The sequence below is a fragment of the Triticum urartu genome, chromosome 4A (assembly GCF_056163025.1).
Source record: "Triticum urartu cultivar PI428250 chromosome 4A, HENAU_Tu73, whole genome shotgun sequence".
Taxonomy (NCBI): Eukaryota; Viridiplantae; Streptophyta; class Magnoliopsida; order Poales; family Poaceae; genus Triticum; species Triticum urartu.
Window position 1 is genome coordinate 323,976,953 of NC_141876.1, and position 72,089 is coordinate 324,049,041.

Here is a 72,089-nt window from a genome sequence, read left to right on the forward strand (position 1 = left end):
CAGGTAAACCGCGAGAGGCATTCATATGGAGTCATATTTTTGTTCTAAGTATCGAGTTGTAATTCTTGAGTTGTAAGTAAATAAAAGTGTAATGATCTTCATTTTGAGAGCATTGCACCATGTGAGGAAAAAAATAAATGAGGCCAAAGAAGCCAACAAAAAAAGAGGCCAAATAAGCCAAACAAAAAAAGAGAGAAAAGAGAGAAGGGTCAATGTTACTATCCCTTTTCCACACTTGTGCTTCAAAGTAGCACCATGATCTTCATGATAGAGAGTCTTCTATGTTGTCACTTTCATATACTAGTGGGAATTTTTCATTATAGAACTTGGCTTGTATATTCCAATGATGGGCTTCATCAAATTGCCCTAGCTCTTCGTGAGCAAGAAAGTTGGATGCACACCCACTCAGTTTTGTTTTTGAGCTCTCATAAACTTATAGCTCTAGTGCATCCGTTGCATGGCAATCCCTACTCACTCACATTGATATCTATTGATGGGCATCTCCATGATGTCTACTACGCAACTTTATTCTTGTAGACGCGTGTTGGGCCTCCAAGCATAGAGTTTTGTAGGATAGTAGCAATTTCCGCTCAAGTGGATGACATAAGGTTTATCAATCCGTGAGAGGTGTAGGATGAAGATGGTCTCTCTCAAATGACCCTGCAACTAAATACAAGAAATCTCTTGTGTCCCCAACACACCTAATACAATGGTAAATTGTATAGGTCCACTAGTTCGGCGAAGAGATGGTAATAAAGTGTAATATGGATGGTGGAAATATTTTTTTATAATCTTAATATATAAAACAGCAAGTTAGGAAATAGTAAATGGGCACAAAACGGTATTGCAATGGTTAAAACAAGGCCTAGGGTCTGTACTTTCGCTAGTGCAACCTCTCAACAATGCTAACATAGTTGGATCATATGATTATCCCTCAAAGTATAACGAAGAATCACTCCCGAGTTCCTATTAGCGGAGAACAAAAGATAGGAATTGTTTGTAGGGTACTAAACCACCTCAAAGATATTCTTTCTGTTCAATATATTCAAGAGTCCGTACTAAAATAACACAAAGCTATTTTATCCATTTGATCTATCGTAGAGTCTGTACTAAGATAACACCAAAGCAAGTTCATATTCATAATACTCCACATAAAGAACTATAAAGGGACCCCAAAGTTTCCATCGGAGAAAAATAATAAAAACATGCATCAACCCCAATATCACTGCAGGAATCCGTGAGTTGAATGCCATAACATATATCAAGTGAATCAATAAGATACCCCAATTGTCACCTCAAGTATTCATACTACAAGACATATATCAAGTGTTCTCATCTCTGAATATTCAATACGACAAGAAAAAATTTAAAAGGGTAAAGATTCAATTCATCACAACAAGAATATAGAGGGGAGAAACATCATATGATCCATGTATGCTAACAAAGTCCATGATATAGATCACGAGATAGAGAGATAAAATACATAGATACTGGTACAAACCCTCAGCCCCGAGGGTGGACTACTCCCTCCTCATTGATGACCCACAAGTATAGGGGATCTATCTAGTCCTTTCGATATGTAAGAGTGTCGAACCCAACAAGGAGCAGAAGGAAATGATAAGCAGTTTTCAGTAAGGTATTCTCTGCAAGCACTGAAATTATCGGTAACAGATAGTTTTGTGATAAGGTAATTTGTAACGGGTGGCAAGTAATAAAAGTAAATAAGGTGCAGCAAGATGGCCCAATCCTTTTTGTATCAAAGGACAAGCCTGGACAAACTCTTATGTAAAGGAAAATGCTCCCGAGGACACATGGGAATTATCGTCAATCTAGTTTTCATCACACTCATATGATTCACGTTCGGTACTTCGATAATTTGATATGTGGGTGGACCGGTGCTTGGGTACTGCCCTACCTTGGACAAGCATCCCACTTATGGTTAACCCCTCTTGCAAGCATCCACAACTACAAAAGAAGTATTAAGGTAAACCTAACCATAGCATGAAACATATGGATCCAAATTAGCCCCTTACGAAGCAACGGATAAACTAGGGTTTAAGCTTCTGTCACTCTAGCAACCCATCATCTACTTATTACTTCACAATGCCTTCCTCTAGGCCCAAACAATGGTGAAGTATCATGTAGTCGACGTTCACATGACACCACTAGAGGAGATACAACATACATCTCATCAAAATATCGAACGAATACCAAATTCACATGACTACCTATAGCAAGACTTCTCCCATGTCCTCAGGAACAAACATAACTACTCACAAATCATATTCATGTTCATAATCAGAGGGGTATTAATATGCATAAAGGATCTGAACATATGATCTTCCACCAAATAAACCAACTAACATCAACTACAAGGAGTAATCAACACTACTAGCAACCCACAAGTACCAATCTGAGGTTTTGGGACAAAGATTGGATACAAGAGATGAACTAGGGTTTAAGATGAGATGGTGCTGGTGAAGATGTTGATGGAGATTGACCACCTCACGATGAGAGGATCGATGGTGATGACGATGGTGATGATTTCCCCCTCCCGGAGGGATGTTTCCCCAGCAGAACAGCTCCACTAGAGCCCTAGATTGGTTCCACCTTGTGGCGGTGGAGTTTTGTCCCGAGAGCTTGCTTATGATTTTTTCCAGGGCGAAGACTTCATATAGCCAAAGATGGGCACCGAAGGCCTACCAGAGGGCCCACGAGGCAGGGGGCGCGCCCCGACCCTCGTGGATGGTGGGTGGCGCCCCTCTGGTGCATCCTTCACCCAATATTTTTTATATATTTTGAAACTAATTTCCGTGGAGTTTCAGGACTTTTGGAGTTGTGCAGAGTAGGTCTCTAATATTTTCTCCTTTTCCAGCCCAGAATTCCAGCTGCCGGCATTCTCCCTCTTCGTGTAAACCTTGTAAAATAAGATAGAATAGGCATAAGTGTTGTGACATAATGTGTAATAACAACCCATAATGCAATAAATGTCGATGTAAAAGCATGATGCAAAATGGACGTATCACTCATCATGGTGGCCGCCGGGATGATGAAGATGGCCACCGGAGATGATCCCCCCCCTCCGGCAGGGTGCCGGAACGGGACTAGATTTGTTTTCGGTGGCTACGGAGCCCTGCGGCGGTGGAACTTCTGATCTAGGTTGACCCCTATGGGTTTCAGAATATTTGGGAATTTATAGTGCAAAGAAGGGGTGCGGGAGGCCACCGAGGTGGGCACAACCCACCTGGGCGTGCCAGGGGCACTACTACAGGATGCTGCTAACGCGACACTACGATTAGAGACCCTTCGAGAAACTGTGTGCGATGCAATAATCACAAATGGTGGTGTATGAAAACCGTCAAAAATGTATAAAATGTTTGTGATGACGGATGCATCAAACACAGTTCGGATTTTAGTTGCGTGTGCGATGAATGGCATACAGTTCAGTTCAATTAACTGTTTGCAATGACGAGGAACAAAAGAAACGGGCAACCAGATGAAGGCGTGCGCGATACACAACATACGGTTCACTCGGATGAATTGTTTGTGATTAGGAAACGCAAAAGAAACGGGTAGCCAGATGAAGGTGTGTGCGATATACATCATACGATTCACTGGGATGAACTGTTTGTGATTAGGCAACACAAAAGAAACAGTCAGCCAGATCAAGGTGTGTGCGATATACGCATGCGGTTCACTCGGCCCTTGTCGTCAGTGTGTGACCTTTGTGGCAACCATTCGCTGCCCAGGTGCCTCTTCGTGTACCGTGGCAACCGTCCACCGACTCTTCACCTTTCCCTCTCGATTTGGAACTGCTACCGCACACTAGCTCTTCCTCTCTCCTCCATTTGCCTTCACCCTTCCTTCTGCCATTGTTTGATCATCTTCTCCATGGAGGGAACAGACCGGAAACGACCTCGTTATTCTTGCCCCGATCTAAATGATGACGCGGTGGAGGAACTCATTGATCAGTGCGATGTCATCACCTCTGCTAGCATGGTAGGTTCGTTCAAGAGCATTCTCGACTCAACCAATAACATCATTACAAGGAACCCAAGGGTCCAGGAGCAGTTTGATCTCCCCTATCTTCTTTGCTATGACCCTGCTGACTGACGCGGGGACGAGGGAAGCCTCGCCTTGTGTAAGTTGATGCCGCTTGATAATGATACATATGATGTTAATATGCCATTGCTTGAGGGCAAGGCTTGGGCAGGCGCAAATGGAGATTGGGTTGTTTATATTGGGTACAACTGCGAGTGGGAACTTGTGAATGTGTACACTCGTCATCGAGTTCCACTTCCAAAAATCTTAGACAACTGCCCAGAGGTTGAGTACACAGGTATTCTACGTGAGTTCAAATACGATCATACTGACCATCGTCTATGGAAGATAGAAATTTGTTGAGTTCCCAACCGCTCTTGGGATTACACGAACTATGAAGTTGTTGCTATCTTCGACAAGCGTGTTGCCGTCCTTACTTCCATGCCTCGATGGATATTTCTCAAAAATCAATTTCCGTACATGGATGAGTATTGTGATGCAATTCAATACGAGGGTCTTGTGTTTGCTGCCACCACTCGTGGCACTATTTTTGCATGGAATCATGATGCTTTCGGTACGTTTGTCTTCCACCGTAATTATAATTGTTTCACCCACATGCATGCGGGTTAGCTAGTTTCCCTTTACTAATTAACCTTCTTGTGTTTCCAAGGTGCTGTAAACATTCCACCACCTATACTTGAAATTTTTTACAAGCATGAGGACGAGCAGGACCCATATACTCAGTGGCGCCTGGCAACTTATTCCGATGGATCACCTCTTCTTGTCTCTATATAGGGCACTGCTGATGTTACTAAGGAAGCAGGTGTTGTCTCGCATGGTAGCACTCTCCGGACCTATTCCAACATCCATTGCTGGGTATTCGGGATGGATACTAGTGTACTAGCGCCAACACCTTCTCCCTGGTTCAGTATTGAAAGTCTTGGAGGAAACTCGTTCTTCCTTGGACAAAACTATCCGATGATGCGGGAAGGCGATCCAGCTCCTGTTGACACAACGTTACTACCATTTATGAGAAGCAACTATATCTATACCTCGGACAGTACTATGCTTCCCTACCGTCCCAATATGGGTCCTGACATAGGTAGCTTCAGCCTCGATGATCAGTCCTGCATTGGTCTCGAGACTGACAGTAGTTGGCCCTTCCCAGAGAATCACTTCTGGTTCAAAGCAAGCGTTTCCAATGCTGATGAGTGGTTGACCTGAAGTTCATTTCATTGCTTTGTTATTTTTTGTGTGAGAAGAACTTTACTAGAATGTTTTGTTGGAAATGATCTATAATCCAACGTGTATCCTCGTTGTCATTGTGGGTTGATGACTTGTTCTATGTAATCAATGTTACATTTGCATATGAGTCCATCAACTCACGCCTACTAGTGGTGTCCATGTGAATAGCACTAGTGATTTTAGTTGCAAAAATTAGATAGTGCTAGTGATTTGTAGCTGCATATTTGGACAAATCGCAGTGTTACAAGGTTGACAAATGGCAATGTTACTAGATAAACAAATGTCAATCTTTCCAGTTTGACAAATGGCAACATACCCAAAATGACATATATGCAAATCTTACCCAATTGTTTGGACATGCTTGGACACGGGTCATGCAAAACAACCGTTTGCGTTGAAGGGATGGAGAAATCCTGCTCGGCACATTTTCCCTTGGCTTCCTGGGGAAGATGTCAGCTTGCATACAGGCGTTCTAACTAGAACGTTTGCGATGAGTGTTTTATATTTAAAAACCATTGACGTTTTTCAAAAGAAAATCGTTTGATAAGTCTGTACATTAAGAGAGAAAAACGCAAGTTCATTGAAACCATATCTTTCATTCAGTCACACTGCGAATTTATATTCAAATGATCGAGAATTCGAGATACAGTTTTAAACCCCAAAAAATCTATTTCCGGCGGCGGCGGAGGCGACGTGCCGCGCTGTCGTTGTCGTCCTCCGGGACACTGTTGTTGAAGTCTTCAAGGCAGCACAAAATGTTCTTCACATGTAAATCAAACATCATGTCGTCGCGCGATCGACGGGCGGGGCGTGGGAGGACGGCAACTGGCGCCGCTGAGAGCTAGCGGTCAATGGCAGCTTCCCATGCTGCAGAGGGGGGTGTGTGCATGGGCACGGGCACGGGCGTAGCAGGTGCATCCAAATGCACGGGGACCGGCGCCATGGTGGGTGGAGGGGCGTGCACGGGCAGGGGCACGCGCGCGGCAGGTGCAGCTAAACGCACGGGGGCCGGCGCCACGGTGAGTGGAGGGGCGCGCATGGGCACGGGCGCTGGCATGTACACGAGCTCGCGCGGGTCCGCAGAGACCTCGCTGACGCCCGCGGCTTCCAGCTCTGTGTTAGTGCTCGGCGACCAGCCCGTCAATGCTATGGGGATGGTCGCTGGCACGGGCGCGGGGATGGGAGCTGGGACGGGAACGGGGGCAGCAACCGCCGCGGCCAGCTCGTTCTTGGCCATGTCCAATTCATCCTTATTTTCTATCTCCTCCGGCTCGGAGTCGACTTCACCAAACTTGAAGACTAGTGACAGATGACCATTTTGCGCCATGGCGTTGGTGGAGGTCTGCAGGAGGGAGAGGAATGAGAGGCAAACAGTATGGCCGGCCGGTATTAATTAGTGAGTCGGGTGCCATTAATGGAGAGGAAGGTGGGCGGCCATGGAAGTCGAAGGGCCCCCTTTCCGAGTGAGCTTGCGCAGCATACAACTTGCATGCTTCCCGGTGAGCCTGCGCATTGGAGGACAGGTTGCACGGCTCTCAGTCAGCCTGCGCACCAGACTGCGCTCGCACGCCTCCCGTTCAGTTAAGGTCAAGCAGCTGTCCGCAGGGCACCTCCTACAGCCATTAAAACCAAACACATGGCGTCACGTGAATGCATGGTTAACAGAACGCACACGGTTTGAATTATACAAACGTTTGAGATACTAAAATGGCAGCTATTTTTCAAAATGCCTTTGTTGGCTGTCATTATTCGCGTGCGCCTTCTCCCAAAATGGACACGAAAAATGCCACAGCATGTCGGGTGCCGTTCCATGATATCATGCCAAGTTTCATGAATTTTAGACGAGTTTTGGATTTACTAGAATGTAAAAACCAGGCATCTCAATGTTTTGCTGGCAATCAACGGTGCCTTGGTGTTTGAAATTCATTCCCATTTCTTGCATGGGACCTAAGCATGCACCCAAGGACACAGATTCGATTGTTCAACCAATTTATATGCACCGGAGCATGTGCATGTAGTTCAAATTTGAATTATGCACGTAAATGCATTGAAAACTCAGTTAATGCATAACAATGTCCAAACGAACCCCGAAAATTGACACAACACTCCTGTTGTTCTATGTTGACATGAGAATTTTTTTTAAATCAATAAGATGCAATGGATGTCGTTTCGTCGCCAAAGGTGGGACGTTCCCTACCGAAACCATCATGCTTGTTGTGAGAAGCTATGGTTTGTGAGAAGCATATACCTGAACCTGCCCCAAATGGGACAAATTTTTTAACACGGCATGTTGATGCCGCTCCATGATACCATGCCAAGTTTCATGAATTTCATACGAGTTTTGGATTTAATAGAATTTAAAAACCAGGGATCTTAACATTTTGCCGGCAATCAACAGTGCCCTGGTGTTTGAATTTCGTTCCCATCTCTTGGATGGGACCTAGAAATTCACCCAAGGACACATATTAGATTTTTCAACCAACCTTAGTGCATTGGAGCATGTGCTTGTAGTTCAAATTTTAATTATGCACATAAAATGCCTAGAAAACCCAGTTAATGCCTAAAAATGTCGAAACGAACCCTGAAAAATCACAAAAATTGACCCAACACTCCTGTTGTTCTATATTGACACTAGAAATTTTTTGAAAGCAATAAGAGGCAATGGATATCATTTCGTCCCCAAAGGTGGGACGTTCCCTATCGGAACCATCATGCTTGCTGTGAGAAGCTCTGGTTTGTGAGAAGCTTATACCCCGAACCTACCCCAAATGGGACAATTTTTTTACCACGACATGTTGATGCCGCTCCATGATAGAATGCGAAGTTTCATGAATTTCAGAAGAGTTTTGGATTTACTAGAATTTAAAAATCAGGCATCTCAATGTTTTGCCGGCAATCAACAGTGCCCTGGTGTTTGAATTTCATTCCCATCTCTTGCATGGGACCTAGAAATTCACCCAAGGACACACATGTGCTTTTTCAACAAACTTTAGTGCATTGGAGCATGTGCTTGTAGTTCAAATTTGAATTATGCACACAGAATGCCTAGAAAACCTAGTTAATGCCTAAAAATGTCCAAACAAACCCCGAAAAATCACAAAAATTGACCCAACACTCCTGTTGTTCTATGTTGACACGAGAATTTTTTTTAAATCAATAAGATGCAATGGATGTCGTTTCGTCGCCAAAGGTGGGACGTTCCCTACCGAAACCATCATGCTTGTTGTGAGAAGCTCTGTTTTGTGAGAAGCTTATACCCGAACATACCCCAAATGGGACAAATTTTTTACCACGACATGTTGATGCCACTCCATGATAGCATGCCAAGTTTCATGAATTTCAGACGAGTTTTGGATTTACTAGAATTTAAAAACCAGGCATCTCAATGTTTTGCCGGCAATCAACAGTGCCATGGTGTTTGAATTTCATTCCCATCTCTTGCATGGGACCTAGAAATTCACCCAAGGACACACATGTGATTTTTAAACCAACTTTGGTGCATTGGAGCATGTGCTTGTAGTTCAAATTTGAATTATGCACATAAAATGCCTAGAAAACCCAGTTAATGTATAAAAAGGCCAAATGAACACCAAAAATTTCCAAGATTAAACACAACACTCCTGTTGTTCTATGTTGACACTAGAAAATTTTGGGAAGGAATAACAGGCAACGAATATCGTCCCGTCCCCAAAGGTGGTATGTTCCCTATCGAAACCATCATGCTTGTTGTGAGGCTATAGTTTGTGAGAAGCTTATATCCAAACCTGCCCCAAATGGGACACAATTTTCAGCACGACATGTTCATGCTGCTCCATGATAGGATGCCAAGTTTCATGAATCTCAGACGAGTTTTGGATTTACTAGAATTTAAAAACCATGTATCTCAATGTTTTGCCTGCAATCAACAGTGCCCGGTGTTTGAAATTCATTCCCATCTCTTGCATGGGGCCTAGAAATTCACCCAGGGACACACATGTGATTTTTCAACTAGCTTTAGTGCATTGGAGCATGTGCTTGTAGTTCAAATTTGAATTATGCACATAAAATGCCTAGAAAACCCAGATAATGTATAAAAAAGGCCAAACAAACCCCGAAAAATTCATTCCCATTTCTTGCATGGGACCTAAGCATTCACTGAAGGACACATATTTGATTTTTCAACCAATTTGTGTGCATTGGAGCATGTGCATGTAGTTTAATTTTGAATTGTGCACCTGAAATGGCTAGAAAACCAGTTTAATGTATAAAATGTCCAAATGAACCCTGAATAATTCCAATTCTTTTATGACACACATATAGTTGCATGTTCACTGCAGATAAAAGGTCTAGCAATTCAAACATCGTCCATTGCCGCTGAGACCCCATTTTTTAATTCAAATCAAGTAGACCCCACACAGTTTATTATCACCAACCATGTGAGATGTAGTATAAAATATCTTGGAGCACCGTCGGTCTATAGTACGCCTATGGCTTATGCGAGAAGGTGCATCGGCTACAGTCCACAGCCGACGTGTCAAGCACACTCGCTCCCCAAAAACTCCCGCCTCCGCATCCCACACAATCTCAAAAATATCTACCGCTTGGAAGGTTTTAATGTTTGATAGCACACGATTAGTATGTGCGGACCATGTGCGATGTCTGTTACTCCCACTCTGCTTCAGTCCCTTGATTCAAAATTTCAGTAGCCCCGGCATTTTACTCCCACCTCTGCATCCCTCGCAATCTCAAAAATATCTGCTCACCCTTGATCCAAATCTTTTGTAGCCCCGCCTTGTTACACCCGCCTAGTAAAATTTTCAGTTCCCACAGTATTTCCTCAAACACAACCTCCGCTCACACAGACACATACAACCCTCGAAACCATTGGTAGGCCGCCGCCATCGCCGGCGCCTCCATCCTCAACCTCTGCCTGTGTGCCGGGGAGCTCGAGGAGCCAATGGCCAAAAAGAGGTTTTTCGCGGCCTTTTTGCCCGACGCCGGCGAGGTGGCCGCCGAGCTGTCCCCGTCGTCCTCCGCGGGCCCAATCCGCCATCGCCGGTCCCCTGATCCGCCTGCTACCGTGCCCCTACGCCGGTTCGAGGACTTCCCCATCCTCCCCCGGACCCGGCAGCCGATGAAGTCCTACCTCGGGGTCCGGCAGCGGCAGTGGGTGACGTGGGTCGCCGAGATTACAGATTGAGAGACCCACACCCGCCGGTGGCTCGGTAGCTTCCACATTGCCGAGCTCGCAGCCATGGAGTACGACCGCTGGCAGGTCCCCTACCACGGTGCGGAGGATAGGCTCAATTTCCTCTTCGGCACACATCCGGTCGGCCTCGTTCCACCGGATCCAGGGTTGGTGATCTCGGCTATGGCGTGGGTGGACCGCGAGGCATGGGAGCGCCTCGAGGCCTACATGCAAGAGCTCTGCAGCAGCACCCGGAGCTCGTAGAGGCGGAGCGGGCGATCTTTGCTAGCACGGAGGGCGGTGAGGTTATCGCGCTCTCCTCCATCGATGAGGTCGAAGGCGGCGAGGATGGCGGCACGGAGGGCGGCAAGGTTATCACGCTCTCCTCTGATGATGAGGTCGAAGGCGGTAGTGACGGTGACACGGAGGGCATCGAGGTGGGCCCTGAGGACGAGGAGATCGATGTCGACGAGTGGAGGAGTGCCTTCCCCAACGACCCTGACGACGGTACTGGCCCGGACGCCATTCGCGGCACACCGTACATGACGAGGAAGGATTGGCTCGACCTCTACCTCGACCGAAAGTAGTTTAGCTTAGTTTAAATTTATGTTTTATGTTTGGTTATGCAAAACTATCTATGTTTATGTTTGAATGCATGCTACTTTCGGTTGAACCTTCTTTGAACTTGATCAAATTGAAGTTTACAACCTTAAGTTTAGGGGGTCGACTCGAAAAGGCCAAAAAATCCTAGAGTATATATATATATCCACTAAGGGTTTTAGTCCTTTACCTTTTTAAGGACCGCCTAGAGATGTCCTTATGACTTGTTTATTTCAGTTCTTCACAATGTGATGCTCTATATGTGCAACTATCTACCGTACAGTTCAATTTCATCAATAATAGTTTCAACAATACCACTATGAATTACGATATTTGGTTATGTTAAGGATATTGCAGTTAACATGCCTTTTCGTTTTTCAATTGTTGTTTAGTAACATGCCTTGTACTGAATTACTAAATATGCAATCCCAGGCTAGATAGCAGCAAGGAAGAGTGTTACCTTAATGTTCTGATGATGCCTAGATATACATGTAATATAATCTTATATAATGTGATGGATGGAGTGTTGTACTACATCATTTTTCAATTGTTGTTTAGCTTCAAATATTAACTTGGTGCTTTTAGGTACATATATCATTGCCAAAGATCCACACTTTGACCCTTTCTACGTATGGGGCAATGATATATTCATGAACCAGCATCAAGTGAGGAAACTGATAAAGATTGTTATAAAAATGGGTCAAAAGATGTCAATCAAACTATTTGTTTACACTTTATGCAAGACAACAGTGAACTACCAGATGGTGAGTAAGAATCGTGTAGCCTTCTTTTTACTGCCCGTAATGAGGTGTGTTAGATGACAATATCTGAAGCTTTTTTCTTTTGTAGTGGATTCTGAAGCAGTTTAAAGATTACCTCTCAAACTACATGATTGGCGGCCGACCATCACAAGAGGTTGGACTAGAGTCCTGCATGCCTTCTTCATCCAGGAGAGCACAATAGGGCCATTCCGCTTCACCTTGTTCAACAACTGGAATGTCTGTCGCCTCTTTCTTTACCATCTGTAATAGTACAAGTATAGAACCCTGGTACATCATTCTTTATTTGGTGCTTATGTACTTCTTAAACATATGTACCTATGAATCGAATAATGCATTGGTTGTTTGAACCTGATGGATATGAATAAAGCTATAGCCTACTTTCAAGTTTAAATTAGGTACAATTTTAAATAGCAGCAATTAAATTAGGGCGAAATTATGTTGTGCGGGTCATTACGGCACACACGATTGGTAAAACACAAACGTTTGCGATATGCACCATAATCTGAGATGGTTCACAGAGAGGAAACGTGTGCAAGCATGCACACAGTTGCCGTTTGCAAAGCGTGTGTGATGTCAGACACTATCACATACGGTGCGGGAAAACTAAATGTGTGTGATTGTCTACCTATCGTACACGGTTTATAATCATGAACTATTTGTGATGTGGCAGGCATCGTAAAACTCTTGTACCTAGAATCTACCTAGAAAACTCCCATGCCTAGAATCTTCCTGGTTTTAGGCAGAACCACAAAACTCCGACTGCGATGGCAATGCGAGCACAAATGAGTAGCAAGGATGAAGCGTTTGGGATATTCGAGATATCAGAAATGGTTATATAGGGACAACTATATGCATCAAGGCTCCCTATCCCTGACGGTTTCTGGTTCGTGTGGGATCGACCCCCCTATCGCCCACACTCACTTGGCGACGGTTCCAAATGACGTCGCGGAAAGGGGTTAAAACCATTTGTTTAGGACCGACGCGCACCAGTGGGGCGCCTGGCATGCCCTGGTGGGTTGTGCCCCCCTCGGGGCACCCCCTAGGTGCAGCTCTGGCCAATTGGGTTCCTTCTGGTCCAAAAAAATCTCCAAAAAGTTTTGCGGTGTTTGGACTCCGTTTGATATTGATTTTCTTCGATGTAAAAAACAAGCAAAAAGCAGCAACTGGCACTGGGCACTGGGTCAATAGGCTAGTCCCAAAAAATGATATAAAGTTGCCACAAAATGATAGTAAAACATCCAAGAGCGATGGTATAACGGCATGAATACTTCATAAATTATAGATACGTTGGAGACGTATCACTCCATAGCCCGTTGATACGCCTAGTTGATATGACACTATCTCCTTATTTTTTGTCTTCTCCACAACCACCATATTCTATTCAACCTATAGTGCTATATCCATGGCTCACACTCATGTATTGCGTGAAAGTTGAAAAGGTTTGAGAACACTAAAAGTGTGAAACAATTGCTTGGCTTATCATCGGGGTTGTGCATGATTTGAGTATTTTTGTGTGATGAAGATGGAGCATAGCCGGACTATATGATTTTGAAGGGATAGCTTTCTTTGGCCATGTTATTTTGAGAAGACATAATTTCTTTGTTAGTATGCTTGAAGTATTATTGTTTTTATGCCAATATTAAACTTTTGTTTTGAATCTTATGGATCTGAACTTCCATGCCACAATAAAGATAATTGCATGGATAAATATGTTAGGTAGCATTCCACATCAAATTTTTTGTTTTTATCATTTAGCTACTCCAACGTATCTAGAATTTCATATTGTTCCGTGTATATTATCTGTTTTGGATGTTTTATATGCATTAATATGCTATTTTAAATTATTTTTTGACTAACCTATTAACATAGAGCCCAGTGCCAGTTTATGTTTTTTCCTTCTTTTTAGCTTCGCAGAAAAGGAATATAAACCGGAGTCCAAACAGAATAAAACTTTCATGAGGATTTTTATAGGACCAAAAGACAACCAGGAGACTTCGAGTTCAAGTCAGAAGAGGCAAGAGGGGGCGACAAGGGTGGAGGGCATGCCTATCGGATTCAGGCCTCCGCAGACCCTTAAGAGGTTCGAACACCGGGGTGCGCACGAAGAACACTCTCTCCCTAGCTCGCTCACTAACGATCCCACGGCCTAGCTCGATGAACCCAAAGAACGAGAGACACATAGATTATCCTGGTTCGAGCTACCTTGCGGTGTAATACCCTACTCTAGCTTTGTGATGGATTTCCTTGAGGGCTGAGGATTAGCTAGTATACTGGACGAACAGCCTCAGGAGGTGAGGTGTTCTTGAGCTCGATGAGCTGGTGGGTGTGGGGATGGTCCAAATGATCCTGCCCATCTATGGTGGTGGCTAAGTCCTATTTATAGCGGCCTTGGTCCCCTTCCCAAATGTTGGTGGGAAGGGATCCCACAACGGCCAAATTCGAAGGGAGACAACTAGTACAATTTATCCAGGCAAAAGTAGTCTTCGCCTGCAAAGGCTCTGGTGGTGATGGTCCTATCGTCCTGGCGGTCCTGGTCTTGTTGCATCGATATGGAAACCTTTGCATGATGCCCCGGGAGCCCACGCATGCGCTTGTCTCCTCGACACCAAAATGGAAACTGGCACACTGCTCCCACTGGCGCCCGCCTGGCCCTGGTAGTCATGGCTCGCGTCGTGTGAATCTCGCGAGGTGCACCTTGCCTTGGTATCTCCGCTCCTCGGGAGCCATCCTAGTGAGGCCGCTCCCCCAGGGAGGTCTTGGTGTCGCCCCCCTCGCGAGGCTCGTCCCCTCGCGAGGGTCTTGTGTCGTTGCTGCCGAAGCTGGGTCGTACCAGGCCTTCGATGGAGCCACGCCACGGGCTGCAGGCAGGCAAGTCTAGGCACCCTCGGCCCAGAACGCCAACAGTAGCCCCCGGGCCCAAGGCGTGCTCGTACTTGGCTTCGAGACGAAGCCAAAGGGCAAGTGCGGAGGGCCGCGGCCCCAACCACCTGTGGCCTCCGTCGACGCATGGCGATTGATGGGACGTGGGCGCCTCCGCTTCCCCATGCGGCCTCGGCAACCATCTGACTTGATGAGACGTCGCTGCATGTAGAGAAAAATCATCATTACATGCGATCGTGGTGACCGGTGGTTAGCCTCCTCCTGGCTATAAATGAGGGAAGGGGCGGAGTTATGATAACCCAGAAGTATAGGGGATCGCAACCGTTTTCGAGGGTACAATATTCAATCCAAATTTCTTGATTCGACACAAGGGGAGCCAAAGAATATTCTCAAGTATTAGCAGCTGAGTTGTTAATTCAACCACACCTGGAAACTTAATATCTGCAGCAAAGTATTTAGTAGCAAAGTAATATGATGTTAGTGGTAACGGTGGCAAAAGTAACGGTAGCAGTTTTGGTTGTATAGTGATTGTAATAGTAGCAACAGAATAGTAAATAAGCGAAGAACAATATATGAAAAGCTCGCAGGCAATGGATCAATCATGGATAATTATGTCGGATGCGATCAATCATGCAACAGTTATAACATAGGGTGACACAGAACTAGCTCCAGTTCATCAATGTAATGTAGGCATGTATTCTGAATATAGTCATATGTGCTTATGGAAAAGAACTTGCATGACATCTTTTCTCCTCCCCTCCCGTGGCAGCGGGGTCCTATTGGAAACTACGGGATATTAAGGCCTCCTTTTAATAGAGTATCGGACCAAAGCATTAACACATAGTGAATACATGAACTCCTCAAACTGCGGTCATCACCGATAAGTATCCCGATTATGGTCACTTCGGGGTTAACGGATCATAACACATAATAGGTGACTATAGACCAGCAAGATAGGATCAAGAACTCACATATATTCATGAAAAGATAATAGGTTCAGATCTGTAATCATGGCACTCAGGCCCAAGTGACAAGCATTAAGCATAGCAAAGTCATAACAACATCAACCTCAGAACATAGTGGATACTAGGGATCAAACCCTAACAAAACTAAGTCGATTACATGATAAATCTCAACCAACCCATCACCGTCCAGCAATCCTATGATGGAATTACTCATGCCCGGGGGTGAGCATCATGAAATTGGTGATGGAGGAAGGTTGAGGATGACTATGGCGACGGATTCCCCTCTCCGGAGCCCCAAACGGACTCCGATCAGCCCTCCCAAGAGAGTTTAGGGCTTGTCAGCAGCTCTGTATCGTAAAACGCGATGAATCCTTCTCTCTGGTTTTTTTCTCCCTGAACACGAATATATGGAGTTGGAGTTGAGGTCGGTGGAGCATTAGGGGGGCCACGAGGTAGGGGGCATGCCCAGGTGGGTAGGCGCGCCCCCACCCTCGTGGATAGGGTGTGGTCCCTGATGTGGATTCTTTCGCCAGCATTTTTTTATATATTACAAAAATAATCTCCGTTGATTTTCAGGTCATTCCGAGAACTTTTATTTCTGCACAAAAATAATACCATGGCAATTCTGCTGAAAACAGCGTCAGTCCGGGTTAGTTCCATTCAAATCACGCAAGTTAGAGTCCAAAACATGGGCAAAAGTGTTTGGGAAAGTAGATACGATGGAGACGTATCAACTCCCCGAAGCTTAAACCTTTGCTTGTCCTCAAGCAATTTAGTTGATAAACTGAAAGTGATAAAGAAAAACTTTTACAAACTCTGTTAGCTCTTGTTGTTGTAAATATGTAAAGCCAATATTCAAGTTTTCAGCAAAGATTATGAACTAACCATATTCATGATAACATTTAGGTCTCATGTTTACTGATATCAATGGCATAATCAACTAGAGAGCAATAATAATAAATCTCGGATGACAAAACTTTCTCAAAACAATCATAATATGATATAACAAGATGGTATCTCGCTTGCCCTTTCTGAGACCGCAAAACATAAATGCAGAGCACCTTTAAAGATCAAGGACTGACTAGACATTGTAATTCATGGTAAAAGAGATCCAGTCAAGTCATACTCAATGTAAACTAACAATAATACATGCAAATGACAGCGGTGCTCTCCAACTGGTGCTTTTTAATAAGAGGATGAAGAATCCGCATAAAAGTAAATAGATAGGCCCTTCGCAGAGGGAAGCAGCGATTTGTAGAGGTGCCAGAGCTCGATTTTGAAATAGAATGAATAATATTTTGAGTGGTATACTTTCATTGTCAACATAACAACCGAGAGATCTCGATATCTTCCATTCTACACACATTATAGGCGGTTCCCAAGCAGAATGGTAAAGTTTATACTCCCCCACCACCAACAAGCATCAATCCATGGCTTGCCCGAAACAACGGGTGCCTCGAACTAACAACAATCCTGAGGGAGTTTTGTTTGCAATTATTTTGATTTGATTCAAGCATGGGACTGGGCATCCCGGTGACCAGCCATTTTCTCATGAGTGAGGAGCGGAGTCCACTCCTCTTGAGAATAACCCGCCTAGCATGGAAGATACATACAGTCCTAGTTGATATATGAGCTATTCGAGAATACAAAACAGAATGTTTATATGAAGGCTTAGAGTTTGGCACATACAACTTTACTTCGAATGGCAGGTAGATACCATATATAGGTAGGTATTATGGACTCATATGGAATAACTTTGGGGTTTATGGAATTGGATGCACAAGAAGTATTCCCGCTTAGTACAAGTGAAGGCTAGAAAGAGACTGGGAAGCGACCAACTAGAGAGCGACAACAGTCATGAACATGCATTAAAATTAATCAACACTGAATGCAAGAATGAGTAGGATATAATTCACCATGAACATAAATATCGTGGAGGCTATGTTGATTTTGTTTCAACTACATGCGTGAACATGTGCCAAGTCAAGCCACTCGAATCGTTCAAAGGAGGATAACACCCTATCATACCACATCACAACCATTTTAATAACATGTTGGCACGCAAGGTAAACCATTATAAAATCCTAGCAAATTCAGCATGGCATAAGCAACTATAATATCTAATTTTCATTGCAAACATGTTTCATTCATAATAGGCTGAATCAGGAACAATGGACTAATCATATTTACAAAACCAAGAGAGGTCGAGTTCATACCAGCTTTTCTCATCTCAATCAGTTCATCATATATCGTCATTATTGCCTTTCACTTACGCAACCGAATAGTGTGGATAATAATAATAGTGCATGTGCATTGGACTAAGCTGGAATCTGCAAGCACTCAATTCAAGAGAGAAGACAAGGTAATATGGGCTCTCTGTTAGATCAAAAATAATGCATATAAGAGCCGCTCAACAATTTCATTATAGTCTTCTCCTCTCGACCCCCAAAGGAAAGAAAGAAATGAAACTATTTACATCCAACAAGCAAAAGAAGAATGAGAAATCTTTTTGGGTTTTCTTTTTAATTACTACTACTACATGCATGGAAAGTAAACTAACTAGAAACTACAACAAATTTTTGTTGGTTTTTCTTAAGGTTTTTCAAACACACAAGAAGAAAGCTTAAAAAGAAAATAAACTAGCATGGATGATACAATGAAAAAGTATTAGCACCGACAACTGGCATGAGTGTGTGAACATAAATGTAATGTCGGTGAGAAATACATACTCCCCCAAGCTTAGGCTTTTGGCCTAAGTTGGTCTATGCCCATGGATGGCCTGGTGGATATCCGAAGTTGAAGTTGGGGTCGTACTGAGATGCATCAGCTACTACCTGAAGAGCTGCAGCTTGGAGGCGAGCTGCCTCTGCCCTCCTCTCGTACTCGTTCGCCTCCTCCCTGGTTATAACATATCTCCCTTTTGCCAGAATGTCAAAGAAAGTAGGAGCAGGGAGAGCGACGTGATAGGTGCATCGTCTGTTAAAGATTAGTCAGTACTAGAGGGACTGATCATTCCTCTCAACAAATTGATGACGAACCATAGCATTATAATCTAAATAAGTAGGAGGCAACAATAATGTATGGTAGGAAAATGAATGCTCACTAGAGTAGCCTGCGTGATTTCCCTAGATTCCCCCACAGTTATACTAGGAAGAAAGTCTTTATATTCAGTTTTGCGAGGCTCACTAGCACTACCCCACTGTGGGAGTTTACAAGAAGTATTAAAATCTTCTAAGTCCATAGTACAAGATTTGTCATAAAGATCAAATAGGACAGTGTGAGAATTGCGCGAGGATGTAAATTTAAACCTTCTCACAAATGAATCAGTTAAATAGAGGTACTGCCGGCACTTATCTGCCTCGAAGCTCTCTAGATCAGCGTTACGCACATATGCGTCAAATTCTTCCTTGATGCCTGCCCTAACCATGAAATCCTCTGAGGACCATTCACAAGGCCGCACTTGAGCCTCCCTTGGTAGTTCATTGTCCGGCTCGCGTATTGCGGGCCTTGGGCCTTGCTTCCTTGAGGAACCACCTTGGTACATTTTCCTAAACATATTTCTTCCTCTGAAAAATTTCTGAAACTTTTAGTAACTCAAAAATAAAGTGAACCAAACTCAACAAGATTGATAGCAACTACTCCTATAAGTGCCTAGAGGCCATATCATGCATTAAAACTACTTTTGAGCACATAAATTTGATATGCAAGCTCAAGAACAGGGGCACCTAAGCAGCAAAAATTTGCAATAAATAAAGCACTAGAACAAAAACTAATTGGACCATTGGAGGAGTCACATACCAAAGAACCATCCCCCAAAGCAGTTTTGTGAATGGAGCTTTGAGCAAGCAGATCGAAAATGGAAGCAAGATTAGCAAGAACTCGGGTTTGGGCTGGTCGATGATTTTTTATTTAGCAAGATGAAGTGTGTGGGTGCAAGAATAAGTGGAGGGGACCCACGTGGGGTCCACGAGGCAGGGGGCGCGCCGTCCACCCCTGTGGGCACATGGTGGGTCCCCCTGGTGTGTTCTTAGTGCCAGATATTATCAAATATTCTAGAAAAAAAATAATATTTCATTTTCAGGGCATTTGGAGAACTTTTATTTTCTGGGTATTTTTATTGCAAGGATAATTCAGAAAACACACAGAAAATACTCTTTTTTCTTTATTTAATATAAATAACAGAAAGTAAAAGGAGGGTACAGAAGGTTTTGCTTTCTAACTTCATCCATCTCATGCTAATCAAAAGGAATCCACTAACAAGGTTGATCAAGTCTTGTTAACAAACTCATTCCGAATCGCATGAAACCAGAGAAATTTCGAATAACACTAGGTTACCTCAATTGGGATATGCACATCCCCAACAATAAGAATATCACATTTCTTCTTGATAGTATGAAGAGGAAATTCAAAACCTCCAATAGTGATTGTTGAAACTTTTCCAATATAATTGTTACTGTGGACTTGAGGTTGTTTCCTCAGAAAGTGTACCATATGCTCATTACCATTAACATGAAAAGTGACATTTCCTTTGTTACAATCAACAACAGCCCCTGCAGTATTCAAAAAGGGTCTTCCCAGGATAATCGACATACTATCGTCCTCGGGAATATCAAGGATAACAAAGTCCGTTAAAATAGTAACGTTTGCAACCACAACAGGCACATCCTCACTAATACCGACAGGTATAGCAGTTGATTTATCAGCCATTTGCAAAGAAATTTCAGTAGGTGTCAACTTATTCAAATTCAGTCTACGATATAAAGAGAGAGGCATAACACTAACACCGGCTCCAAGATCACATAAAGCAGTTTTAACATAGTTTCTTTTAATAGAGCATGGTATAGTTTGGTACTCCTAGATCTCCAAGTTTCTTTGGTATTCCACCCTTAAAAGTGTAATTACCAAGCATGGTGGAAATTTTAGCTTCTGGTATCTTTCTCTTATTTGTAACAATATCTTTCATGTATTTAGCATAAGTGTTCATTGTAAGCATATCAGTCAAACGCATACACAAAAAGATAGGTCTAATCATTTCAGCAAAGCACTGAAAATCCTCAACATCCTTTTTCTTGGATGGTTTAGGAGGAAAAGGCATGGGTTTCTGAACCCATGGTTCTCTTTCCTTACCATGCTTCCTAGCAACAAAGTCTCTCTTATCATAACGTTGATTCTTTGATTGTGGGTTATCAAGATCAACATCAGGTTCAATCTCTACATCATTGTCATTGCTAGGTTGAGCATCAACATGAACATCATCATTAACATTATCACTAGGTTCATGTTCATTACCAGATTGTGTTTCAGCATCAGAAATAGAAATATCATTGGGATTCTCAGGTGTGTCAACAACAGGTTCACTAGGAGTATGCAAAGTCCTATCATTTTTCTTTTTCTTCCTTTTAGAAGAACTAGGTGCATGAACATTAGTTCTCTGAGAATCTTGCTCAATTCTCTTAGGATGGCCCTCGGGATACAAAGGTTCTTGAGTCATTTTACCCCCTCTAGTCATAACTCGAACATCATTATCATTTTTCTTATTATTTAATTCATTGAGAAAATCATTCTGAGCTTTAAGTACTTGTTCTACTTGAGTGGTAACCATAGAAGCATGTTTACTAATAAGTTTAAGTTCACCTTTAACTCTAGACATATCATCACTCAAGTGTTCAAGCATATCAGCATTGTGTTTCAATTATCTACCAACATAAGCATTGAAGTTTTCTTGATTAACCATAAAGTAATCAAAGTCATCCAAGCATTGGCTAGCAAACTTAGTAAATGGGATTTCACATTTATCAAATCTATAGAGATAATTTACATTTACTACCTGTGTCGGGTTATCAAGACCATGTATTTGTTCAATAGGTGGTAAATTCTTAACATCTTCAGCTTTAATACCTTTTTCTTTCATAGATTTCTTTGCCTCCTGCATATCTTCAGGACTGAGATATAGAATACCCTTTACTTTAGAGTTTTCTTAGGAGTTGGTTCAAGAAGTGTCCAATTATTTTCATTAGTCAACATATATTATTCAATAGCAATTCAGCTTGATCAACAGTTCTTTCCTTGAAAACACAACCAACACAACTATCTAGGTAGTCTCCGGAGGCATCGGTTAGTCCATTATAAAAGATATCAAGTATTTCATTTTTCTTGAGAGGATGATCAGGCAAAGCATTAAGTAATTGGAGAAGCCTCCCCCAAGCTTGTGGGAGACTCTCTTCTTCAATTTGCACAAAATTATATATTTCCCTTAAGGCAGCTTGTTTCCTATGAGCGGGGAAATATTTAGCAGAGAAGTAATAAATCATATCCTGGGGACTACACACACAACCAGGATCAAGAGAATTAAACCATGTCTTACCATCACCCTTTAATGAGAACGGAAACAACTTAAGGATAAAGTAGTAGCAAGTTTTCTCATCATGAGTGAACGGGGTGGCTATATCATTTAATTTAGTAAGATGTGCCACAACAGTTTCACATTCATAGCCATAAAAAGGATCAGATTCAACCAAAGTAATTAACTTAGGATCGACAGAGAAATCATAATCCTTATCAGTAATAAAGATAGGTGAAGTAGCAAAAGCAGGGTCATATTTCATTCTAGCATTCACGGATTTTTCTTTAAGCTTAGCTAATAATTTCTTAAGATCAGATCTATCATTGCAAGCTAAGAAGTCTCTAGCAGTTTCTTCATCCATAACATAACCCTCAGGCACAACAGGCAATTCATATCTAGGGGGAGAATCTTCATCATCACTTTCATCAATATTATCAGTTTCAATAATTTCATTCTCTTTAACCCTAGCAAGTTGTTCATCAAAAAATTCACCTAATGGCACAGTATTATCAAGCATAGAAGTAGTTTCATCATAAGTATCATGCAAAGCTGAAGTGGCATCATCAATAACATGTGACATATTAGAATGAATAGCAGGAGTAGGTGTCGCAAGTTTACTCAAAACAGAAGGTGAATCAAGTGCAGATCTAGATGACAGTTCCTTACCTCCCCTCGTAGTTGAGGGAAAAATCTTGGTTCTTTGATCTTTGAAGTTCTTCATAGTGATCATTAGATATAAATCCCAAGTGACTTATAGAATAGAGCTATGTTCCCCGGCAACGGCGCCAGAAAATAGTCTTGATAACCCACAAGTATAGGGGATCGCAACAGTTTTCGAGGGTACAGTATTCAACCCAAATTTATTGATTCGACACAAGGGGAGCCAAAGAATATTCTCAAGTATTAGCAGCTGAGTTGTCAATTCAACCACACCCGGAAACTTAATATCTGCAGGAAAGTATTTATTAGTAAAGTAATATGATAGTAGTGGTAACGGTGGCAAACGTAATAGTAATAGTTTTGGTTTTATAGTGATTGTAACAGTCGCAACAGAAAAGTAAATAAGCGAAGCACAATATATGAAAAGCTCGTAGGCAATTGATCGATGATGGATAATTATGTCGGATGCGATCAATCCAGCAACAGTTATAACATAGGGTGACACAGAACTAGCTCCAGTTCATCAATGTAATGTAGGCATGTATTCCGAATATAGTCATACGTGCTTATGGAAAAGAACTTGCATGACATCTTTTGTCCTACCCTCCCTGGCAGCGGGGTCCTATTGGAAACTAAGGGATATTAAGGTTTCCTTTTAATAGAGTACCGGGCCAAAGCATTAACACATAGTGAATACATGAACTCCTCAAACTACGGTCATCACCGGTAAGTATCCCGATTATTGTCACTTCGGGGTTAACGGATCATAACACATAATAGGTGACTATAGACTTGCAAGATAGGATCAAGAACTCACATATATTCATGAAAACATAATAGGTTCAGATCTGAAATCATGGCACTCGGGCCCTAGTGACAAGCATTAAGCATAGCAAAGTCATAGAAACATAAATCTCAGAACATGGTGGATACTAGGGATCAAACCCTAACAAACCTAACTCGATTGGATGATAAATCTCATCCAACCCATCACAGTCCAACAAGACTATGATGGAATTACTCATGCATGGTGGTGAGCATCATGAAATTGGTGATGGAGGAAGGTTGATGATGACGATGGCGATGGATTCCCCTCTCCGGAGCCCCGAATGGACTCCAGATCAGCCCTTCCGAGAGAGTTTAGGGCTTGGCGGCGGCTCCGTATCGTAAAACACGATGAATCCTTCTCTCTGATTTTATTCTCCCCGAACGCGAATATTTGGAGTTGGAGTTGAGGTCGGTGGAGCGTCAGGGAGCCCACAAGGTAGGGGGCGCGCCCAGGGGGGTAGGCACGCCCCCCACCCTCGTGGATAGGGTGTAGGCCCCATGACGTGGATTCTTTCGCTAGTATTTTTTATATATTCCAAGAATAATCTCCGTTGATTTCCAGGTCATTCTGAGAACTTTTATTTCTGCACAAAAATAACACCATGTCAATTCTGCTGAAAACAGCGCCAGTCCGGGTTAGTTCCATTCAAATCACGCAAGTTAGAGTCCAAAAGAAGCGCAAAAGTGTTTGGAAAAGTAGATACGACGGAGATGTATCAAGCCCCCCTCGCTCATCTCTGCCTCCTTGTCGCCCACTCCTTCTTCCACCTCCTCCCCTCGTCGCCCTGCTGCAGCCCCCATGGCGCCGACGAAGAGGTTCTCGGCCGAAGAGTTGGGGAAGGCTCGCCAGGAGGGGCCTCGCTCACCACCTCCTAAGAGGGGGCAGGGCCGCCCTCGCAAGCATGTCGCGACTCCTGCTGTGGCTCCTCGGGACGGGGGCATACTCCCTTGGGGACCGCTGTCGTTCTTGGTGGCCGCAGCGGTACTCCCTCTCGCAGCGGGGGCATCCCGAGGCGGGGCAGCCCTTGCACCGAGGGGAGGCGCGATGTGGTCGCACGACCTCCTCGGCCGTGCTTCCATTCAGCGGAGGTGCTCTCGGAGTTCATCATGTGGTCAGAGCGGCCGACCGGCACCTGGCTCCAGCTCCCGTGCTCATTTGCCGGCGAGCTGCCGGCTGCGAGCCTCGATGGCTTCTGGTTGCAAGCCGACGGCTGCTGCAGCAAGGCCTCGTGGGCCGCGGTGGAGGTTTCCGCCGAGGGCAACATTGTCCTGGCCCGCGGCTGGCAGACGTTCGCCCGCGCGCGTGGCCTGAGCAGGAGTTGCACCCTCCACTTCAAGTACGACGGCATCGTGACCCTCTACGTGAGGGTGTTTGGGGAAGATGGTCGCCGCGCTGGATGCTGCCCCAAAGACAGCGACGACGACAGTGTGCTTGGCCTTGACGATGGCCACGACGGCGCGGAAGGCGAGGTTGCCCTTGGCGACAGCCGCGACTCGTTGCTACGTCTTGAGCTTGCCTTGGTTTTCCCCGAAGAGGAAGGGATGATGCAGCAGAGTAGCGTAAGTATTTCCCTCAGTTTTTCAGAACCAAGGTATCAATCCAGTAGGAGGCCACGCTCAAGTCCCTCGTACCTGCACAAAACAATAGCTACTCGCAACCAACGCGATTAGGGGTTGTCAAGCCCTTCATGGTCACATACGAGAGTGAGATCTGATAGATAGAATATTTTTGGTATTTTTGATATAAAGGTGCAAAGTAAAAAAGTAAAGGCAAAGTAAATAGCAAAACAATATAAAAGTGATGGAGATTGATATGATGAGAATAGACCCGGGGGCCATAGGTTTCACTAGTGGCTTCTCTCAAGAGCATAAGTATTCTACGGTGGGTGAACAAATTACTGTTGAGCAATTGATAGAATTGTGCATAATTATGGGAATATCTAGGCATGATCATGTATATAGGCATCACGTCCATGACAAGTAGATCGAAATGATTCTGCATCTACTACTATTACTCCACTCATCGACCGCTATCCAGCATGCATCTAGAGTATTAAGTTAAAAACAGAGTAATGCCTTAAGCAAGATGACATGATGTAGAGAGATAAATTCATGCAATATGAAATAAACCCCATCTTGTTATCCTCGATGGCAACGATACAATACGTGCCTTGCTGCCCCTTCTGTCACTTGGTAAGGACACCGCAAGATCGAACCCAAAGCTAAGCACTTCTCCCATGGCAAGAACTACCAATCTAGTTGGCCAAACCAAACGGATAATTCGAAGGGACTTGCAAAGATAACCAATCATACATAAAAGAATTCAGAGAAGATTCAAATATTATTCATAGATAGACTTGATCATAAACCCACAATTCATCGGTCTCAACAAACACACCGCAAAAAGAAGATTACATCGAATAGATCTCCACGAGAGAGGGGGAGAACTTTGTATTGAGATTCAAAGAGAGATAAGAAGCTATCTAGCTACTAACTATGGACCCGAAGGTCTGAGGTAAACTACTCACACATCATCGGAGAGGCTATGATGATGTAGAAGCCCTCCGTGATGACGGCTCACTTCCGGCGGAGCTCCGGAACAGGCCCCAAGATGGGATCTCGTGGATATAGAAAGTTGCGGCGGTGGAATTAGGTTTTTGGCTCCTCTTCTGATCGTTTGGGAGTACGTGTGTATATATAGGAGGAAGAAGTACGCCGGAGGAGCAACGAGGGGCCCACGAGGCAGGGGGGCGCGCCCTAGGGGGGGCCCCACCCTCGTGACCGCCTCTTTTGTTCCTTGGAGCAGGGTCCAACTCTCCTGGATCATGTTCAGTGAGAAAATCACGTTCCCGAAGATTTTATTCCATTTGGACTCCGTTTGATATTCCGTTTCTTCGAAACACTGAAATAGGCAAAAAAACAACAATTCTGGGCTGGGCCTCCGGTTAATAGGTTAGTCCCAAAAATAATATAAAAGTGGAAAATAAAGCCCAATATAGTCCAAAACAGTAGATAATATAGCATGGAGAAATCAAAAATTATAGATACGTTGGAGACGTATCAGGCATCCCCAAGGTTAATTCCTGCTCGTCCTCGAGTAGGTAAATCATAAAATGTGAATTTTTGATGCGGAGTGCTACTTGGCATAATTTCAATGTAAATCTTCTTAATTGTGGTATGAATATTCAGATTAGAAAGATTCAAGACAAAGGTTTATATTGACATAGAAAATAATAATACTTCAAGCATACTAACAAAGCAATTATGTCTTCTCAAAATAACATGGCTAAAGAAAGTTATCCCTACAAAATCATATAGTCTGGCTATGCTCCATCTTCACCACACAAAGTATTTAAATCATGCACAACCCCGATGACAAGCCAAGCAATTGTTTCATACTCTAACTTTTTCAATCTTCACGCAATACATGAGCATGAGCCATGGATATAGCACTATGGGTGGATTAGAATTGTGGTTGTGGAGAAGACAAAAAGGGAGAAGATAGTCTCACACAAACTAGGCGTATCAACGGGCTATGGAGATGCCCATTAATAGATATCAATGTGAGTGAGTAGGGATTGCCATGCAATGGATGCACTAGAGCTATAAATATATGAAAGCTCAACAAAAGAAACTAGTGGGTGTGCATCCAACTTGCTTGCTCATGAAGACCTAGGGCAATTTGAGGAAGCCCATCATTGGAATATACAAGCCAAGTTCTATAATGAAAGATTCCCACCAGTATATGAAAGTGATAACATGAGAGACTCTCTACTATGAAGATCATGGTGCTACTTTGAAGCACAAGTGTGGTAAAAGGATAGTAACATTCTCCCTTCTCTATTTTTCTCTCATTATATATATATATATTGTATGACCTTTCTCTCTTTTTTTATTTGGGCTTCTTTGGCCTCTTTTTTTTCGTCCGAAGTCTCATCCCGACTTGTGGGGGAATCATAGTCTGCATCATTCTTTCCTCACTGGGACAATGCTCTAATAATGATGATCATCACACTTCTATTTTTCTTAAAACTCAACAATTAAAACTCGATACTTAGAGCAAGGTATGACTCTATGTGAATGCATCCGGCGGTGTACCGGGATATGCAATATGACAATGATGAATGTGTCATGATGAACTAGATGGTGGAAAGTTGCATGGCAATATATCTCGGAATGGCTATGGAAATGCCATAATAGGTAGGTATGGTGGTTTTTTTGAGGAAGGTATATGGTAGGTGTATGATACCAGCGAAAGTTGCGCGGTATTAGAGAGGCTAGCAAGGGTGGAAGGGTGAGAGTGCATATAATCCATGGACTCAACATTAGTCATAAAGAACTCATATACTTATTGCAAAAATTTAGAAGCTATCAAAGCAAAGTATTATGCGCATGCTCCTAGGGGGATAGATTGGTAGGAAAAGACCATCGCTCGTCCCCGACCGCCACTCATAAGGTAGACAATCAATAAATAAATCATGCTTCGACTTCATCACATAACGGTTCACCATACGTGCATGCTACGGGAATCACAAACTTCAACATAAGTATTCTTTAAATTTACAACTACTCAACTAGCATGACTTTAATATTATCACCTCCATATCTCAAAACAATTATCATGCTTCAATCTTTTCTTAGTATTCAACACACTCAAAAGAAAGTTTCACAAATCTTGAATACCAAGCATATTATTATTAGGCAAATTACCATGCTATTAAGAGACTCTCAAATCAATTTAAGTGAAGCATGATAGATCAATAGTTTCTTTAAAATGAATCAACCACCGTGCTCTAAAAGATCTAAGTGAAGCACATAGAGCAAAATTGTCTAGCTCGAAAGATATAAGTGAAGCACATAGAGCAAAATTATCCAGCTCAAAAGATATAAGTGAAGCACATAGAGTATTCTATCAAATTTTAATTCATCTATGGCTCTCTCAAAAGTTTTGTACAGCAAGGATGATTGTGGTATACTAGAAAACAAAGACACAAATAATACAAGACGCTCCAAGCAAAACACATACCATGTTGGTGAGTAAAAATATAGCTCCAAGTAAATTACCGATGGAAGTGGACGAAAAGAGGGGATGCCTTCCGGGGCATCCCCAAGATTTTGGTGTCCTTGGATTATCTTGGGGGTTCCATGGGCATCCCCAAGCTTACACTCTTGCCACTCCTTGTTCCATGATCCATCAAAACAATTCACCCAAAACTTGAAAACTTCATAACACAAAACTCAAAATAGAAAACTCGTGAGCTCCGTTAGCGAAAGAAAACAAAAGACCACTGCAAGGTACTGTAATGAACTCATTATTTATTTATATTTGTGTTAAACCAACTGTATTCCAACTTCTCTATGGATTATAAACTATTTTACTAGCCATAGATTCATCAAAATAAGCAAACAACACACGAAAAACAGAATCTGTCAAAAATAGAACAGTCTGTAGTAATCTGTAGCTAGCGCAAGATCTGGAACCCAAAAATTCTAAAATAAATTGCTGGACGTGAGGAATTTATCTATTAATCATCTTCAAAAAGAATTAACTAAATATCACTCTTCAAATAAAAATGACAGCAGTTATCGTGAGCGCTAAAGTTTCTGTTTTTTACAGCAAGTTCAACAAGACTTTCCCCAAGTCTTCCCAACGGTTCTACTTGGCACAAACACTAATTAAACACAAAAAACACAACCTAAACATAGGCTAAATAATTTATTTATTAAATAACATCAAGGATAAATATTGGGTTGACTCCCAACAAGCGCTTTTCTTTAAAGCCTTATAGCTAGGCATAATATTTCAACGATGCTCACATGAAAGACAAGAATTGAAGCACAAAGAGAGAATCATAAAACACGTGACAAACACATATAAGTCTAACATACTTCCTATGCATAGGAATCTTATAGGCAAACAAATTGTCAAGGCAAGCAAAAACTAGCATATGCGAGGAAGCAGAAAGAAACGATGGCAATCTCAACATAACGAGAGGTAATTTAGTAACATGAAAATTTCTACCACCATATTTTCCTCTCTCGTAATAATTATATGTAGGATCATAAGCAAATTCAACAAAATAGCTATCACATAAAATATTTTCAACACGATCCACATGCATGCAAAGTTGACACTCTTCCAAATTAGTGGGATTAACATTATCTAAAGTCATGACTTCTTCAAACCCACTTTTATCAAAAATTTCATAAGATTGAACATTCTCCAAATATGTGGGATCTAAAGTTGACACTCTTCCAAACACACTTTCAATAACATTGCAAGAACTATTATCAATCTCATATTCATCATGGGGCTTAAATATATTTTCCAGATTGTAAGAAGAATCACCCCAATCATGATCATTGCAACAAGTAGAGGTCATAGCAAAACTAGCATCCCCAAGATTAGGGTTTTGCATATTGTTAGAACAATTTATATCAATAGAATTTATACTATCATCATTGCAATCATGCTTTTTATTCAACGATCCATCGGGAAACACTCCATAAGGTACTTTATCACAATTTTCAGATTCATGAATTTCAAGCAAAACTTCATAGAGATAATCAAGTGCACAAAACTCACTAGCAATTGGTTCATTATAATTGGATCTCTTAAAAAGATTAGCAAGCGGATGAGGATCCATAGATCTTAGGTTCTCTATTTAGTAATAAATAAATAACTATTCCAACCATACGAGCAAACAAGAAATGAGCAAAAGAGGCAAACAGAGAAGGAGAGGGAGGATAGAGAGAGAGAGGGCGAATAAAACGGCAAGGGTGAATTGGGGGGAGAGGAAAACGAGAGGCAAATGGCAAATAATGTAATGCGAGAGATAGGGATTGTGATGGGTACTTGGTATATTGACTTTTTGTGTAGACTCCCCGGCAACGGAGCCAGAAATCCTTCTTGCTACGTCTTGAGCTTGCGTTGGTTTTCCCCGAAGAGGAAGGGATGATGCAGTAGAGTAGCGTAATGTAACACCCTCGATGCGACTATAGCTCCCACGTGTCGAGGCACGACTTAGAGACATAATCGCATTGAAGGCATATGTCGCAAGTTAGGCAATCTTCACAACATCCCATGAAATATATAGATAATAAAAGGGGAGAGAACATAGTTGGCTTACACTCGCCACGTCAATCAAGTACATAAATAACACTATATCATTCAAACACACATGGCCCGACTACGGCGCCAAAATAAAAGATAATCCAACATGCGACACGGTCCCGATCACCCCAACTGGGCACCACTACTGATCATCAGGAAAGGAAACATAGTATCGTTGAGAGTCCTCATCGAACTCCCACTTGAGCTCGAGCGCGTCACCTGGAGCGGAATCATCATGCCCTGCATCTGGTATAATAGTAATCTGTGAGCCACAGGGACTCAGCAATCTCCCACCCTTGCGATCAAGACTATTTAAAGTTATAGGTAAGGCACGGTAAATATGTGGAGCTGCAGCAAGCGACTAGCAAATATGGTGGCTATCCTGTTCGCAAAAGAGAGCGAGAAGAGGAGGCAAGGCGCGAGCGAGAAACTAGAGAGCAACCTGCGCAAGCATTACTCCAACACCGTGTCCACTTCCCGGACTCCGCCGAGAAGAGGCCATCATGGTAACACACTCAGTTGATTCATTTTAATTAAGTTAAGGTTCAAGTTGTCTACAACCGGACATTAACAAATTCCCATCTGCCCATAACCGCGGGCACGGCTTTCGAAAGTTCAAATCCCTACAGGGGAGTCCCAACTTAGCCCATGACAAGCTCTCACGGTCAACGAAGGAATAGACCTCCTCCCGAGACGTTCCGATCAGACTCGGTATCCCGGTTCTTCAAGACAACTCCGACAATGGTAAAACAAGTCCAGCAACACCACCCGCTGTGCCGACAAATCCCGATAGGAGCTGCACATATCTCGTTCTCAGGGCACACCGGATAAGCTAAGCGTACGGGAGCCAACGTAACCCAAGTAGCCAAGGGACGGCCCCGCACGGTGCTCTAGGTTGGACCAACACTCAAAAGAGCACTGGCCCGGGGGTTTAAAATAAGATGACCCTTGAGTCCGCGAAACCCAAAGGAAAAGGCTAGGTGGCAAATGTTAAAACCAAGGTTGGGCATTGCTGGAGGAGTTTTATTCAAGCGGACTGTCAAGGGGTTCCCATTATAACCCAACCGCGTAAGGAATGCAAAATCCGGGAACATAACACCGATATGACGGAAACTAGGGCGGCAAGAGTGGAACAAAACACTAGGCGAGAGGCCGAGCCTTCCACCCTTTACCAATTATATAGATGCATTAAGATAACAAGATAAAAAATAATGATATCCCAACAAGTAAATAATGTTCCAACAAGGAACGACCTCCAATCTTCACCTGCAACTAGCAACGCTATAAGAGGGGCTGAGCAAAGTGATAACATAGCCAATCAACGGTTTGCATAGGACATGGTGGATTAGAGGTTTGACATGGCAATTTGGGAGGCTTGAAAGCAAGTGGTAGGCATCGTAGCATTGGCATAGCAAAAGAGCGAGCAATTTAGCATAGCAAAGATAGTAGTGATTTCGAGGGTATGATCATCTTGCCTGCAAAGTTGTCAGAGTTGACTGGATCCTCGAAAGCAAACTCAACGGGCTCCTCATTAGTGAACTCATCTCCCGGCTCTACCCAAACAAGACAAACAAGCAAACGGAACACAATCAACCACGTGCAAGGATTAAACAATATGATGCAAGGATGGTATGCTATGCGGGATGCAATGTGGGATGCATATGCAAGATTTGACAAGGAATGCATGAACCTGGCCTCAACTTGGAAAACCAAGTGTACCACTGGAAAGATGAGATTAAATCGATTGAAAACGATATAAAGAACGCCGGAATCGGAGTTACGGTTTGGAAATGGCAAGCAATTCAAATATGACACCGGTCTGCGATTTACAGCAAGTAGCCATCTAAATGCAATGCGATGAACATGCTATAGCACCCAAACATGGCAACAAAATACATGGCAGGGATTAATTCATGATGCTTAACAAAAGTCTAGCACTGAGCTACGGCCAATTCATCCATTAATAGGTTCAAACAAGCATGGCAAAAATGCATATGGCAAACAGATTTCAGACTTAGTGAAATTAACACTTGTCTGGAATTTCAGATCAGATAGCACTCTTCGGAGCAAGAAAACTACATTCTACGTGACCTGAACAAGGAAAATTAAAGCATGGCATGGAGCTACTCAAAGAGCTTAAAAAAAGTCCCTTAGTGACCTTGAGCCAAAAGGGATCAGAAAATACAATTGCAAGCATGTGAACATAGCAAAAGCATAATCAGTTTTCAGACTTAGTGAAAACTGGAGCATGCTGAAAACAGATATCAAGTAGGCATGTTTACGAGCTCGATGCACTCACTATGGAGAAATTCATGATAATCTAAGCATACACCCATCAAGAATACACAAAATTCAATCTAGACATGGCAAGAACAATAGCATAGCATGCACGGATCAACTACAACATTATCGGCAAAATCGCTAACAAGTAGACAATCTGCCAGATTCACGAAGTAGCAAAAGTAGAGCTCGATTTACTCAAGCTAGAGTGCTCCATAATTGCAAACAAAGACATGGATGGATAGAGCACTACAAGATTAACAAAACATCCTTACTGATCATCCTCAAAAGACGCACGGATCACTAGGAAACAACATGAACATATGGCCATATGAAATAAACAGCTCAAGGACTTAGTGGAAATGCTAAGTCCCTGAAATCAGCATTACCAAGTACCTCACTTTGCAAGATTGTGCTAGTCACCACACACATCACAAAAATACATGGGTTGCACCTCTGGAAAGAGGGCAAAACCCTTAACAAAACATATGTAGAACTCATGGGCATAACATGCACACAATAATCATGGCAAAAATGACAAATATCTAAATGGATTAGCAGATCTGACAATTATCTCAAGTAGCCCTCTTCTAACAGCATTTCGGGCATCAAGATGAACTCAAATGAAAATGATGTAATGGAATTAAATCATGTACTCTCTGAGATGAACATTTTGATATGCTATATGCCCAAAACGGAGCTACGGATGCAAAGTTATAGCATGATGAATATGAGCATATGAACTAGGGTTTCGGGAGAAAGTCAACCGGACTAGATCCAGATCTGGATCCGGATCGGCGCGGATTACGAGGATCGCCAGAAAAACTGTTCACCGGGGGCGGAGACGGCGCCGGAGCTCGGAGTAGGGGAGGCCGGAGCTCGGCGGACGGCGAGGTGGCCGCGGTGGAGCTCGGCTCTGGGCGAGGGGGGGGAGGCCGAGGCGGCGGCGGAGTGGGCCGGGAGGCGGCGGAGGTCGGCGCCGGCGGAGATCCGGCGGGCGGCGGCCGGTGGGCGAGGCAGCGAGCCAAGGAGGCAGGCGGCGGCGGCGTTCGGGGCCCTCGGGGGCCGGCGATGGGCTCCCCGGGCCGCACGATGGGGGAGGCGGCCGGGACACTCGGGCAGCGACACGTGGCGGCGGCGGCGGCAGGTCGGACACGTCCGGCCCGAATCGGACATGTCCGGCGGCGAGAGGTGGGAGGAGACTAGGTTAGGGTTGGAAATGACGCGAAATTTCGGGGAGGGACCTATTTATAGAGGTAGGAGGAGCTAGGAAGCTCCAAATGAGGTGCGGTTTTCGGCCACGCGATTGTGATCGAACGATCTAGATGATGGAGAGGGTTTAGGTGGGTTTTGGGCCAAAAAGGAGGGGTGTTGGGCTGCCACACACACGAGGCCTTTTCGGTCCCTCGGTTAACCGTTGGAGTATCAAACGAAGTCCAAATGGTACGAAACTTGACAGGCGGTCTACCGGTAGTAAACCAAGGCCGCAAGACAAGTCTCGGTCCAATCCGAAAACGTTTAACACCCGCATAGGAAAAGAGGTAGAAAGGGACACTGGAGGACATAGGAGCGCCAGAATGCAAAACGGACAACGGGGAAAATGCTCGAATGCATGAGATGAACACGTATGCAAATGCAATGCACATGATTAAATGATATGAGATGCATGACAATGACAACAACACACATAGAAAAAAACCCGAACCCGAGAAAATAAAATAACTTAACGCCGGAAACGGCAAGAGTTGGAGTACAAATTGGGAATGTTACATCCGGGGTGTTACACGTAAGTATTTCCCTCAGTTTTTGAGAACCAAGGTATCAATCCAGTAGGAGGCCACACTCAAGTCCCTCGTACCTGCACAAAACGATAGCTACTCGCAACCAACACGATTAGGGGTTGTCAAGCCCTTCACGGTCACTTACGAGAGTGAGATCTGATAGATAGAATATTTTTAGTATTTTTGATATAAAGATGCAAAGTAAAAAGCAAAGGCATTGTAAATAGCAAAAAATATAAAAGTGATGGAGATTTATATGATGAGAATAGACCCGGGGGCCATAGGTTTCACTAGTGGCTTCTCTCAAGAGCATAAGTATTCTACGGTGGGTGAACAAATTACTGTTGAGCAATTGAAAGAATTGTGCATAATTATGGGAATATCTAGGTGTCGGTGTCAAAACCGGCGGATCTCAGGTAGGGGGTCCCGAAGTGTGCATCTAGGCCGGATGGTAACAGGAGGCAAGGGACACGAAGTTTTACCCAGGTTCGGGCCCTCTTGATGGAGATAAAACCCTACGTCCCGCTTGATTAATATTGAAGATATGAGTGTTACAAGAGTAGATCTACCACGAGATCAGAGAGGCTAAACCCTAAAAGCTAGCCTGTGGTATGATTGTATGTTGTGATTGTTGTCCTACGGACTAAAACCCTCCGGTTTATATAGACACCGGAGAGGTTTAGGGTTACACAACGTCGGTTACAAAGGAGGAGATATCTATATACGTATTGCCTAGCTTGCCTTCCACGCCAAGTAGAGTCCCATCCGGACACGAGACGAAGTCTTCAATCTTGTATCTTCATAGTCTAACAGTCCGGCCAATGGAGATAGTCCGGCTGTCCGGAGACCCCCTAATCCAGGACTCCCTCAGTAGCCCCTGAACCAGGCTTTAATGACGATGAGTCCTGTGCGCAGTTGTCTTCGGCATTGCAAGGCGGGTTCCTTCTCCGAATACATCACAGAAGAATTTGAATACGAGGATAGTGTCCGACCCTGCAACATAATTCCCACATTTCACCGTAGAGAGAATAATGTTTTCGCAGATCTAATCCGCTAGCTTGTTTTGGCAACATGACGTTACGTCATGGCCCAGTGATTATTCGAACCGTTTCTTTTAACCAGCCCCGCACATAACGCGAGGCAGTTTTTTGACACGTCTTGTCAAAGCAGAGATCGTGCCCCCTTATTACGGGATTCTCATCAATATGGGCGTGGGTAACCCAACCGCGCCATCAATTGCGGCCCTTGGGGGATAGGCGAGTTTTACCAGGCAAGTGGGGACGTTTAATTTTGTCCGCCCATATAAAGGGATAAGGATTCACCTTTCTATCCACGCGTTCTTCCTCCTCTGCTCATCCGCTCCCGCACACTCGAGCTCTAGCGCCCAAGTCCTCACTTCCATATCAATCCTCTCCAACCATGTCCGGAGCGGGAGGCAAGTGGATGGTCTCCTCCGTCATGGAGGAAGACGTCAAGAAACTGAGGAGAGCCGGATACCTGTCCGACGATATCGCGCACCGGCTCCCACATGAGGGACAGCTCATGCCCACCCCCGAGCCCCAGGATAGGATGGTATTCCTCACCCATTTCCTCCGTGGACTAGGATTCCCTCTCCATCCCTTCGTCCGGGGGCTCATGTTTTATTACGGCCTGGATTTCCATGATCTGGCCCCAAACTTCATCCTCAACATCTCAGCGTTCATCATCGTGTGCGAGGCTTTCCTCCGCATCAAGCCCCACTTCGGCTTATGGCTGAAGACCTTCAATATCAAGCCGAAGGTAGTGAGCGGCCGCCAGGCGGAGTGCGGAGGCGCCATGGTGGGCAAGATGCCCAACATCACATGGCTCGAGGGCACCTTCGTGGACACCATAAAGGGGTGGCAATCGGGGTGGTTGCATATCACCGAGCCGCGCGACCCAGCATGGGTAGCGGCCCCCGAGTTCCGATCTGGCATCCCCATGCGGCTCACCTCCTGGAAAGAGAAGGGCCTGTCCTGGGGTAATTCAAAAGAGCTGACCGGAGTCCAGTCATGTATTCAGAACATGGTGGATAAGAAGGTCAAGCTTGTCAACATAGTCCAGGTTATGCTCATTCGCTGGATACTCCTGTGCCAACAACAGGAGTTTACCTTGTGGGAGTTCAATCCGGCGCAGCACCGAACTCTGAACAGGCTCTTCAACATGACTCATGAAGATGCCTGGAGGGTGCTGTTCAAGGGCGCCGCGGTCCCTCCCCCCATTACTGAGGATCGCGGATTCAGCGCGAAGCGCTACGCCAGTGCGGTAAGTTGTTTTACCTTTCACATGATACTTGTTTTTTATATAGATTGATTCTATGCGGGATTTAAACTCTCGTGCCGTTAACAGGACTGGCAGAAGATGGCCGGACAAATCGACTGTCCGGCTCCCTTGCCCGAAGGCCCTGCAGACGCCCTTCTGGCGAAGATGTTGACTCCGGCCCCTTATAAGGTGCCGGAGAAGACCCAAAAGGCCAAGGGAGGTCGAAAGAGTTTCCGACGCCAGGCGTCGTCGGACTCACCGTCCGATGAGTCTGCGGCGCACTCTTCCCCCCAAGACGAGGAAGAGGAAGAAGAGGCTCCCCCACCGATTGTGGGAGACAAGAAAAGGAAGGTCGCCCCAACTGGGGAGGCCGGAGGGTCCAAGAAGGGAAGGACGCTCCTTCCGGACAGCTCTACCGCCGCCGATGAAAGTGAAGACGAGTGGTTGCCCAGGGCCAAGCCCCAGGGGAGATCGTAAGTATTCGGATACCAAAGTAACCCATAGGATTCCTTTGTTGCATTGCTTTCCCTAACGCCGAACTCAATCGTGCAGGCCGCCCCGAGCCAATATTGAGGTGTCCTCGGACGGCTCCCTGGGCGCGTCAGACATGGATAGCGATCCAGTCCCGACCGCCACCTCCCCTCATCCAGCCGATGACACCGAGGTGCTGTCTCAAGAGGCACCAGATCGAGGGGGGACAGTCCCAAAGGCGCCTCAAGGCGACCTTACGGACTCCGGGAGCCGAGGGGACGGGGTCCCCGAGAGCTTCGAGTTCGGCCCTCAGCCAAACACCGCGCCGGACCCTCCAACGGTTCCGAGCTCGGGCAGGCGGTCTCCATCAAAGGGGGGTGAAACGCTTGTGCCGGTGACCTCTGTCCATCCAGAGGCGCCGGACACTATGTTGGAAGTGCTTCGCAGCGCTTCCATCAAGGAGGAGCACCGCACTATCATGAGTGCGGTGATCCAGAAGGTTCAGTCCGCCAAGAGCGGATTCACTGAAGCCTGTACTAGCCTTCTAACAGGCTTCGAGGTAAGTGTTTTAAAATGTAGTAGAAATATTACCGATAGACAGTAGCCCCTGATGCTTTGTTCGGTGTTCACAAAGAAAAAGCCGAACAGAGGATCAAATAATATCGCAGGAGTCTAATATAAGTATGTCAATATGCATATGCAGGCTTCGCTGCTGGCTTCCTCCGCACTAACTGCGGAGGTCGCCATACTGAAGGAGCCGCTCGAGGGGTCCCAGAAAGAGCTCGGCCTTGCTAAGAGGCAGCTCGAGGAGAACAAGGTTAAGTAATACCCCGTCTATAGATGAGAAAAATGACGCGATTGCTAAATGACAGGATCATTGTATGTTTGCCAGGGGCCACGACCGAGGTGGCAACCCTGAAGCAAGCGCTGTCACAGGCCGAAGAGAAGGCGGCCCAGGAGCGCACCGAGTGAGAGAGGCACGAGGCTCGGGTGGGCGAAGTGCAACAAGAGCTCCAGGCTCTCGTGACGAAGCACGAGGCGTTGGAGCTTGACTTGAAGACGCGAGAGTCTGAGCTTGCCGCGGCCCGTGAGAGCGCGAAGAGTGCCAAGGCTGAGGCCCAGAAGGCCCTTCAGGAGATCGACGCGATGAAGAAGATAGCGGCGGGTAAGGCTTTCTATATGCAAAGCAAGCATGTAAAAGTCCAATTACTTACCCGGATCCGGAGCTCTTCAGGAGCATTAGCAGATTTGCCCCGCAGTGTGTCTGATGCCGCACAATTTTACCAGGCCGAGGATGGAAGCTCGACGGAGAAGCTGTTTTGGTCTCAGTATGCTGAGGGCGAACATCCGGTGCCGATGAGTGACCAGCTGCAGCAGATGGCTGAGCTACATAAGGCGGCCGATCAGGCCATGAAGGGCTTCATAGTCCGTTTGTGGCCTGGTGATGCCCTTTTGAACAGCTTCTTTGGCCTGGTGAGGCGGCTTGTGGATGCCTGCGCACGGCTGGAGGTTGTCAAGCGATCCATCTGCATTGAAGGTGCACGCGGGGCCTTCGCCCATGTAAAAACGCAGTGGGTCAAGCTAGACGCCGTGAAGCTGATCAAGGAGGGGCCGCCGGAGGGCAAGGAGCACCGCCACCCCGAGATGTACTACGAGGGTGTTCTGCCGGGCGCCCGTCTTATCGCGGATGAGTGTTCGCAAAATGTAATATTTGAATGAGACTTGCTCTTTTTTTATCCTGTGAAATGAAAACTTGTTTCATATGCGCTATGCAATGCTTGTGTGAATTTAAAATATTACCTTCTGTTTGGCTGTTTATCCATTCTGAGAGATGGCCAGTCCTTGGCTTCTGCCCCCATACCCCGAGTGCTGGGGTGTTCGGGATAAACCTGAGCACTCTTGTTCCCATGTTTGGGTCCTTCGAGGGAGGTGCTCAGCACAACAAACAAGGCAACCAGACTAATAATGCTTTATCACTCTCACTTAGCCATAGAATTCTATAATTTTAAATTTTGGCGAAGCCCCTGGTATTCAGAAGGCTGAATTCGGGGCGCGATACACGCCTATAAGCCGGACGGAGCCGGTCCCTCGCCCTAAGCGGCGTAAGTCTTTAGGGACTCGAAAAACCTCGCTAAAAACGACCAGTCTCTTGCCTTATCATGACAGTCAGTTTTAGCTTTCTCTACTGAGGTGCTCGGCCCGGCAGAACCGGGGCACAATCGCAGTAGTTCTCCTAGCGCTACCTTAGCCGATAGAGCTGAACGTAAGGTACCAAAACATAGGAGCTGGGCAAACCCAACATTTGACCAAAGACATGATTCGGAGCTGATGCATATGATGCTATAAGTTCGGGGTGCCGCACTTGTGAAAGTGTTCGGACTTTTCACACCATATTGTGGGTAAGTAAGCCCCTGGTGCATCGGCCGTACCAGAGTGTATGGTTGCAAGGCGTCGTTAATGAACACATAGATATATATATATATATATATAACAAAAATGCAATAATAGTCGTAATGTCACGCATTGTATATTGAAAAATTGCATTAAAGCAGAGTGATACAGATAGTGCAATAAGCAAAATAGTAGGACTATGTCCTTTCCAAGGGCGAGCTGAGGAATGATATGAAATATGTAATCCACCTGGGAATTCCGTAGTTGTCTACCTCCTTGGTTGCTGTACCATGTCTTCGGCAGTGGAGTGGCCGGATAGTGTTTCCAGAGATTAAAGTCCTGAAAGAAGAAGAAAAAATAACCAAAAGGGAAGCCCCTGGTGCGGTTTAGGCCGCGTTTTGGGGCATGCCGCAGTTGTGCCCCCCCTCCCCACCTGTGCCCATGGTATTTTTAATGCGTAATTATGTACGTGCGACATGAATATCGCCGTTGGGCTGGGGTTGGGGTGGCCGCCGTATTGCTACACGAGCTCAGATCGCCCCAGGCGGTCTGTTTGCCGATTGCCCCGAGCGCGCTTGAAGGTGTCCGGGTTTTGAAACGCCGAACTGGTAGATTGCCTTGAGAGGCTGCTTTGCGCTTCTGCTGCAAGGGCCGCGGTGTGCTCCTCTGTTCGGAGAGAGCGCTCTATGTTTCCATTGACTGTAATAACTCCGCGAGGTCCTGACATCTTGAGCTTGAGGTATGCATAATGTGGCACCGCATTGAATCTAGCGAATGTGGTTCGTCTGAGCAGCGCGTGATAACCACTGTGGAACGGGACTATATCGAAGATTAACTCTTTGCTTCGAAAGTTATCCGCGGATCCGAAGACCACTTCCAGTGTAATTGAGCCTGTGCAGTGGGCCTCTACGCTTGGAATGACGCCTTTAAAGGTCGTCTTTGTGGGTTTGATCCTTGAGGGGTCTATACCCATTTTGCGCACTGTGTCCTGATAAAGCAGGTCCAGGCTGCTGCCGCCATCCATGAGGACTCGAGTGAGGTGAAATCCATCGATGATTGGGTCTAGGACCAGTGCGGCGAATCCTTCGTGACGGATACTAGTGGGGTGGTCCCGGCGATCGAAGGTGATCGGACAGGAGGACCAAGGGTTGAACTTTGGGGCGACTGGCTCCAACGCATATACGTCCCTGAGCACACGCTTCCGCTCCCTCTTGGGGATGTGGGTTGCGTATATCATGTTCACCGTCGGCACTTGCGGGGGAAACCTCTTCTGTCCTCCGGTGTGCGGCTGCCGGGGTTCTTCCTCGTCATCGCTATGCGGCCACTTGTCCTTGTTTTCGGCGATTAACTTGCCGGCCTGCTTGAACACCCAACAATCCCTGTTCATGTGATTGGCTGGCTTGTCTGGGGTGCCCTGTAGTTGACACGAGCGATCGAGTATACGGTCCAAGCTGGACGGACCCAACATACTTTGTTTGAATGGCTTTTTCCACTGACCGGGTTTAGAGCCTTTGAATCCGGCATTGACTGCCGTATACTCAGTACTTTCACCGTTAATGCGGCGCTTATGCTTGTTGCGACGTGACCTGCTGTTGCCATCCTTGGTATCTGAGGTACCATGGTTCTTTGATATGTTGTTACTGTGAGCCAACCAGCTGTCTTCTCCCGCACAAAAGCGGGTCATGGGCGCCGTGAGGGCTTCCATAGATTTCGGCTTTTCCTGACCAAGGTCCCGGGCTAGCCACTCGTCTCGGATGTTGTGCTTGAAAGCCGCTAAGGCCTCCGCATCCGGATAGTCGACGATTTGATTTTTCTTTGTAAGGAACCGAGTCCAGAATTGCCTGGCCGACTCCTCTAGCTGCTGAATTATGTGGCTCAAGTCATCGGCGTCTGGTGGTCGCACATAAGTTCCCTAAAAGTTGTCGAGGAATGCGGCTTCCAGATCTTCCCAACAGCTAATGGAGTCCGCCGGCAAGCTATTAAGCCAATGCCGCGCTGGTCCTTTGAGTTTTAGTGGGAGGTATTTGATTGCATGTAAGTCATCACCGTGGGCCATGTGGATGTGGTGGAGGAAGTCCTCAATCCATACTGCGGGATCTGTTGTGCCGTCGTATGATTCAATGTTTACAGGTTTGAAACCTTCTGGGAATTGATGTTCCATTACTTTGTCTGTGAAGCATAAGGGGTGTGCGGCGCCTCTGTATTGGGCTATATCGTGACGCAGCTCGTATGGGTCCTGCCCGCTGTGTTCGGCCCGGCCGGATTTGCTTTTACTGTATCCGGCGTGACGTTTACCGTCTCGTAGAGTGGTGCGCCCTCGTGATCCGTAGATCGATCTTGAATGCTTTGCTTTGTCCTGCAATATGTCTCGCAGGTCCGGCGTATCTCCCCATGCCTTTTTATTTGGATGGCGTTGGGGTGGAGGCTGAGCTTTCGGCTGGAATGCCTCTCTATCGCGACCACGAGGTGGCCGATCAGCTGTATCATACGCTTCTTCCTCCAGTCGGGGTAGTAACCTGCACCTTGGGTAACTCTTGGAGGGACGTTCGAGTTTATATTCCTCGGCTGTGAGGACTTCAGTCCATTTGTCAGCTAGCAGTTCTTGATCAGCTTGAAGCTGCTACTGCTTTTTCTTCGGGCTATTTGCCGTGGCCACAAGCCTGCACTTGAAGCGCTCTTGTTTGACGGGATCCTCTGGTACGGTGAATTCATCGTCGCCGAGGCTTGCCTCGTCTTCGGAGGGGGGCATGTAATTGTCATCCTCCTCCTCTCCGCCAGCCGCTCTCTCAGGGGAGCTGGCTCCTTCATCCTCCTGATCTAACTCTTGCTGGAGGGAATTTTTGTTGTCTTCGGCGCTATCTGGAGTGTTATTATCTCTTGTGCCGGTATCACCAATTTTGCTTTGGCGGGACTTAGAGCGGCGCTGCTGACGTCGGCGCTTGGGTTGCTTCTTGGAGGGGTCATCCTCCGCTATCTCATCGCCGTTGCCTTCGTTGGGTGTATCCACCATGTATATGTCATACGACGAGGTGGCTTTCCAGTGCCCTATAGGTGCTGGTTCATGTTTGTCTCCTACATCATCGTCAATACCGTCGATGTCTTCGGAGTCGAAGTCGAGCATGTCGGTTAAATCATCGACAGTGGCTACAAAGTGGGTGTTGGGTGAGCGTTGAAATTCTTCGTCGTCCGCATCCCAGTCCTGTTGGCCATAATCCGGCCAGGGCTCTCCTGAAAAAGAGAGAGACCTTAGTGAATTCAGAATGTCACCGAAGGGCGAGTGCTGAAAGATATCCGCAACGGTAAATTCCATGATCGGCGCCCAATCGGATTCGATTGGCAGGGGCGCGGATGGTTCGGGGTCCGGAGGAGAGTCTGGCACCTTGGAGTAACGGGCTGCGCAGAGGGTTATGCTGGTGTTCGGCTCGGTCGCCGTCGAGACTGCAGCCCCTGAGGCGGTGTCTAGCCTCCCGTCCTCGATTGGCGCAGCTGGCTTCGTGCTAAGGGTCAGAGCTGATGCGGGCGCGGCCTCTGGGGTACCGTCCGATGGCAGAGCTAGGTCATACCCATCGCGACAGTGCGGTGCGCCCGGCTGTGGCTCGAATTCGTTGAAGATCAAGTCCCCACGGATGTTGGCCGTGTAATTCAAACTTCCAAATCTGACCTGATGGCCAGGGGCGTAGCTTTCAATCTGCTCCAGATGGCCAAGCGAATTAGCCCGCGGTGCAAAGCCGCCGAATATGAAGATCTGTCTGGGGAGAAAAGTCTCACCCTGGACCGCATTGCTATCGATGATAGTAGGAACCATCAAGCCTAACGGTGACGACACAGAGGAACTCTCAATGAAAGGACCAATGTCGGTGTCAAAACCGGCGGATCTCGGGTAGGGGGTCCCGAACTGTGCGTCTAGGCCGGATGGTAACAGGAGGCAAGGGACACGAAGTTTTACCTAGGTTCGGGCCCTCTTGATGGAGGTAAAACCCTACGTCCTGCTTGATTAATATTGAAGATATGAGTGTTACAAGAGTAGATCTACCACGAGATTAGAGAGGCTAAACCCTAAAACCTAGCCTATGGTATGATTGTATGTTGTGATTGTTGTCCTACGGACTAAAACCCTCCGGTTTATATAGACACCGGAGAGGGTTAGGGTTACACAAGGTCGGTTACAAAGGAGGAGATATCTATATACGTATTGCCTAGCTTGCCTCCCACGCCAAGTAGAGTCCCATCCGGACACGAGACAAAGTCTTCAATCTTGTATCTTCATAGTCTAACAGTCCGGCCAATGGAGATAGTCCGGCTGTCCGGAGACCCCCTAATCCAGGATTCTCTCACTAGGCATGATCATGTATATAGGCATCACGTCCATGACAAGTAGATCGAAACGATTCTGCATCTACTACTATTACTCCACTCATCGACCGCTATCCAGCATGCATCTAGAGTATTAAGTTAAAAACAGAGTAACGCCTTAAGCAAGATGACATGATGTAGAGAGATAAATTCATGCAATATGAAATAAACCCCATCTTGTTATCCTCGATAGCAACGATACAATACGTGCCTTGCTGCCCCTTCTGTCACTTGGTAAGGACACCGCAAGATCGAACCCAAAGATAAGCACTTCTCCCATGGCAAGAACTACCAATCTAGTTGGCCAAACCAAATAGATAATTCGAAGAGACTTGCAAAGATAACCAATCATACATAAAAGAATTCAGAGAAGATTCAAATATTATTCATAGATAGACTTGATCATAAACTCACAATTCATCGGTCTCAACAAACACACCGCAAAAAGAAGATTACATTGAATAGATCTCCACGAGAGAGGGGGAGAACTTTGTATTGAGATTCAAAGAGAGAGAAGAAGCCATCTAGCTACTAACTATGGACCCGAAGGTCTGAGGTAAACTACTCACACTTCATCGGAGAGGCTATGATGATGTAGAAGCCCTCCGTGATGACGGCTCTCTTCCGGCGGAGCTCCGGAACAGGCCCCAAGATGGGATCTTGTGGATACAGAAAGTTGCAGCGGTGGAATTAGGTTTTTGGCTCCTCTTCTGATCGTTTGGGGGTACGTGTGTATATATAGGAGGAAGAAGTACGCCGGAGGAGCAACGAGGGGCCCACAAGGCAGGGGGCGCGCCCTAGGGGGGGCGCCCCCACCCTCGTGACCGCCTCTTTTGTTCCTTGGAGCAGGGTCCAAGTCTCCCGGATCACGTTCGGTGAGAAAATCACGTTCCCGAAGATTTTATTCCGTTTGGACTCCGTTTGATATTCCGTTTCTTCGAAACACTGAAATAGGCAAAAAACAGCAATTCGGAGCTGGGACTCCGGTTAATAGGTTAGTTCCCAAAATAATATAAAAGTGGAAAATAAAGCCCAATATAGTCCAAAACAGTAGATAATATAGCATGGAGCAATCAAAAATTATAGATACGTTGGAGACCTATCACTCGTCCAGCAGCGGCGGCACCTCCTCAAGCGAGAGCACCAGTAGCGGTGGCTATGACCAGCCGCCGGGCTCGCTTCAAGGACGGCAGCGGGTCGTCCTGCCGCGCTCCAGTAAAGCGCGAGGAAGGTTCCGGCTGAGTCTAGGGGGGGGGGGCTCAGAGCTATCCCTCATGAGCTACCGCGGTTGTGCATGCCGCTTTTGTTTATCCTTTCTTTTCTTCCCGCACTTTAAAAAAACAAGCATCGGGCCCTTAGGGGGCGCGTGTAATGAACTACAGTATTTATGCTACTCTGTTATGCTTATCGCTCCGGTGTTATGTTGGAGTGCTCAATCTTCAAATGTGTATGGTAGGATACTTAGCTTGATACGCTTGGTGAGGGAGCTCGTACCACTGCCTGGCGAGGCCCTTCTTACCGTCGGCTCGGGAATCCCCGACCTCAGGGGATGTCACGAGGCTGCGGAGTTGTTAGAAAGCTCTGTCGGGTGTTTTATTCTTCCTTGCGCGAGCCCTCAGGCGTGACTCCATCATGGCTCAGTGCACCACATCGCAGTACCAGGGGGCATGGACATGAAGAGGGTGCATAGATCACGAGCTTGCTCGAGGGCGTCTCGCGACGATAGAAGAAGTCGGAGCATCGAAGGAGCGGGGCTACAGCGAAGTGTGTTTGCTGCGCTGGGCGAGCCCGTCGCACGCACACACCTGCCCAGCCCTCGCGTCCGGAAACAGGACCAAAATGCAAAAGAAAAAAGAGAGGGGGAAGTCGGCAAGGCAACTGAAAGCATGCGAACTACAAATTCATTAAAAGGTTGCAAACAAGATACAGAAAGCAAATGAACAGCCATGTTCGGCACCTAGTCTAGTCTTCCCACTAGCGCGGAGCTAAGTGCTGCCACTAGGACATGGGAGGGAGCCTCTGAGGCCGGAGGGCGGCACTCTAGAGACTCCGGGGCGTGTAAAACCCCACTCATTATTACGTGAGAGTATCACGACCGGAGACCTTCACAGGCACGGGGCCTTGCTTCATGGGTAGAACCTCCGGAGGTTTTGGATGTTCCAGGCTTTCTGGATGGAGATCCCGTCCTGCGTCTCCAGGCGCGTGGCGACAGGCCTGGAGACGCGGGCGGCCATAAATGGGCCCTCCCACATGGGTGAGAACTTTTGCAACCCTTCCCTAGAGAGCACCCGCCGTAGGAAGAGATCTCCCACCTCGAGCGTCCTGGAGCGGACGCTGCGGCAGTGGTACCGCAGCAGCACCTGCTGTTACCTTGCCGCTCGGAGGAAGGCTTGACGGCGGCGTTCCTCCCCTAGAACGAGGTCCATCCCCTGCTCGGCATCCTGGCGCGCCTCGTCAAACGCTAAGACTTGTGCGGAGTGATGCCTGACCTCATGTGGGAGAACCGCTTCAGCTCCATAGACGAGGAAGAATGGAGTTTCGCCGGTCAGATTGGTCGCAGTGGCGCGGATGGACCACAACACAGACTGGAGCTCATCGAGCCAGCCCCTGCCGCAGGCCTTGAGCATATTCTTGAAGGTTCTTGTCTTGAGGCCCCTTAGGACCTCCGCATTTGTGCGCTCAGCCTGGCCGTTGCTCCTCGGGTGTGCTACTGACGCATAGCATATCCGCATTCCAAGGTTAGCACAATATGTTTTGAAGAGGTTGGTAGTGAACTGCGAGCCGTTATCAGTGATGATGTGGTTAGGGACTCCAATGCGACTCACGAGGCACTTGATGAACTTGACCGCCGAGCTGGTCGGGATGGTGTGGACTGCTTCCACCTCCGCCCATTTGGTGAACTTGTCAATGACGACATAAAGGTAGCGGTAGCCCCCGGGTGCTCAGGGGAATGGACCCAAGATGTCCAGCCCCCATACCTGTAACATCCCAAATTTCTAAATTTTGGAATGTTATAATAAATAGATAGATTTGATTGATTGTTTGACTGATTGTCTGAAAGTGAGTGAATTCGAAACTTTTTGGAAGTTAAATGAGAGGGAATAAAAGGACTTTCCCAAACTTTCATATTTACTTTCTGATCTCCATGAATTCAAATTATTTTCAAACACAAAACCCTTGAGCGAAGATGATAGGACTTCTTCCATTTAAATTAAATGAAAGGGTATTTGAAAATAATTGAATTTCATTTGGAAATATTTCAATTCATAAACTTCATGCAACTCAATGATTTTCATGAGAGAAGATAAAATGACTTCTTCAAATTATATGAAATATGAGTTGGGAGTTTCAAAGGATCAGATTCAAAGTCTTTTTGGAATTATTTTTCAATTTGGAGTTATTTGGATTTTATTCAAATCATTTTTCTCCAAAAATAAAATACATGAAAAATAGGGTAACATGATTCCCTACAACAAAAAATTGGAGAGAAATAAATTTGATTTCATTTTGATATTTTTAAATGATTTTTATTGGATTTTATTAGACCAGTAGCACTCTTTGAATTATCTAAATTTGTGTGGATTTTATGCGGCATTATAAAAATTTCCATATTGTAGAAAATCTTTTTCTGCAAATTTTGGTATATTACATGCCTATATAAAATTTTTATTTTATCTTTGCTATTCGGTTTTCTTTCTGTCTCTATTAAAAAAACTGTACGTGCAGCCCATATTTATTTATCGCCTACATGCGCAGTATAGTAGCTTCTGGCGCCCTATTGTTTTTTTGTCTCTTAAATGGGCCAGGCCTAGCCAGCCTTTTCATTTTTTTCTCTTAGGCTGATTTTGTTTTTTTTAAATAAATAAAAAAACCGCAGCCGCAGCGTGTGTGTGCGGCCGGCCGAAGGCCTTTAGGCCCATCCGCCTCTTTTCTTCTCCGTTTCGTATATTTTCGTCTACGTTTAGTCCCACATTGACTAGCCTTTGACCCCTAAGCCTCTGTTCCACCAATAAATATAGACCCATAGAGCCTCCAAAAAATCATCCGATTCGGGTCAAATCAATATTTTGGTTTGACTAGATTCATTTAATAAAAATATTTTTCTCCTCTCCGGCGCGACTTCTGGAAATTATCTCTTCTCTCCAAAGTTGTCTTTTCTCTGCCTTATAAAGGTATCTTTCTTTGTTCTTTTTTCTTCTTATACTTCCATAGTTTATTTTTTAACTAATACGATAAAATAATTAGATTATCAATTAGTCTACGTATTTATACGTTAGAATTTAACTGTAGTTATTTTTCTTTCGTAAAACAGATTGACCCTGATTTTTCAAATAGCCATAACTTTTCACTCATTTATCCAAATTAGATGAAACCAGCGCCTATAGCTTCGTCTCATTTTCACCTATCCAATGAACCTGTCACATCAAATTTTCAATTTTCGAATTTTGATCAGATTCATATTCAAACTTCTTTTGAACATAACTCTGATTTAGTTGATTATTTTTGCATATCGAAGCTCTTGACCTAAACTTTCTGATAAGGCCAAATTCACTTAATTTTGGTACTGTTAGAGATTGTTTTATGTTGCAAGAGTTATTTGCTTGGTTTTGACGTTTTCCGAATTGTCTTCTTCGTTATTCCTGATCTTTTGAGTGATTGCTTATGTGTGGTTACTATTGCTTGCTTACGATAGATTGACCGGAGTGTGACGAGTAGAACTATCAAGAGTTATGAGTGCGAATCAACTTCATCAACATTGCAGGCAAGTTCACACTTTGATCATACCCTTTATCACCCAGTTTTTATGCATTAGTTCCAATCCTCAAACAATGCATGGTTAGGATGTCATTAACATGTGGGTTGGGAAGTAGATGATGAGGTAGAACCTATTGCCATTTTATTATCAAACCCTGGGAGTTACTTATACGTTATGCTTATATCGCTATGCTATGCACGTAGACGTGGATTGGTTTGAGAGAATTCATGAAAGATGTGAGAGATTATTGTTAACTAAGGTTTAACTTAAGGTGGCTACTTTAATACACATCTGGGTGGATTCATTGGGGCACCCTGGGGATATACCAGTGAACTTGCCCGGACACCTGGGGATATACCAGTGTTGTCCTAGGAGATCCCGAGGTTACCGTGTGATCATCCTATGGTTCGCCAGCCAGGCCCAAAGGGATCATAAGATTATTCATGCTAGAAACTTCCGTGTGCAGCCACAAGCTATTATGGGCTCGAGCATAGTTGAGTAAGTTACATGAAGCTCTTGAAGAGCTGGATCAGCAGGTAGTGGGTTTTGTAGGTTTGGTATGGTCTACCCGGAGTAGAGAGTTAATGTTTTTGAAAGACTGTGTCTCAGTCATCCGTTTCTCAAACACCATGTAGTGTGAGAAATCCAACGGAGGCGATCGAGTCTTGTGGGGAAAAGTGCGCAAACCTCTGCAGAGTGTACAATCTAATCATGGTTAGCCGTGTCCCCGGTTATGGACAATCTTGAGTCTCTGGTACTTGGATTATCCTATTGATCTCATCACGTTACTTAAATAATTTGTTGGGTTAATGATTCTTATTTTGGGATTGAGTTGGAGGAACCTTCTCAATATTTTCAACCAACTTTGTAGTTAAATAAAATATATTCCTTTGCAGTAGGGAAAAATTGGCCTTTTCCAAAACTATAACCATAGAGCTTTTCCACCAGCCAAATATGCATGTAGTGATAGCCTTTATTCATCATTCTCCTATGGTGTGAATTTGCCAGTACATTCAATGTACTGACCCTTTGTGGCTGCAACGTCTCATGTTGAAGGATTATCTTACGACGAGTAAGTGATAGTTTAGGGTTACGATTTCTACACTCAACTTTGCTGTTGGTGTTGATGGGAATCCACAACCTTGTTGTTACTTCCGCTATTTGGATTGAGGTAATAGTATTTACGTTATTTTATACATGTGATTTACCTCTGTTATAAATCCTCGAGTACTGTGTGTGTCAGCATATCGATCCAGGGATGACACTTAAGCACAGAGACTTGACCGTCTGAGGTCGGGTCGCTACAAGACCGCAAACGGCCACGAGAGTGGGATGGTTTGGAGGCCCTGGGTAGGCTGGTTGATTTGCTTGGCATGGAACTGGCAAGCTTCAAATGATCTCACCAGCTCGGCCGCATCGGTGAGTGCCGTGGGCTAGTAGAATCCGCTGCGGAACGCCTTGCACATGAGTGGGCATGATGATGAATGATGCCTGTAGTCTCCGCCGTGTATGTCGACTAGCAGCTCGTGCCCCTGTTCCCTTGAGATGCATCGCAAGGAAACATCGTTTGGTCGTTTTTAGTAAAGCTCACGGTCCCAAATGTAGTAGGCTGTGGCCTCCCGAGCTACTCGTTCGGCGTCTTCTTCCTTCTCTGGCAGGGTTCCCTGAAGCAGGTACGCCATGAATTCTTTGGTCCAGCACCCATCCTGAGGCTCGAGCCCAAGGAGCAGCGTGCTCCTGAGGTCAGGCCGCAGGCCGGGGCCACCGAGGCTGGTGCTGGCGGGAGCTCCTCCTGACATAGTGCTGGCTCCGCAGCAGGAGGGGCTGCTGAGGGCTTGCAGAGCCGTTCTTTGAAGACATCGGGCTCCTGAGGATGGCACCTAGATGCCCTCTTGGCGATATCGTCGGCTTCTTGGTTCGTGCCGCGGGGCACGTGCGGCAGCTCCAGGCCCAGAAATTGCTTCTCCATCTTGCGTATCTCCACCAGGTATGCCTCGATGTGTTCATCCTTTGACTCGTACACTTTGTTGGCGAAGTTGACGAGGAGCTGAGAGTCACCTTTGATGGTGAGGCGCTTCACGCCCAAAGCGGCTGCGGCCTTGAGGCCGGCGATCAAGCCTTCGTACTCCGTGATGTTGTTGGAGACCTTTTCGCCATGTTGGAAGCGGAGTTGCACGGCGTAGTAGAGCTTGTCTTGAGTAGGCAAAACGAGCACAACTCCAGCCCCCGCGCCCTGTCATGCGAATGCGCCGTCGAAGTACATGACCCAGCCGTCTGGTGCTTCGTCCCCTGGTGAGAGAGTCTAGTCCTCGCCTGCCTCCGGACCTAGGGCATCAGTCCACTCTACCATGAAGTCAGCGAGCGCAGCCCCCTTGACAAACCTTGTGGTGCTGAACTCCAGCTAAAATGCATGTACACTACAAAAAAAGACATGCGTGACATTTTGGGCCGAACGAAAAAAAATTTATGTCATACTTATGACACTTCTATGATGATAATTGTGACCAAACCCGGTATCATCATAGATGTGGTGGGGTCCTACTTCTATGACAAAAAATCATGACAGAAAATGGTCTTTTCGTCTTGGGCGGGCTGGAGATGCAGCTGCATGAAATTCTTTGGGCCGTCCATTATGGAAAAAACCATGGTAGAAGCGAGGGCGAGGAAAATATCGAGGGGTTCCCGGTTACGGTGGGTGGTCGGGGCCATGCAATGCGCGTTTCTCTCGTGCGTACGCGCGTGTGTGTGAGGCGTTGGGATCTAACTGAACCCGAGCGAGGCGTTGGGCTCTAAGTGAACCCGAGCGAGGCGTTGGGCTCTAACTGAACCCGAGCGATTACACTGCAGGCTACACGTTACTGAACCCGAGTGGTTGATCGATGGCTATTAACTGAACCCAATCGAGCGATTCCTTCGCTACAGCTGCTAACTGAAGCCGATCGATGCTGCCTCTGGATGAACAGTGAGCATTGTTGGGGGGTTTGGATGAACAGTTAGCAGTGAGGGCTGGATGAACAGGACCCCGTGGAGGGCTGGTTGAAGAGTAGCCGGTGGAGGGCTGGTTGAAGAGTAGCCGGTGGAGGGCTGGATGAACAGTAGCCCGGGGAGGGGTGGTTGAACAGGACCCCGTGGAGAGGGCTGGTTGAACAGTAGCCGGTGGAGGCTGGATGAACTGGAACCCGTGGATGAACAGTCGCAGGTGGAGGCTGGAGGAGGTCAACGGTGGATGAACAGTAGCCCGTGGAGGCTGGAGGAGGTCGACGATGGAGATGGACAGTATCCCGTGGAGTCCCGTTTTGCGGTACACCACACCCCTCCCAATGAACATGACCCCCATTTCGACCGTAGCGCTCCAACACAAGTCCGTTTCCTCCGTTTTGCGGTACGCCACACCCCTCCCGATCAACAGGACCCCGTTTCCACCATAGGTGATCTGTTTCCTCCGTTTTGCGTACGCGAGACCCCTCCCGATGAACTTGATCCCGTTTCTGCCGTGGCCGGTCGAACACAAGGCCATTTCCTCTGTTCTGCGGTACACCAGGCCTCGTTTCCATCGGCTGTTCCGTCCAAGCCGGTAGGCTCCCGATGAGCAGCACGCGTTTCGTTGCCTCCCGATGAACACGATGCATTCTGTTGCCTTCCCATGAACACGACGATGACGCAGTTTCTCCTTTCCGACCCTGCCATGTACACGAGCCCTGGCCGTGCGTATTCGCGAGTAGGCGTCCGAGACCCCGCCCGTATGTACGTACGTGGCCGTATTTACTTTCTTGCACCCTGGGCGCGGTACATACGTGTATATGCTATGTGCGCGCCTCTACTACGACACGTGTGCGCCTCTTCTACGACACGTGACCTTCCTTGCATGGCCACAGTTCATCGCTGCAGCCTGCAGACAGACCGATCATATGTCCATGCACGTTCGCGACCAGAATGACAACGCTACGTACGCTTCGACCGGGTGGGTCCCGACTGTCAGGCACTTCCTTGCGTGCGAAGATGTAGCTGGTGGGTCCCAGCAGTCAGGGGGGAAACATTTTTTGTGAAATACAGTGGCCCGTCCGGTGGGTCCCTGCTGCTAGGTGGAGGAATCATTATTTTGCGCGTAATAAGGAGGCACTTCCTTGCTACGGTCGTGGACCCAACTGTACTCTTCCGATGGAAGTCGTTCATTGACCACATTGACCATGCCGCACCGAGAGCACCAAGGCGGTGGACGACGGTGATGCCTAGGAAGGAGATGGCTAGGAGCCGGGGAAGACGTGGCAGTGGATGCCCAAGCGGAGAGGAGTACGAGGGTTCACTGGTTCGGCTGCGGTGTGAGGCTCCCGTCGCCGCAGGGCATGGCCAGCGGTGGGAGAATTAGGGGGCGGTGAGGCCTCTGAGGCAGCACAGCCGGCCACGAGAGGCAGGAGTGGGTGGCACGACCGCTGCTGCTTTGGGCGGCTGGAGCAAGAAGACCAGAGGTTGAAGAAGCACTACGGCCGTTGGATGGACATCGTACAGTCACTGGAGCTAGAATCGTTCATATTGAGTAAGTTTATAAAGATTTCCGTCCCCGTCAACTTAGTAGGCCCACATGTCAGCCTCCCACTATGCTGGGTCCCAGCTAGCAGGGGGAGTATTCATTATTTTGTGCGTAATAAGAAGGCACTTCCTTGCGTACGAAGATATAGCTGGTGGGTCTGACCTGTCAGCGGGGGGGGGGGGGGGGAGGGGGGCGTTTTTTTCGCGAAATATAGAGGACCTTCCAGTGGGTCCCAGAAGTTAGGTGGAGGAATCATTATTTTGCCCGTAACAAGGAGTCATTTCCTTGTGTTCGGCTGTGGACCCAGGTGTCAGCCTCTCCACGTAGAGTCCACGTCCGATGGATATCGTTCGTTGACCACGGCGCGCTGAGAGCACCAGGGCGGTGGACGTCAGCGAGGCCTATGAAGGGAATGACACGGAGCCGGGGAAGACTCAGTAGTGGTTGCCCACGCGGTGGGGAGTATGAGGGTTTACTGGTTCGGCTACCGTCGCCAGAAAATAATAGGAGGTGTGGGTGAGTAGAGGAATGGCTTGGCCAGCAATGTAGTAGGGTGGGGGCAGTGCGGCCTGTGTAGCAGCACAACCGGCCATGGGAGGCGGGAGCAGGCAGTCCCACGTGCGCTGGTTTGGGCGGCTGGAGCAAGAAGATCAAATATTGAAGAAGCAGCACGGCCGTTGGAATAACGTCCAACGGTCACTGCTGCTAGAATCGTTTGTGGACTAAGTGGACAAAGCCTTTCATACACGTTAACCTAGTAGACCCACAAGTCAGCCTCCAAATCTGTCCCAAACAGCATACAGCCCGAAATTTCTAGCCAGATTCAAATTACTTTAAAAACAAAACATACCTTAATTTAAATCCAATGGAATTTTACCCGCACAAAAACAATGAAATTTAAAATATCAAAATCCGAAAGAAAAAAGTATTTTGGAACTAATTGCCTGTTTGTTGTATTTTTTCATTTCACAGCACATTTAATATTACTTATATCCCATTTTCTAGGCAAAATTCACCCCTCCTCGTCTTGAAAGATTTCCGGCCCAACAGGGCATAGAAAAACAAGTAGGCCTACATTGGTAATTCTGCAAAAAACAAAATAGCTGGGCTAGCCATTTTTAGAAAGGAAAAAAATAAACTTGGCTGGTCAAGTGCTAGACGGTCCACAGCTCCCGAACAACCCAGTTGATACCCCTCTCTATCCCGAAAAAACAAAATTACTGTGCACGCTGCTGGGTCCCAACTGCCATCCTCACCATGTACAATCATCTCCTTATTCCTCTCGGTTGTTGACCATGTTGACAACACCGGAGGGCGGCGCCGCGGCGAGTGAACCAAGGCGGAGGACAATGGTGAGGCCTCGGACAGGAACGAACAGGAGCCGGGGAAGATGCACAGAGTTTTAGGGTGCGATGTGGCCACGATGCGTGTGCGGCATCACAACCAGTCGTGAGAGGCAGGAGCAGGCGGTCCCGCTGGCGCTGGTTTGGCTTTGGCGGTTGGAGGAGGAATAGACTGAAGAAGCACGACAGACATTGAATGTCAATCCAACGTTCAAGGTTGGCACAATCGTTTGTTGACAAAGCTGACACCAAGTAGCATACTTTTTTATATATAAGAAGAAAAGAAAAACTTGGCTCGTTGGCCTGATAACATTCCCGAAACTACGCCCCTTCGATCTTGCATCGCAACTAAAGCTGCGAGGAAAATGCGTTCGTCTGCTGTCCTCCTCCCAGGGAACGTTCACCACATAAGTGACTAGAACCCTTGGTTTTCAACCAAGAGGTTTGGGTTGGAGTCCCAGGAAATCTCAAATTTGTCCTCCTTCCTTCCTCGCAAAAAATAGAAAGAAAATCAAAGACTTGAGAAGGCGTATAGAACAAGCTAGTGTACCAGTAAAGAGACGTTGCTGAGTTTTAGAAAAAAGAGAGACGTGCTCCTGTAGCTGGTTCGAATCCAAACCTAGACTATGACAATCTATGGTGCTATGCTACTCTGCAAGTAATGAAACCGACATATCCAACGTTTTTCTTGTCCTCTTCTCTACTTACGCTACCTAGCATCAGAAGCTCTGGCCGCAGCAACCATGTCCGCTGGCTGCTCGTCCACCTGCTCTTCAGCAGGCAACAACCAGATATGCGCCAAGTCACCACCCGTACCATCGCCTGTGGGTCTCATCACACCCCCGCCGGCACACGCACCGCAGCCGGTTGCTCATCGCAACCCACTGCCGTTGGTGTGGTGCCACTGCTGCAAATCACGCAGAGTCATCCGTCGCGTCTCAACCACAATCCTAAACCCTGGCCGAGTCTTATACAAATGCCCGAATCATGGGGTAATAATATGTTTAAGTGTTGTTCTGCTGCTTTCAGTTGCTGATATTTTTAATAGTTTGGTTGATGATCTTCCAATTTGATTAATGCAGAAAAGGGAAGATTCGTGTGATTTGTATTTCTGGGAAGTTGCTAGTGTGGGGGAATGCAACTATGCTGATTATTTGGTTAGCCAAGGAATCCCAATACCAGCAGGTTGGGGTGTTGGACAAGTAACTGAAGGAATGACAACAGAGGAAGATGCAGGGTAGAATGTCAAAGATGCAGTTCCTATGATCATGGCCAAGCAACAGCTACTGAACGGCCTTGAAAGTAATGAGGAGATGAAAGAGCTTGTGAAGATAATGGGCAAAATCGATGTCCTCTTTAGGATGATTGTCTCTTTATTTGCAGTGTATGTAGTACTCGTGATGTATTCAGTGGCTATGACATGAGCACTTTGCTGAAACTAGTAATGAATGAAACCTGTGTTGTAGGGTGGGTGTAGTGTTGTGAACATCTAATGATTTCTCTTAACAGAAATCGGGGGGTATCCCGTTTTGCTCATAAATAAATAAATAGCATAGGCCCTTTTGGTAATAAATAAATAAATTAGCAGAGGCCCTGTCGGGTTAGCTTTGTTCCCATTCGAAGGCGTCGAGCAAATTGCAGTCCAACAGCAAACTATGTCATCAAATTCAAGTTTCACAGCCAAATATGAGTACAACTAAACAACAATGTCATCATGTTTTAGTCGTCATACAATCACCAAACACAAATGAACATAAATAAACACGTGATGTTCTCACAAAAAAAATACTAAACAACGCGCTCATCAGGTTTTAGGTGTCATAGCAAACACAATTTCACATAGTAGATAAAAAATGTCTTCTGACAGGCAAATACGACAAAAGCAATCTAATCATCATCTACAGCAGCAGCGTCAACATCTTCGCCATGTGTATCAGTCTGAATCATAATTCCCCAGAGTTTCATCATCTTCTTCATCCTCAATGTCCTCAAATGTTGGCTTCTTATTGATCAACTCTTGTATGTCCATAGCACGACAGGCAATCTCTTTGCCAGCATCATTGACGTGATGGTTCTCAAAGATATTAGGAACATCTATGGAATCTTGTACATCAGGAGCAGTGTAAGAATCATCTTGTTGTGCAGCTGCATTAAACGAATTCCTCTTCTCAAACCTTTGAAATACTCTCAAGTCATCGCTACGTGCAAATGTGTCTTCCAAGAAAAATATCTGTGTTGCTTGATTTGCCAAAATAAAAAGGCTCGTTGGTCTGGTACGCTGCCTTGACATTGATGGATTTGAAATAATCATCAGCGCTGTGTTTTGCGATCCTAGAAAAAAGGTTATATCACCGACAGGAAAATAGAACCACACACCGATGATCCTCGAAACTGCAGATATACTGAAACTGAACAACGTCTGTTATGTTAGCATACATTTCAGTTGTCTCTATGTCATACTTATCCGTGCTCATGATGGCACTGTTTTGTGTCTTCCTGCCTTCGTCGCTTGCAAGGGTGTTGTAGCGCACATCTCCAACAACGCAAGATTCTTATTGTCTTACCTAAGTATTAGGACCCATTGCTAGTGTGGTAATGGGCATCATTAACTGCCTGCCCATCCTCACGCATCTTGTTAACCTACGGTTAGAAAATAGGCAAGCTGATCATCTTATGTACTCAATACATAAAAAAACTAACAGTGCAATTCAAAAGCTTACATGGCTCTTGAACCATTTCGCAAATCCTGCCAGAACTAGTTTGTCAATGTTTCATGGATTTTGCAGTAGTAACTCCTTTTTGTAGATGCTGCACAACATAGTGATCACGTCAAACATCTAAATATATAAGAATGTGCTGCAAGTTTAGTAGATTACGATGTATAAGCTATAGTACTTAGCACTTACTTGATATAAGGTAGTATCTCAGGACAGTTATTCAACACATACCAAACCATTTTGTCCAAATCTTTAGGTTTGTCCTCTTCTCGGCTCTTCCCTATAACTCGAACAGAATAATTGAAAACATTAAGCCCGGGATTGTCTTCACCCACCTCTTTGCTAAGCTGATCAGCTGTTTCAATGTATTTTGAGAAGAATGTCAACACTTCTGTATTAATGTAGGCCCCTGCAATGGAACCCTCGGGTCTAGCTCTGTTCCTAACATAGCCCTTGAAAGTGCCGAGCCGCCTTTCAATAGGGTACATCCAGTCATACTGTACTGGACCTCTAAGTAGTGCCTCATCAGGTAGATGAATAGCCAAATGCACCATCACATCAAAGAAGGCTGGAGGATATATCTTCTCAAGGTCGCATAAGATAGTTGGTATCTTGTCTCTAAGACGCTCCAAAGCATTTACCCTGATATTTCTACTGCAGAGTTCCCTGAAGAATTGTACCAACCTTGCAATTGATCTGTATAAGTCAGGGCAGCCCAATCCTCTAAGGGTAACAGGTAAAACCATTTGAAGTAGGATGTGGCAGTCATGAGTTTTCAACCCTTGTACCATGTTTCCATCTGCATTGACTCTCCTTTCAGGGTTGGAAGCAAATCCATGTGGGAATAGGACCTCACAGAATTCTTTTCTTTTTTCCTTGTCTAAGACGTACACAGCTGGTGCCATATCATGTGGCTTACTTTCATCTTGCACCTGCCAATCCTTTCTGATACCCAAGTGAGTCAAATCAATCCTAGATTTTAAGGTATATTTCGTCTTTCCTTCAATATTAAGAAGTGTGCCGATAATGCTGTCACATATATTTTTCTCGATGTGCATCACATCAAGATTATGCTGCGGATCCAAATCCTTCCAATACTCCAAGTCCCACAAAGTGGACCTGCGGGTAAACAATAATCTCTCTTCTGCCCTGCCACGCTTCCTTTTCCCGCTACCATTATTAGGATGGTTTCCTGCTGTAATATGCCTGACCTTCTCTAATTCCACTTGCAAATCATCAGCGGTGAGCCTCTTTGGCTCATCGCGGTTTTCATGCTTTACATTGAACAAATGTCTTCGGTATTTTGTAGGACGCGGCTTGTCCTTGGCAAGGAAACGGCGGTGTATAATGTAACAGATCTTTCTAAGTATTGTGTATGACAGCGGATTCCTGTCACAGTGAACAAATGCATTGTAACCATGTGTCGTTCACCCTGACATAGTGCCCAAAGCCGGATAATCATGGATGTACCAAATTATAATAGCACACAGAAGGAAATCAGCTGGTGGGCTGCTATATAGGTCTCGAGTGAGAACACCCCTCCATAGTTGTTGAAGTTCCTCCAGAAGAGGCTCCTTGAATAAACCAAAATCCTTTCAGGACTTTTTGGACCTGGGATGAGCGGCCATCATGTAGTTTGATTCTTTGGTGCAGATATTTGGAGGCATGTTGTAAGGGATAACAAGCACTGGCCACATGCTATATGTGGCGCTCTGGTGGCCAAATGGGTTAAATCCATCTGAAGCTAAGCCAAGTGTAATGTTTCTCGGGTCAGCAGCAAACTTTTTGTGTTTCTGATTGAATCTTTTCCACTCACTACCAGTTGATGGATGGCTCATTACATTCTGATCTTTGTGCTCCTGGTTCCAAGAATGCCACAGTACATCCTCTCTTGTTTCAGCATCATGGAACAACCTCTGCATTCTTGGTCTAATTGGAAAATGTCTCAGAACATTATGAGGAATCCTCTTCGTAGCATCGCCATCTTTCCATCTTGATTATTCGCATTTCGGGCATTCACTTAAGTTGGCATAATCCTTCCGGAACAGAACACAATTATTCTTACAAACATGGATCACATCATATCCAATTCCAACTGCACGAAGGAAATTCTTCATTTAACTGTAGGTGTGTGGCAGCTCAGACACATCTGGGAAAGCTTTGCGGAAAGCAGCCAACATTGCATCGAATGATTTGTTGGTCATCTGCTCAGATGTCTTCACCTGAAGAAAGGTGACCATAGCTGAGAATATTGACAGCTTATTTCCTGGGGTGACAGCCACGTTCCATTGTTCCAACATGCGGGCCCACCGTTTTTCTTATGCAGGTGAATGTTCATGAAATGCACGACCATTTCGTAGCATTGTTTCAATGTTGGTCAAACTCACTGGCTCCGCCACCACCAACTCCTCCTCCTCTTCTACCTGAGCATCCGGTAGATCAAGACGGTCATTTGCTGCTTCCACGTAGTCAGTAACGTTGACGTTCACAGCTTCACCATGATGAACCCAGCTAGTATATGTGACCACCGTACTCAGCTATGATAAAGTTCATGAAGTTTTCAACCCCCTCGACATATGCAGTCGAGAATCTTCAAGCAGAAGTTATCCAAGTCCTGTCCATCTATTAGACATACAAATTAGTTCTTATACTAGATATTACAGGAAAAACATATATGTTTTTTTATGAATTCCAGAAAAAAATACATAGGTCGATGTCTAAAGCTATGGCAAGATATTTGGACGAGCAGATCTAAATAATGAAATATATTTAAAGCTAATTCAACAAATAGATTTGAGTGCTAAATTATGATAGGCCGTTTCAGTAGTCAATGAGGCCGAGCACACAGCCATCGAACTATCAAAGGCCATCGTAGCAACAAAGATCGAGTATAAAACGGTGTAGAGCTATTTCACCTAACAGATTGGATACTAGACCATGGCAATCTACGTCACAATAAATATATGGCAGGATATTTTAGCAACTAATCGGGCTTGGCATGCCATCTCAGCTAAGCAGATTGAGTGCAGAATAGGGCAAGGAAGCTTCTTAAGCAGAGCATATTGACTGTAAACTACTTCGGCAAACAGTGAGATTAACAATGTCTGTCAGCTAACATTCAGCGCTACACCGACATGCATGGGGCCTCAGTCTAGAATGCATGTACCATGGGATAAGCTGACCACCGTGCGTCTCCACACGAACGTCGCCAGTGGTGGCGGTGCTGACCGCCGTGCGCTTCCACAAGAACATCGCCAGCGGTGGCGGCGCGGCTCGGGGACGACAGTCGACGAGAGCGTACTGTGGGAGCGAGAGGATCGCCGTGCATCCCCTCGATGAACCGCGGCGCCGACGTGTCGGCACAGCGGGGAGGGCGGCTTTGGCGGGGCGAATGGAGTGGAGGGGGACGGGGGGGAGGGGGGTTGAATTTAGGATTTGGGGGGAATTTTTTTTGGGGGGGGGGGTTCGCGCGGTGGGCGGGGGGAGTTAGACGCATGGTCCGTTTCTCCAAGTGAAGTCCCACATGTCAGTGAAGAGGCAAGCTGAAGCGCGTTCCCTTTGCATGAGCCGTAACAGGACCGAACGTGTGTGGGGTGCAATGTGACCACGACAGGGGTGTTGTGAGTGTACCCCCCTTTTCCTTTGAAACCAGGTGCTTCGCCACCACTAAACAAACTTGGTGCTTCGCGCGATCCATCTATACTACTACTAGTAATCCGATAATCCCGACTAAAACAGCGCCGCCGGGTCTTTTCCCGCGCGATATGCTGGGAGGTTGGCTTAGTTGGGTTTTTTGGACGAGTAATGCTACACCTACTTAATCCCAGTTACATAATTAATGTAATGTGAAACATGTGAGCTGTTGATTGTAGATTGGGGGGAGGGAGGGGCCCACCACCATGAAGATCAAAGAGGAGAGAGAGGCAATTTATGTTAACCCTTTCGTAGGTTCCTGTAGATGTAGAAAGATGTGAAATGCGTGAATGTGTAGTGGACGTACTATTATAGTGCCTAAGATAAATTGTATATGTAGACCCTATGTGTTTATTTAATTCGCATGTTAGATTTGTCTCGGTTACATAAAAAGTAGAGTTGGTGATGATGGTGTGCCTGCCATCCTGCAATAGAGTCCGTCCGATCTATGTCTAAGGATAGGAAGGAAACTATGAGTATTTACCTGCACTCCTCTCCACATGTAGCGACCCGACCCAAAATGGATCGAAGTCTCTGTGCTTAAGTGTCATCCCTGGATCGGTATGGTGACACACACAGTAGTCGAGGAATTATAGCAGAGTTCAATCACACTTTATTACATCGAGGTTCTCAAAAGAGTATTTATTACAATAATATGGCCAAAGGCCATCTAAATAAAAATAACTGCGGAAGCTTCAAAGGTAAATGAGTCCATCCAACTCCACGGCAAACTGAGTGCAGAACAACGACCTATCGCACTTTTAATCTTCATCGGAAAAGTCTGCCGTGTAGGTCAGCACATGGAATATGCTGGCAATTTCACACCATAGAATAATAATAAATGAAAAGACTATCTCTGTATGCAAATTTAGCTGGTGGAGGCTCTAAGTTTTATTTTGCATAAAGCTAATTTTACCCTACAACAAAGGAATATTTTTTTATTACTACTAATTTGAAATGCCATTATTGAGAAGGTTCCTCCAACTCAATCCCAAAATTCCCAAGATATTAGTAACCCAATAATTTCATTAAATAGAGTGATGAGATCAACCAATAATTCACTTCTAGATACTCACATTGTCCATAACCGGGGACACGGTTAATCATGATTAGTTTGCACAGTCTGCAGAGGTTTGCGCACTTTTCCCCAAAAGACTCGACCGCCTCCATCCGCAGAGGTTTCCCCTTAATCCTGGGTAGACCAGTACACTTACTTTCCCCTACATCCGCTAGTCTACCACAGAAAGAGGTCACACGACTTACTCAACTAAGCCAGAGCCCATAATGGCTTGTGGCTGCACACGGAAGTTTCTAGGCATGAAATATCTTATGATCCCTTTGAGCCTGGGTGGCGGACCTAGGGTAATCACACGGGTACTCCGGGATTCCCCTTTGGCAAGCACTGGTTTCTCCAGGTGCCCCAAACAATCCACCCAGATGTGTATTAAAGTTGCCACCTTAGGTTATCCCAAAATTATTAACTCTCGCAACTTGCATGGATCACACATACCAATCCATGTCTACGAGCATGGCTAAGCAATATATGACATAACGAATATTCCTGGGGTGATCAAAGTCATAGGTTCCTACCACATGAACTACAAAGCATAACCACATGTTCCCAATCCTACTCATGCAATCTTTGAGGGTGAAACTAATGCATAGTAAAAACTGGGTATTGAAAAAATACGATCAAAGTGTGAACTTGCCTTGCTGACGATCGTTGAACTCTAAGGATTCGTGGTAGCAAGCTTTGCACTCCGGATGATCTAACGTAAGCAAGCAATAACATACATAAGCATACAAGCAAAAATCCAAAAAGAAAACAAATGGAAGACTTCGAAAAACTCCAAAACAACCAAATAAAGTTTCTGTACATAACATAATTTTTACAGTAGCGAAAATATGTATGTTTGGGTCTAACAGAAAGTACACATTATGAGCTTTGATTTGCAAAAAAAATCACCTAAAACGGAGTTACAAAACTCAAGTTACGGCCTAACGAAGTTTGAATTCAGATCTGTTTGAATTCAAATTTTAAAACTTTCAAAAATATTTTTCGTTTGGTTCTCTCGATAGAGGATATTTCTATGAAACCGTAGAAAAAAGAACCAACTAAAACGGATCTATAATTAAAAGATATGAAGTTCTGAAGATTGGGCATTTTTCTGGAAATCAATTATGGGATTCAATATGAGCTGCCACATGGCGCGCTGCTATAGGAAGATACCCCTTCGTTTTTTTCAGATTAGAGAGAGCAACCTATTGGATCGAGCAGATCGAAGGGAGAGGGCTCACCGGAGAGGAGATCCGTTCGCCGGAGTGCGGCGGCGGCGGCTCTGGTTCGCCGTGATCCGGCGTCGGAGTTGGTTCCGGAGAGAGGCGAGTGTGGGACAGGGTAGACGGCACCGGGGCGAATCCTAGACACAAGGCAGGGCTCTCAACTTCTACCTATAGCAACCAGCAGAAAGCTGCCGGGGTTGGGGTAGCTCTGGCGAGCAATTTCTCAAAGCAAGGAGCGACTCAGAGAGGGGTTTTCGGGGAGGAAAGTGAGGAGGAAGAATGGCATCGCAGGGGCCTATTTATAGGGTCGGGGGAGGTTGGTACAGGTAGATCAAGGGGCTCAATGTGACCAGTAATGGTTGTTTTGTGCGTGTACGTTTCACGGCTCCGTGCGTTCAATTAAAGTAACAATGTTGGGTTTTAATTCCCTGAATGGGTTTTCGGTAATGCCCTCCACAATTTTCGTGTTGACTCCGGAATGAAACGGGCAAAGAAATTAAGTGGGAGGAGGGGAGGAAGAGGTAGAGGTGTCATGCTTGTTCCTCTGTGTTCCTGAAGGCTGAACGAAAAAGAGGTTGAAGAAGACCAGCGCCTGGGCCTTACGCTATATGAATGGGAGATGGGCTTAGTGAGAAAAGTGGCCCGTGGCCGAGTGGTTTTTTTAATAACAGAAACACTATGGCACCGAAACTACAAATAAATATAAGTCCAAAAATGCCAGAAAAATGCACATAATAATATGGTCTTATATATGACCTAGTGAACTTTTATCTGGCCTAAAATGCAAGTTTTAAAAAATAAATATGTTGCTATGATAATAAAATAAATTGCAAATAAAACTCAAAAAATATATTTTGGTTCCAAATTCAATTTCCAATATTTTCCTTCTATTTTTGAAGAAGACATTTTATCTTTTTCTCTTTATTTTATTTTTTGATATAATGGAAATGATTTTTTTGGTGAAACCAAATTTGATCCGAACTCCCAACTTCGAAAAAAAATCAAAATTGGTTTTTAGGGAAACTTCCAACACTCTCTTTTGGTCCTTGAGTTGCTCAAAGTTCCTTGGATCAAAAAAATCAAATAAAACAAATGGGGCAAAATGCATAAATCATGGATGCATATGAATGATCTATTACAAACATCCAAATTGAAAATTTGGATGTTACAAACCTACCCCCCTTAAGATGAATCTCGCCGTCGAGATTCTGGTTGGCTAGCAAAAAGGTGTGGGTGGTCCTGTCGGAGGTCTTCTTCTCGCTCCCATCTGGCTTCTTCCTCAGTATGATGACTCCACTGAACCTTGCAAAACTTGATGACCTTCCTGCGGGTAACCCTGCTTGCAGTCTCGAGAATCTTGATGGGCTTCTCCTCATAGGTCAGATCACTATCCAACTATATGGCCTCCAGTGGCACTGTATCTCTTAGAGGAATATCGGCCATCTCTACATGGCACTTCTTCAACTAGGAAACGTGAAACACATCATGAACTCCTGACAAGGCTTCTGGTAATTCCAACTTGTAGGCAACTTCACCCATTCGTTCTAAAACTCTATACGGCCCCACAAACCATGGTGCTAACTTTCCTTTGACTCCAAATCGTTTAACTCCTTGAAGTGGCGACACAAGCAGATATGCTCTATCTCTGACTTCATAGGTTACCTCCTTGCGTTTAGTATCGGCATAACTCTTCTGTATGGATTGTGCTATTTTGAGTCTGTCACGGATCAATTTGACTTTCTCCTCTGAATCTCTAATTAAATCTGGTCCGAATAATTTACGGTCTCCAACTTCATCCCACATCAATGGTGTCCTGCACCTCCTTCCGTACAAAGCTTCGAAAGGGGCAATTTTCAAACTAGCTTGATAGCTGTTGTTATATGAGAACTCTGCGTAAGGCAAATTATCATCCCAACTAGATCCATAATCTAGCGCACAAGCTCTCAACATGTCCTCCAGAATCTGATTGATTCTCTCGGTCTGCCCATCTGTCTGCGGATGAAAAGCTGTACTGAACTCCAGCCTGGTACCCAAAGTTTCATGTAACTGATGCCAAAACTTTGAGGTAAATTGTGTTCCTCTATCTGATAGATGGTCCTCGGAACTCCATGCAGACATACGATCCTGGTCATGTATATCTTGGCTAACTTAGCACTTGTATATGTGGTTTTCACGAGGATGAAGTGAGCTACCTTAGTCAAGCGATCAACCACTACCAAATAGAATCATAGCCTGATCGGGTCCTGGGTAATCCTATAATGAAGTCCATGCCAAGCTTGTCCCACTTCCAATCTGGTATCGGCAAAGGCTGAAGTAATCCTGCTGGTTTCTGGTGCTCTGCCTTAACCCTCTGACATATGTCACATACTGCGACATACTCGGCAATATCCTTTTTCATACCTGTCCACCAGAAACTTTCCTTCAAGTCCAAATACATCTTGGTATTGAATAAGGCGAATCATGAGCCTCCTGAAGAATCAATTTCCTGATCTCTGGGTCATTTGGCACGTAAATACGCTGCTCAAACCATAAGGTTCCATGTTCATCCTCATGAAATCCTTCTGCCTTTCATTGGTATATCCTTCCCTTTATCTCTGAAATACCTTTGTCTAACTTCTGGGCTTCTCGGATCTTTCCCAACAAAGTGGATTGAATTTCCATTGCGGCAACAAAACCTCGTGGTACTATCTCCAATCGAAGATCTCAGAGGTCATCAATTAACTCCTGAGGTAATCCTCCCGCTGTGAGGGTATTAACATAGCTCTTGCGGCTCAATGCATCTGCCACAACATTGGCCTTTCCTGGGTGATAGTGCAATTTCATGTCATAATCCTTTATGAGCTCCAACCATCTTCTCTGCCTGAGGTTCAACTCCTTCTGTGTGAAGATGTATTTCAAACTCTTCTGATCCGTGTAAACATCACAATGATTTCTGATAAGAAAATGTCTCCAGGTCTTGAGTGCTTGCACTACGGCTGCTAACTCCAAATCATGTGTGGCATAATTCCGCTCATGAGGTCGAACCTGGCGGGGGGCATATGAAACAACTCTTCCTTCTTGCATAAGAACACCTCCAAGTCCCCAACGAGAAGCGTCACAATATACTTGAAAATCTTTGCGTATATTTGGAAGAATTAGCACCGGGGCTGTGACCAAACGTTTTCTTTAACTCCTGGAAACTGTCCTCACATTCGTCGGTCCAAACAAACTTAGTGTCTTTCTTCAATAACTCTGTCATGGGCTTCGCGATCTTCGAGAAATTCTCAATAAACCTCTGATAATATCCTGCGAGTCCAAGAAAACTGTGAATCTCTTCGACTGAGGTGGGTGCCTTCCATTCGGTGACGGCTTCAACCTTGGAGGGGTCTACTACTATTCCTTCTCCTGATATAACATGTCCAAGAAATCCGACTTCCTTCAACCAGAATTCGCATTTGCTGAACTTTGCGTATAATTGATGTTCCCTAAGCTTCTCAAGAACCAAGCGCAAATGTTCCTTGTGTTCTTCTTCATTCTTCGAGTAAATCAATATGTCATCTATGAATACCACAACAAACTTATCCAAGAACTCCATGAATACCTTATTCATCATACTCATGAAATAGGCAGGGGCATTAGTCATACCAAAAGACATGACCGTGTACTCATAAAGTCCATATCTCGTGGTTAAGGCTGTCTTGGGTCTATCCCATTCTCGAATTTTCAGCTGGTGATATCCTGATCGAAGATTGATCTTTGAGAAAACTTTTGCTCCTTGTAGCTGGTCAAACAAATCATTGATCATCGGCAGAGGGTACTTGTTCTTGATCGTCACCTCATTCAACGCACGATAATCTACAACCATTCTCAAGGATCCATCCTTCTTATCAACTAGAAGCACTGGGGCTCCCCAAGGTGATGAACTCCGTCGAATATAACCTTTCTCCAATAATTCCTTAACCTGCTTCTTAATTTCCTCCAGATCATTTGCGGGCATCCGGTACGGTCTCTTGGATATTGGTCCGGTGCCTGGTAACAATTTGATCAAAAACTCTATGTCCCGATCCAGTGGCATGCCGGGCAATTCCTCGGGGAATACATCGGGATAATCCTTCACAACTGGTACTTCCTCCTGAACAACTCCCGAAAGAGAATTCACTTGAGTCTTCCTTGGCGTATGCCTTGACACATACTTGATCCGTTTCCCCTCTGGGGTGGTGAGAAGAATCGACTTACGAGCACAATAAATATTCCCTTCATACTTGGATAACCAGTCCATGCCTAGAATTATGTCCAATCCTTGTGATTCTAGGATGATGAGGTCTGTGGGAAAACGTGTCTCCCTATGGTCAATGGCAACTGAAAACATCCCCGACTAGCCATATACTCTGCTCCTGGGGAACTCACTAATATAGGTGTTTTAAGGGCTACGGTCGGCAAGTTAAACTTATCCACAAATCCCCTTGATGTGAATGAATGTGATGCACCAGTGTCAAAAAGAACAAGGGCTGTAAATGAATTAACCAAGAACTTACAAATAATGATGTCAGGATGGTCATAAACTTCCTCCACATTGACGTGATTCACCTGACCTCTGGTAAAGGGATTGGGCTTCTTGCCTCCAGAGCTTCCATTTCCGTTCCCGTTCTTCGCCTCGGGACATTTAGTGGCGTAGTGTCCGGTTTTCCCGCACTTGAAACAGGTAATGTGGCTCAGATCCTTCTTTGCCGGTGTAGCGGGGTTGGACTGATGCTGATTGTTGTTTCCTCCGTTCCCATTGCCATTCCTATGGCCATTATGGTTATGTCCATTTCCTCCATGATGAAAATTTCCTCCGTGGTTATGGTGAGTGTGTCCACAATAGTTTCCGGATCCTGATCCATTATTTCCCAAGTACAGGGTATAGCGGGGCTTCTGTTGAACTCCAGAGTTGTACTTTCCCTGTTCGTACTTCCTCTTGCGATTCTCCACCTGCTGCTAGTTTCCTTCTAGAATGAGAGCCTTGTCGACCAACTCTTGATAATTGTTAAAGGTAGCCACAGTCAACTGAAGTCCCAGATCATCGTTTAGTCCCTCTAGAAATTTCTCCTGCTTAGCGGCATCATCGGCCACGTCTCCGGGAGCATACCTAGATAACTTGCTGAATTCCTCCACATAATCACCAACAAAACGATTTCCCTGGCGTAAGTTGTAGAACTAACGCTTCTTCAGACTCATAGCTCCGGCTGAAACATGTGCGGTACGGAATGCCTGCTGGAACCGATCCCAAGTCACATTGGCTATGGGGAAAGTGGTGGTGTAATTCTCCCACCATGAGGCTGCTGGTCCATCCAGCTGATGTCCGGCAAAGCGCACCTTCTCAGCGTCAGTGCGTCCTGCGGTGGTCAGTTCTCTTCTGATCTTGCGAAGCCAGTCATTTGCAACGATTGGCTCCGTGCTGCTAGAGAACACCGGTGGGTCAACCTTAGGAAACGGGTAAGGTTGTCGACTGGGGGTGGTGGCGGTGGGTTGTTGTTGTTCTGCTTCTGATTCTGGATGAGTAGCTGCATGAGGGCATTCTGGTTCTGGATCAACTGGGCAAGTTCCGGTGGGAATTCCGGGTCACGTCTTGGAGGCATCTGTTAGGTTTAGAGTGGATGAGAAATTAGAATAGAATAAGAGCCTAATGAGAGAAATCACTACCCATATGCTTATGATAGCAAGAAAATTTCAAATCAAGCAATTCACACAGATCACACCACACAAGCAAAAACCTACAGGTAAGGTCATATCCACAAGAGATATGATCTCTTCATACTACCGCAATCATTCGTTGGACTCAACTTGGTAGTGGTGGTCTGAACTAAATCTCCTCAAATCAATGTCAACTCTAGCTTCTTCTTCTTCTTCTTTTTCTTCTTCTTCTTCTTCTTCTTCGTCAATGATGCCTTCATAGGTCATGTTCTCATCGGGCTGAGCAACTTGGTGATGGGGCTCAACAACTATTTTATTGAAGTGGAGAAGAGATAGAAATGAATAGAGAAGAGTATAGACCAACGGACATTTAAGGAAGTCATAAAATAAAGTTTTCTTCCAATGGCTTTCTATTTCATAGTGGTCGCGTCCTACAGTCAGCGTGTGCTCTGATACCATCTTGTAACGACCCGATCCAAAATGGATCGAAGTTTCTGTGCTTAAGTGTCATCCCTGGATCCGTATGCTGACACACACAGTACTCGAGGAATTATAACAGAGTTCTTTCACACTTTATTACATCGAGGTTCTCAAAAGAGTATTTATTACAATAATATGGCCAAAGGCCATCTAAATAAAAATAACTATGGAAGCTTCAAAGTTAAATGAGTCCATCCAACTCCACGACAAACTGAGTGCAGAACAACGACCCATCACACTTTTAATCTTTGTCGGAAAAGTCTGCAACATGAGACGTTGCAGCCGTGTAGGTCAGCACATGGAATATGCTGACAATTTCACACCATAGAATAATAATAAATGAAAAGACTATCTCTATATGCAAATTTAGCTGGTGGAGGCTCTAAGTTTTATTTTGCATAAAGCTAATTTTTTTATTACTACTAAGTTAAAATGCCATTATTGAGAAGGTTCCTCCAACTCAATCCCAAAATTCCCAAGTTATTAGTAACCCAATAATTTCATTAAATAGAGTGATGAGATCAACCAATAATTCACTTCTAGATACTCAAATTGTCCATAACCGGGGACACGGCTAATCATGATTAGTTTGTACACTCTGCAGAGGTTTGCGCACTTTTCCCCACAAGACTCGACCGCCTCCATGATCGGAAGATCGAGACATAGCCTTTCAGAAGCGTTTCCCCTTGACCCTGGGTAGACCAGTACACCTACTTTCCCCTACATCAGTTAGTCTACCACAGAAAGAGGTCACACAACTTACTCAACTACGTTAGAGCCCATAATGGCTTGTGGCTGCACACGGAAGTTTCTAGGCATGAAATATCTTATGATCCCTTTGAGCCTGGGTGGCGGACCTAGGGTAATCACACTGGTACTCCAGGATTCCTCTTTGGCAAGCACTGGTTTCTCCAGGTGCCCCAAACAATCCACCCAGATGTGTATTAAAGTTGCCACCTTAGGTTATCCCAAAATTATTAACTCTCGCAACTTGCATGGATCACACATACCAATCCCTGTCTACGAGCATGGCTAAGAAATATATGAGATAACGAATATTCCCGGGGTGATCAAAGTCATAGGTTCCTACCACATGAACTACAAAGCATAACCACATGTTCCCAATCCTACTCATGCAATCTTTGAGGGTGAAACTAATGCATAGTAAAAACTGGGTATTGAAAAAAATATGATCAAAGTGTGAACTTTCCTTGCTGATGATCGTTGAACTATAAGGATTCGTGGTAGCAAGATTCGCACTCCGGATGATCTAACGTAAGCAAGCAATAACATACATAGGCATACAAGAAAAAATCCAAAAAGAAAACAAATGAAAGACTTCGGAAAACTCCAAAACAACCAAATAAAGTTTATGTACATAACATAATTTTTACAGTAGCAAAAATATGTATGTTTGGGTCTAACCGAAATTAAATGTTACGAGCTTCGATTTGCAAAAAAGAATCACCTAAAACGGACTTACGAAACTCGAGTTACGGCCTAACGAAGTTTGAATTCAGATCTGTTTGAATTCAAATTTTAAAAGTTTCAAAAATATTTTTCGTTTGGTTCTCTGGATAGAGGATATTTCTATGAAACCGTAGAAAAAAGAATTAACTAAAACGGATCTATAGATTAAAAGATATGAATTTCTGAAGATTTGGCATTTTTCTGGATATCAATTAGGGGATTCAATATGAGATGCCACGTGGCGCGCTCCTATAGGAAGATACCCCTTCGTTTTTTTTAGATCAGAGAGAGCAACCTATTGGATCGAGCAGATCAAAGGGAGTGGGCTCACCGGAGAGGACATCCGTTCGCCGTAGTGCGGCGGCGGCAGCTCTGGTTCGCCGGGATCCGGCGTCGGAGTTGGTTCCGGAGAGAGGCGAGTGTGCGACGGGGTAGACGGCGCCGGGGCGAATCCTAGACACAAGGCGGGGCTCCCAACTTCTTCCTATAGCAACCAGGAGAAGCTGCCGGAGTTGGGGTAGCTCCGGCGAGCAATTTCTCAAAGCAAGGAGCGACTCAGAGAGGGGTTTTCGGGGAGGAAAGTGAGGAGGAAGAATGGCATCGTGGGGGCCTATTTATAGGGTCGGGGGAGGTCGATACAGGTAGATCAAGGGGCTCAACGTGATGATTAATGGTTGTTTTGTGCGTGTACGTTTCACGACTCCGTGCGTTCAATTAAAGTAACAATGTTGGGTTTTAATTCACTGAATGGGTTTTCGGTAATGCCCTCCACAATTTTCTTGTTGACTCCGGAATGAAACGGGCAAAGAAATTAAGTGGGAGAAGGGGAGGAAGAGGTAGAGGTGTCATGCTTGTTTCTCTGTGTTCCTGAAGGCTGAACGAAAAAGAGGTTGAAGAAGACCAGCGCCTGGGCCTTATGCTAAATGAAAGGGAGATGGGCTTAGTGAGAAAAGTGGCCCGTGGCTACGTGGTTTTTTAATAACAAA